General features: G+C 40.1%; 1 protein-coding gene across 5 annotated transcripts; it reads right to left on the reverse strand.

Moving 5' to 3' along the window:
- Window positions 1–34,347: 34,347 nt before the first annotated feature.
- NR4A2 (nuclear receptor subfamily 4 group A member 2) lies at window positions 34,348–51,500 on the reverse strand. Of its 5 annotated transcripts, XM_046019563.1 has the most exons (9): window positions 51,269–51,500; window positions 41,327–41,405; window positions 39,441–39,563; window positions 38,093–38,958; window positions 37,187–37,316; window positions 36,596–36,759; window positions 35,503–35,705; window positions 34,932–35,110; window positions 34,348–34,785 (listed from the first exon to the last, which is right to left on the reverse strand). In XM_046019563.1, the coding sequence occupies exons 4-9, from the start codon at window positions 38,954–38,956 to the stop codon at window positions 34,529–34,531; spliced, it is 1,797 nt and encodes a 598-aa protein (XP_045875519.1). In that variant the 5' UTR covers window positions 38,957–38,958; window positions 39,441–39,563; window positions 41,327–41,405; window positions 51,269–51,500; the 3' UTR covers window positions 34,348–34,528. The 5 variants fall into 5 exon arrangements, 4 of the variants coding, with proteins under 4 accessions (XP_045875519.1, XP_045875521.1, XP_045875518.1 ...); XM_046019565.1 differs by lacking the exon at window positions 51,269–51,500 and having other exon boundaries at window positions 38,093–38,780; window positions 41,327–41,528; XM_046019562.1 differs by lacking the exon at window positions 51,269–51,500 and having other exon boundaries at window positions 41,327–41,528.
- Between the last annotated feature and the right edge of the window lie 20,589 nt (window positions 51,501–72,089).

The raw sequence follows: 72,089 nt of genomic DNA on the forward strand, positions 1-72,089 counted from the left end.
AAAGAATGTGATTGGCATTTGTTCATAGAAATCATTCTTCAAGAAGCACCTGCTACCCTAAGTATGCCTGTGAAAACTGTACAATCTTGGTTCAGCATAGCATATTCATCCCATTACACATTCACATTTCATAATCATTTTGAAAGCTTCAACACATGTCTTCTAATGGTGTCACTCTATATAATGAGATATGCAAATTAGAATGTTATAGAGAGTCTTAATTGCATTATATCATTCAGAGTTGTAAATGTTCAACTAGTTACAGCCCAGGTAGGGCAATCAGAAGAAGAAAAGAAAAAAAGAAATATTCTTTTGGCTGTTTGACCCAAAAATGAAATAGACTTACATTGTTAATAGGCATATTAATATGCTCCTCAGACATCTGTAGTAACAGTGGGTTAACAGAGATGGCCTCAAGAGATGTATCAGCATTTCCTTATAAATGCTTTATGAACCCTGACTTCAGTGTTTTGGGGTCCCCATGAACTACTTTATATACTGTTTTAAAGCCTATTATAAACCCAAAAGAATAAAGACAAGAATACTTAAATACAGATTGTCCGGTAAAGAGCATAGCAGTGTATAGCATATCTAAAGAGAAAATGTCTCACTTTCATATACTTTCCATGTAATTAAGTAAATTCCACAATGCTATTTTCCAAACTGTAAATTCTATCATAATTTAGCAAGATATGAAAATGGAACCTGGGAATCTTTTTCCATCTCAGAGTAGGTAGCTTCTATCAGTTATCATCAACTTCTAAGCAGGGAAAGAATCTCTAACAGATTGTTCTACAAGATTGCAGTCATCCACCAATCCATTTTCACATCTCAATTTCTACTGTATATTGTTCTAGGTGTGCAAGGTTAGATCCCAGAGCAGCAAACTATTTAAATAAAGACCAATATTCCAGTTATACGCATTCTTCATTTAAAAACCACCAGCATCCTTTCCTATACCCCCCTCCAACTCCCTCCTCCTATCAAAGTCCCATCACAACTACCACTATTACTATCCTTGTTACCAAGAAACCACTGTCTTGGAGCCATACTTTTCCAGAGTTGCTTTTATCTTATTGCAGTTTCTTGAATGCTCTGTCTAGAACAACCTGCCTTCAAAGTAACACATACCTATTTAGTCATGTTAGGATTGATGAAATTCGGGACACCTGGGTGGCTCAGTCATTAAGAGTCTGCCTTTGGTTCAGGTCATGATCCTAGGGTCCTGGGATCGAGCCCTATATCAGGCTTCCTGCTCAGCGGGAAGCCTTCCTCTGCCTCTCTCACCCCTCTGCTTGTGTTGCCTCTCTCCATATCTCGCTCTATTTCTGTCAAATAAATAAAATCTTTAAAAAAAAAAAAAAAGACTTCTGAGCCCTACACCCAAAGTATCTGATTCAGTAAGTCTGAAACTAGAAAACTCATATTTCTAGCAAATTCCTATGTGAGGCGAAAGAAGCTGTACCACACTTTGAGAATCAGTGCCTTAAGTAAACACATTCTCTTTGCACTCTCATATAAATATGCATTCTCAAATCCTGCAAAGTGGCTAGAACGGCCACTCCACTTCAGTCAATGCACAGTCTTCTCAGACTTCTTGACTCAAACACTCCCTTCCCTGATGCTTATATCTTTAGTATCTGTGGCTATAGCACTGGTTTGTTTTGTTGTTTGGTTGGTTAGTTTGTTGTTGGTGGGTTTTTTTAGAGGGTTGTTGTTTTTTGGGTTATTTTAAGAGAGGGATTTTTTTATTTTTTTCAAAACAGACTTGATTCCTAATCCTGCCTCCTCCTTGGATTCTAATCATACCTCCAACTGTGTGATTTTAAGCAAGTTATTTAAACTCTTGAGCTCTTCTTCTTATTTGTAAAACAGAAATAATAATACCAATTTTTATTTTGAGTGAAGATATCAACACTTAGTTAGTTTTTACGCCTTTACTCACTACTTTCCTGTTCTGGCTATTACATTATGACCCTACCATTTAGAACCATTTTCCTGCCTTCCCAATTCTAGAAGCCAATGTGGCCACCAAACACTTGTTTATGGGATCTTAATAATTCTGATCATAAAATTTCCAAGGTGAAAAGACTCTTCTGGTCACTAAATGTAACCCCTTCATTTAAGCTCATTGTCAGAAATGGCATATTCAGTAAATAGATTAAGCTTAATTCAATTTTCCTGATTCCACTTTCCTAGGTAAAAGCTTTCTTCTGAAGTTAAAAGGTTTCTGACATGGTGTATGGTGGCATCGATAGTGGAGGAAGGAGGTAATTTGGCTAAGGGCGTCAGAGAAACAGAAAACATATAGACATTTTTATTCAAAAATATCAATTCCTTCATATCATAGTCCATTATTATACCTTCATCTTTCTGAGTCTTAAAAGTGAGTGGGTTAGAATTACAGAGTGAAAAAAGTTAATCTCAAAAGGTTACATACTGTATGATTCCATCTATGTAATATCTTTGAAATGATAAAATGACAGAGATGAAGAGATTAGTGGTTGCCAAGAGTTAGGGATGGGTGGGGGGCAGGTTTCTATTAAAAGGAAGCACAAGGAATAATGCTTGTGGTGACATAACTCTTCTGCATCTTGACTGTAGTTCCACAAATCTATACATGTGGTAGCATAGCATTGAACTAAACACACACACACACACACACACACACACACACACATGAGTTCATTTAAACTGATGAAATCTGGATAAGGTCAGTGGATCATATCAATGTCAATTTCCCAGGCATGATATTATACTATAGTTATGTAAGATGTTATCATTGGGGGAAATTGAGTGAAGGATATATGGGATATCTTGACACTAATTCACAGCTGCATGTGAATCTACAATTAAACACAAAATAAGCTTAGTTGTGTTTTTGTGGTTTTTTTTTTAAGTCAGTGTCATGGAAAGGTAGAGTTCTGTTGGCTTTAGGGTAATTTCCAAACACCTTGATGTCCAGTTTAGAGAGCAAAATCCTTTTGGGATAGTAGTAGGATATTCCTGGACTATGGCTAGAATTCCTGGATGAAGAGGAAAAAAAAAAACTTATGAAGATACAAAAAAAAAACCAAAAAAAAAAAAAAAAAAGAATCTGCTATATTAGTTTTGCCTAGTCCTAGCTTTAAATATAAGTGTTAAAGTGAGAAAATCTTCATTCTTGAACAGTGTGAAGGTTTCACTGTCCTAGGCCCTACCAGGTAAATTCGATGCATACTCACGTTAATCATTCAAAAAATATTTATTGAGCACCTATTACATGCCAGAATCACTGACTTTACTTTTGTCATTTAATATTTAAGGTCAAACATTTTAGAAATAGAGTGCATTTAAAGGCACTATAATTCACCCTTTTAATTTATGTAACTCAAAACAGAACGCCTCACTCAAAGCACAGCGAATCTGAACAAAAAATGTATAATTTACCATTTGTTGTTTTATTAATTTAGGCATAAAATGCTTTTCTTTCCTTGCTCCCTCCACTCTTCAAAACATATAGCAACTGGGGCTGGTTTTATGGCTCATCATCTACCCTTAAAACATGAACCTTCCAACATAATTTTTATTCAATTCACAAGCTTTGTTCTTAATCCTGATACACTATGCCTACAACAAAATTGTTCCTTTTCCTATTTTCTTATGTTATCCCAGTCAGAGAGAGAGAAGACTAAAAACACCAAACTGGTGAAACCAGAAAAAGTACTAAACCAGAACTAGGCCAAGGGTATACATGAAAAAGTGTTTTCTATATCCCATTCTTTTTTTTTTTCTATATCCCATTCTTATAGGGTCCTACTCAGTCTGAAGATACCAACAAGAGTGTTTGTTATTAAAGCTTAATTAACCATAAATGATTTACACTGTCAAAGGAAACTCGTAATGACAAATTACAAACAAAAAAGAAGTGTCTTCTTGACACAGCAAATTAGATTGTTCTAGCTCATGTGAAAGCTCATGCCCAACCCATGCTTTAAGCCTAATCCAGCCCTTAGAGGGAGGGGATATAAGAGTTTGTCCTGGCTATCTATTGCTCAGTAACACACTACTTAATCATTTTATTATGCTTAAGATACTGAGCATCAGGAAGGCTGAGCAAGGCACAGCAGTGATGGCTTGTCATTGCTCTACTATGTCTGGGACCTCAGCCCAGGTTCTCAAGTAGCTGTAGATAGACAAACTCAATTGGGGCCATATGTCTAGGTCCTTAGATATTCATAACTTGGCATCTTCTGGAGTTGGAATATACAAGATAGTCCCTTTATTCACATGCCTGGCACCTGAACTGGGATCATTGAAACAACTGCAGGCTAGCCTACATCCCTCTTTCTCCATACATCCTTTGTGCATGGCTAGCTTGGGCTTCCTTGCAACTTGACTATCCATGGTTGACTTCAAATATGTTTGAGTACCAATAACTGGTCCCTTCTCTACTTATGATGTTCCTATAAATACAAACCATGTTTTAGTCTGTGTTTTACATTATATTAAGCCTCTTCTTTTTTTTTTAAGATTTTATTTATTTATGAGAGAGAGAGCAGAAACATGGTGAGGGGAGAAGCAGACTCCCCACCGAACAAAGCCTGACTCAGAGCCCAATCCCAGTGCTCCAGGATCATAACCTGAGCCAAAGGCAGATGCTGAACCAAGTGAACTACCCCCTCAGTCTCTTACTTCTTATTAATATTGGATTAAGCCATAATTTGAACTGATTCCTAAGGCCAGCTCTGATACAAAGAACTCTTAGAACTGAATATAAAAGCAAGTCAAATAAAAAATGAGCCAAAGGCCTGAACAGACACCTCACCAAAGAAGATATGCAGATTACAAATAAGGATATGAAAAAGATACTTTACATCATATATCATTGGAGAAATGCAAATTAAAATAATAATGAATACCAGTACATACCTATTAGAGAGGCCAAAATCTAGAACACTAAGAACATCAAATGCTGGTAAGGATGTGAAAATAAGGACTCTCATTCATTACTGTTCAAAATACAAAATGGTACAGCTCTCTGGAAGACAGTTTGCTAAATTCTTATGAAACTAAACATATACTTACTATACGATACAGCAGTTGGACACCTTGATACATACCCCCCAAAAGTTAAAAGTGTATGTCCACACACAAACCTGCACATGGATAGCAATTTTATTTATAACACTTAAAACTTGTGAGCAATCAAGATGTCCTTCAGTAGGTGAATGGATTAATAAACTATGGTATATCCAGATAATAAAATATTATTCAGTGCTAAAAAAAATGCACTATCAAGCCTTGGAAAAACACAAAGGAAGCTTAAATGCATATTACTAAGTAAAGAGGGCAATCTGAGAAAGCGACATACTGTATGATTCCAAATACATAACTTTCTGGAAAAAGAAAAACTACAGTCAGTAAAAAGATTAGTGGTTGCCAAGGGTTGGGTGAAGAGAGAGGGATAAGCAGGAAAAAAACAGGATTTTTAGGACAGTGGAAATATGTATGGTACCGTAATGATGGATACATGAAGATGTCCGTGGTGCTAATCTCCCCCTCAAAGGACTCAGTCACTCTTGTGCTGAGCCCTAACAGCTGTGCAGTGCGGTTCAGCACTGGCGTTATCCTCCATAGGAAGTATGTAAGGTTCCAAGTCTTTCATCCTTCTTTCAAAAATTTAAGGGGCTGTGCTATCCCCCTAGGTTCGCAAACTTGTTTAAGGTTCAAACTTGTTTCAGGTTAAGCTAGATTATTTAGCAATATAGCCCATACTAATGCAAGAGTGCATTTCACACGTTTACTGTTTCAAATAAATATATGCTTTAGAGGGACCCTCTAGAATATCCATCTCGTATTAAAGGAGTAATTCTTCTGATAGAATTGTCAGCAGTCTATAGCAGGTCTGTTGAAGCAGTGGTGTATTTGTGACTGTCAGATTTTATCATGATCGACAACAATCTAAGTTTTATAATTTAGGAATTCAGCATTAAAATGCTTTTACATATATAAATGAATATTTATGTACTAATTCATTCTGAAGTCAGTATAATTTACTGATTTTTGTTCTGAGCCTGGCTACCAGAGTTTAAAACCTGGCTCCAATCTGTTTTGGCTGTGTGACTTTGGACAAGTTAATTAACCCCTCAGTGCTTCAATGTCCCCATCTATAAAGTGTAGAATATAATAACACGCTCTTCTAAGTGTTGTCTTGATGATTAAATGAGCTAATGTATGTAAAAAATACATAGTAAGCACTCCATCAATGACATTTGTAAATATTCATTCATCTGTAACTTGTTTGTTCCCAAAAGGTTTAAACAAGCAAACTGAATAAATAAGACATTATATATGTAAACCAATTCCATTTTTACGATGCTATCTTTTTAGAAATAATAAACAAAGCAAGTCACTCCAGAACAAGAAATACAGTGTTACTCATCCATAACTACTAATTACCATCATCTCAAATTAGATTTTGAAATGACTCAATACTGAGAAGTGACAGCTACCAGTGAGGAAGAAGGAAAAAAATTCACCCACTAGAAAAACACAGGTGGAATTGCCTGTTTAGTTTTCTAAATTTCCCACTAGATTGTATTTTCTGTAGGATCCAGGACTATGTCTTTCTTTTTCTTTTTAATTTCCAGCTCTAGCGTATTGCTCGGCACATACTAATACATTATTAAATGAATTAACACTGAAAGTCTTGAGTGCCAGAGTAGATTGTGCAAAACAGTGAATTTTTATTTGTCTCAGTAAACTTCTAGAAGTAAATCTAAGTAATCTAGAAGTAAATCTTCTAGTGAAAGATTTGTCATGTAATTATTCTATACATTAAATTGTATTAAAATCTGAGATGTTTCAGGCCAACCGAGACTGTCTATCTGGGGAAATGACAAACCCATGTCAAGCTCATGTGTGCAATATTATTTCCAAGTAACAAAAGTCTTGTACACCTTTGCAGATTTCATACGCACACAAAAACTTGAAGTATTTTGAAACAACGTCCATAAACTTCACTTGTCTAGAAAAAAAAAAACTTGTATTTTTTTTTATTTCTAATATGGAATAAACACGCTTCTTCCTGTGTTCCTATAACATAATATGCATATTTTTAGCACAGCTCCTTATATAGTGTATCTACTGATTTTTGTGTGTTCCATTAGGCTCAGCATGTGTATTTCATTTTTATATCCCCCATGTTATCTGGTACATAATAGAAACCCAATAACTATTTGCTTAATTAATTAATAAATACCCTGTTTGGGGGAGTACCTGGGTGACTCAGGCAGTTAAGTGTCTGCCTTGGGCTCAGGTCATGATCTTGGGGTCCTGGGATCTTGGGATCCTGGGATCTAGCCCTGCGTCATGTTCCCTGCTCAGTGGGGAGTCTGCTTCTCATTCTCCCTCTGCTGCTCTCCCCGCTCATGTGCTCCTATTCTTTTCCTCTCTCATTCAAACAATTAAATAAGTAAGTAAATAAATAAATAAATAAATAAATATATTTTTTAAAAATACCATATTTTCTCTGCAATTTTTTTCTTTAGGAATAGTTGTTCCCAGAGAAAAGTCACCTTTATCTAAGCCATTATCTTCCAGTAAGAATGGTAGTATCTTTTTGTATTTTATGTCAGTGGCTACCCATTGCCCTCAGCTAATGTCATTAACAATGCCTATAAGGTCCTATAGATCTAGCTCCAGCTTCTGTCTCCAAACCCTTCTCCTGTCATTCCGTACTTCACAACATCCTTTGAGCTGCACATGCACTGCATTGTATGAATTGCCTAACCAGGAATTCTCCATGAGTATTAAAAAGAAAAACCTCAAGACTCTAGTTAACCTATTATTCAAAATAATAATAATTTTAGGGAGAAATTCTTTGTTTGAGATCAGTAAGAAAGAATACAGGTCACTCTGCAGGGCTTCAGTTGACGGCTCTTTTCTCTGATTTTTGATTGCTGAGCTCTAAACATGATATTTTCTTGTCCCTGACTTATAATTTACTTTGATTAGACACTGATTCTTACTTTAGTAAATATTTATAACTTTGAAATAGATACATAGGCAGCTGCAAACACATGATTTTTTAACAATGGGTATTACATTTGGTTTCACCATAAATTTTCAATAAGATATAAATAAAATACAAAAGTATATGATTTCCATAGACATATTTGCATCTTTCTAACCATATGTGGGTACATCATACACCGCCATGAAATGGTGATTTATGCCAACCTATTGTTTTAAAAGACGACATCATTGTTTTTGCCTAATCCATTGTGTTGATTCTTTGAAAAACAACTGCTAATTTTTATATGAGCTTTATTTTCGTATGTATCAACATTTACATACTCTTCTCCTTACATAAAAGATTATAATTTAGATATGTGAATTTTTCTCTTGGAGTATGTGTGTTTTTCTTTCCTTTCAAAGAAATTGAGCATTGACACTACCCCACTTGAAAAAGAAAGTATAAAGCGGACATCTCTTGATGGATAAATTAAATAGCTTTGGAATAAAAAAGACTTTTCTCTCCCAATAGCCAACACCCCTGATATTTTGCTTACCTTGCTTACCTATAGAAACTTCAAAGGGACAATCACGACATGCAAAATATAAAAAAAAAAAGAGGTCATATTCCATACACATCTGTCTATAGAAAAATTCATAACCTTCAAGTGGACCATGCAATTTGATGCTTTGAAATGTGACCTGGACACCCAGAAGCTGCCTTTAAAAACAGAACACATCATCACTTTGTGTTTCTGGGGTTACCCTTTGCATAAGATTTGTCAGCAGCAAGATATGTGACAAACATGAATCTGAACTTAAGAGTTTGAAGCTCGGAGGTAATACCGACACCCCCGAGAATGAGCGTCTTCTTAATTTTCAAAGAACCAAGTGTTATCAGCAAGCAATTAGTGATAAGAGGAAAGAAAATCAATATGTATTCACTTTGCAATATACACATATATCAAATCATTATGTTGCATACCAGAAATAAACATAATGTTTAGAAAAACAATAAGAACAAAGATCCATTAAAATCCTTGTTTTCTGGATACATGTAAGTTATGACAAACAGGTACTATTTCCATGACCCACTATGCAATAAACGTGCCTTCAGTGCAGCAGTTTTTATATTTTAGTTTAAATATGACTCCTGTTTAAATGAGACAGTTTTCTCCTTTTTATAAAGTTTTCAGGGATGTTACAAATTTGAAGTATCCATATACTATTTATTTTTTTTTTACAGAAGCATAAAAATCAAAGAAAACTAAATCATGCATGTGGGAGAAAAAAATGAAATTTTGATCCTAGGTTGACTCATATGTGTGGTAGCTGATTTATTCTTCTTTGCTTCTTCCTTCTCACTAATGAAAACTAATTATCACTCATTCCTTGAGACTCTCACAGCCAAAGGCTGTTGAACCAATCTTGATAGATGATTTTCTTTGTACACTGTACTCCATGCATCCTTCAAGAAAGGCAGAAAACGTTAGGAAATAATGGCAAATGTGTTTTCAATAATAAAGTGTAAAAAAACAGAAATAATGTATAGCCGTTGTTTTATTGTAAAACTGCTTCCCAAACCAGGATATTCACAGTTTTCAAGGTATGGATTACAGTGGTAGAAAATATTCTAAAGCAACAGAATTAAAATGAGAAGCAGACGACTTTTGGTTAACTTTACTTGATGGTGAGAAAAAAGTCTTTTTTTTTTTTAATTTACCAAATTTATACATAAGCACATGGTCCCTAGAAAAAATTACCAATGCAAAAGTCTAAATAATAAAATAGAAAAGATTTCTCCACCCTCTCCCATTCCTATACCCCTCTCCATAAGTAACCACTGTCAAATGAGTGAGGAGAATGACACCACCACCTTGACAACATAAGCCATTCCTTAGTTCATTTCCATTCTCCAGTTCCAGGGATAAATCCCAATTAATCATGGTGAATGATCCTTTTGAAATGCTGCTGGATGCATTTTGCTAATATTGTTTTGGCGTTTTTTGCATTCATGGGGCATCTGGTTGCCTCAGTTGGTTGAGCATGTGACTCTTAATCTTGGGGTTGTAAGTTCAAGCCCCACAGTAGGTGTAGAAATTACTTAAAAATAAAATCTTTAAAAAAAATGAAAAAGAAAATTTTGCCTTTACATTCATCAGGGTTATTGACCCATTGCTTTGTTTTGTTTCTTAGTAGCTTCTTCTTCTGGGTTTGATATCAGACTTATTATAAAATAAGTCTGGAAGTGTTTCCTCCTCTTTCATTTTCTGAAAAAGTTTGAAAAGGATTGGTGTTAATCATAAATGTTTGTTTGATAAAATTTATCAGTGAAGACATCTAGTCATGAGCTTTTCTTCATTGGGAAATTTTTGATTACTGATTTAATCCATTACTAGTAATAGGTCTACTCAGATTTCCTATTTCTTCCTAATTTAGTCTTGGTAAATTGTGTGTTTCTAAAAATTTTCATTTCCTCCAGGTTGCCCAGTTTTTTGGCATAGAGTTGTTCTTAGTGATCTCTTAGGATTTTGAATTTTGAATTTTTGTGGTATCAGTTGTCATGTCTCCTTTTTCCTCACATACTTTTGTTAATTTGGGTTGATTCTTTTTTTTTGCTTGGTTAGTCCAAGGGTTTGCCAGTTTCATTCATCTTTTCAAAGAATCAAAGAACAAGACCAGTTTCATTCATCTTTCTTATTGTTTTCCTGTTCCTATTTCATTTAATTCTGCTCTAATCTTCATTATATTCTTTCCTCTACTAACTTCGCACTCAAGGCTCAGTGTTAGGATGTTTATTTGGGGTCTCTTTCACTTGTTAATGTAGGCATTTATTGTTATGAACTGACTCTTAGAGCAGCTTTTGTTGCATCCCAAGAATTCTGGTATATTGTGTTTATATTTTGGTTTGTCTAAGGAAAATTTGCTATTTGCCATTTAAGATCTTCTTTGATCTATTGGTTTTTCAGGAGATTATTTAATTTCCATGTGTTTGTGAATGTTCTAGTTTTCCTCTTGCTGGTTTCTAGTTTCATGCCATTGCAGTAAGGGAAGATTCTTGATATGATTTCAGTCTTCTTGAATTTGCTGAGTTTTTATGTGGCCTATCATATGGCCTATCCTAGAAAATGTTCATGTGCCCTTGAGAAAGATGTGTAGCCTGTTGTTGTTGGATAAAATGTTTATATATGTCTGTTAGGTCTATTTGGTCAATAATATTGCTCAAATTCTCTATATCCTTATTGATTCTCTGTGCAGATGATCTATCTATTGCTGAGAGTGGGGTATTAAAGGCCCCACCTATTTTTGTATTGCTGTTTATTTTTCCTTTTAGCTCTGGTAGTTTTTGCTCTATATACTTAGGTATTCTGATGTTGGAGGTATAAATATTTATGATTGTTATATCTTCTTGATATATTACTCCTTTGTTATTATACAGTGACCTAGTATGTCTCTTTTAATTACTCTTAAAGTCTATTTTGTCTGATGTAGATATAGGTATATACTCCTGATGTTTTTTGATCATCATTTTTTGAAATGTCTTTTTCAATCCCTTCATTCTTGGTCTATGTGTGTCTTTAAAGTTAGAGTGAGTCTCCTGTAGGTAGCATATTGTTGGATCTGTTTTTCTAATCCATTCAGCCATTCTATGTCTTTTGCTTGGAGTATTTAATCCATTTACGTTTATTGTTATTGTTATTGTTATCATTTGTTTTTTAAGTAGGCTCCACATTCACAGTGTGGAGCCCGTGTGGGGCTTGAACTCACGAGATCAAGACCTGAGCTGAGATCAAGTGTCAGACACTCAACCAACTGAGCCACCCAGGTGCCCATATTTATGTTTAAAGTAATTATTGAAAGCTAGAATTTTTATTGCCATTTTATTGTTTCCTAATTGTTTTCTGAATCCATTATTTCTTGTTTCTTATTCTCCTGTCTTTTTTTTCCTATGCTTTCATGTGTTTTGATATCAAAGTATGCTTTGGTTTTTTATTTTTTTTTTTTTTTTGTCTAATTATTACGTTTTTCCATGTAGTTACCTAGAGGCTAACATAAAATATCTTAAACTTATAAAACTCTATTTTAGACTGATAACTTCAATGGAATTCATCCTTTTTACCCATTTCCTCTTCTCCCCCTCACATTTAGGTTATTTCTCTTACAATTTACATGATTTTTATGTTGTGTAACTAATAATGTATTTTTGTATTTATGGTTATTTTTGTTTTTGTTACCTTTTACATTAGAGTTGTGAGTTATTTGCAAGTGTTGCCATGTTGCAGAGTCTAACTATGACAATAGTGAGATTTATGGTACCTTTTTGTGCTTTTTTATTTTAATTAATTTTCTTTTACTTCTGCTCAAAGAACTCCCTTTAGTATTTCTTGTAAAGCAAGTCTGGTGGTAATGAATTCTCTCAAATTTTGTTTATTCAGGAAAGTCTTTATCCAGTCTTTATTTCTGAAGGACAGCTTTGTTAGGTATAGAATTCTTAGTTGACAAAGGAAACAGTCAACAAAACAAAAAGGCAACCCATGGAATGGGAGAAGATATTTGCAAATGACAGTACAGACAAAAGGTTGATATCCAGGATCTATAAAGAACTCCTCAAACTCAACACACACAAAACAGATAATCATATCCAAAAATGGGCAGAAGATATGAACAGACACTTCTCCAACGAAGACATACAAATGGCTATCAGACACATGAAAAAATGTTCATCATCACTAGCCATCAGGGAGATTCAAATTAAAACCACATTGAGATACCACCTGACACCAGTTAGAATGGCCAAAATTAGCAAGACAGGAAACAACGTGTGTTGGAGAGGATGTGGAGAAAGGGGAACCCTCTTACACTGTTGGTAGGAATGCAAGTTAGTGCAGCCACTTTGGAGAACAATGTGGAGATTCCTCAAGAAATTAAGAATAGAGCTTCCCTATGATCCTGCAATTGCACTGCTGGATATTTACTCCAAAGACACTTATTTTCTTTTAATATTTTGAATACATTATCCCTTATCTCCTGGTCTGAAAAGTCTCTGTTGTGAAATCCTCCAATAGTCTTATTCACATGTGAAAGAATGAAACTGGACCCCATCTTACACTACTTGCAAAAATTAACTCACAATGGATTAAAGACTTAAACATGAGACCTGAAACCATGAAACTCCTAGAAGAAAACATAACAACAAAACTCCTTGATAGGGTGTCTGGGTGGTTCAGTCAGTTCAGCAGCCGACTCTTGATTTCAGCTCGTCAGAATCTCAGGGTCATGGCATTGAGCCCCTCATTAGATTCTGCACTGAGCAGGGAGTCTGCTTCTCTCTCTCTCTTTCCTTCTCCCTCTGCCCCTCCCTCTGCCTGTACTCTCTCTCAAAGAAAGAAAGAAAGAAAAAGAAAAAAGAAATCTCTTTAAAAAAAGAAACCTCCTTGATATGGGTCTTGATAATGGTTCTTTGGACATGATATGTAAAGCACAAAAAAATAAGTGGGACTACTTGAAACTGAAAAGCTTCTACACAGCAAAAGAAATCATCAACAAAGTAAAAAAGACAACCTATGGAATGCAGAAAAAAATGCAAACCATATATCAGATAATGGGTTAATATATAAAATATATAAAGAACCCATACAACTCAATACCAGAAAGGGCAAATAACCCAATTAAAAATGGGCAAAATAACTGAATAGACATTTCTCCAAAGAAGCTATGCAGATGGCCAACTGTACAAGAATACATGCTGATCATAACTTGTCATTAGGGAATGCAAATTGAAACCACAATGGAATGTGGTTTTATTTTTTTTAAGATTTAATTTATATATTTGACAGAGAGAGAGAGAGAGATCACAAGTAGGCAGAGAGAGAGGGGAAGCAGGCTCCCTGCTGAGCAGAGAGCCCAATGCAGGACTCGATCCCAGAACTGTGAGATCATGACCTGAGCAGAAGGCAGAGGCTTAACCACTGAGCCACCCAGGTGCCCTGGAATGTCTTATGCCTATTAGATGGCTATCATCAAAAAGACAAGAGATAACAAATATTGTCATGGACATGAAGAAAAGGGAAGCCTTATGCACTGTTGGTGGGATTGTAAATTTGTATAACTACTATAGAAAATAGTTTGAAGAATCCTCAAAAAAATTAAAAATAGAACTATCATATGACCAAGCAATTCTACTTCTGGGACTATATTCAAAGGTAATGAACATACAAACTCAAAAAGATATATGTGCCCCCATGTTCATAACAACATTGTTTACAGTAAATAAGACATGGAGAAAACCTGTGTCCTTTGATGAATACATGGATAAAGAAATATGAATATTATTCAGCCATTAAAAAAATAACAAGGAAATCTACCGTTTGTGACAACCATGGGTGGATCTGAAAGGCATTATGCAAAGTGAAATAAGTCAGACAGAAAAAGACAAATGCAGTATGATCTCACACATGGAATCTAAAAAAAAGAAGAAGAAGAAGAAAAAGAAAAAAGCAACCCAAACTCATAGGAAAAGAGATCAGATTAGTGATTACCAAAAGCAGGGCATGGGGGAAGGTGATCAAAAGATACAAACTTCCAGTTATAAGATAAATAAGCACTAGGGATGTAATGTACAACATGATGACTATGACTAAAACTGATGTATGTTACGTAAGTAAGTTGTTAAGAGTGTAAGTCTCAAAAGTTCTCATTATAGGTGAAGTGGGTTTTTTTTCCTTCTATCTTTTCTCCTTTCTTTTATTTTTATTATATCTATATGAGAAGATAGGTGTTAGCTGAACCTATAGTGCTAATCATTTCACAATATATATAAATCAAACCATTATGCTGTATGCCTTAAATTTACACAGTGAGCATGTTAATTATTTCTCAGTTAAGCTGGGGGAAAAAACTAATAAAAAAATAAGTGATATACAACATTCCAGAAGGTTGTCTGTGCATTTAGATTTTTTGGGTAAAGTATTATGTGTATCTTCTATATAATGATCTTATTTATAAATACATATATTGTATTTACATATACATTAAATTATATATATATGACATTATAATTTACAGTATATGTATTTGGTCTTTGTCCCCATTTCTGGCCCAGAACTAAAACCCTTGGAATTTCTTAAATGATGAGAGTGATTAAGGTCTTTTGTTATATGAATGAGGTGACTTTTGGAGCACCTAGAGATCTTGCCTGATTGTCAGGAGAACCAACCATATAGTTAGAGGGTCGGATCTTTCAGTCCCATCCTCCCCCACCTCTGCCAGAGGAAAGGGGCTTGAGACTGCCAATGGCCAATGATTAAATTAATCAAGTTTATATAATAGAACTTCAAGAAAAACACCAAAGGGCAGGGTTCAGAGAGTTTCCAGATTGGTGAACACATGGAGAATGATGCTCTTGAAGCAGGTATGGAAGCTCTGCACCCTTTCTTCATACCCTGCCCTATGCATCTCTTTCCTTTGGCTAGTCCTGAGTTATATCCTTTTATAATAAACTGGTGATATGTTAAGTAAAATGTTTCTGAGTTCTGTGAGGCCCTCTAGCAAATGAATAGAACCTGAGAAGGAGATTGTGGGAACCTCTGATTAACAGCTAGTCAGGCAGAAGTATACATAACAACCCAGGCTTGCAATTGATTGGCATGTTCAGTTTGAGGGGGTTGTTGGAACTTCTATTCTGACCAGTTGGTCAGAAGCACAGATAATAACTTGGGCTTATGGTTGGTGTCTCAAGGAAGCTGGAGGTGTAGTCGCATGCAACTAATCCCTTACCTTATGGGATCCAATGCTATCTCCATGTAGATAATGTTAGAACTGAGTTGAATTATAAGACACCCAACTGGTGTATGAGAATTGGTTTTTGGTGTGGGGAACCTCCACACACACTGGAATTGGCACCAGACCATAAGAACATACCATATAACTATAAATATTATTCTTAACAATATTTCTTAGAGATTTACCATAGCCAAATTTATATACCTTACCTATACATATTTTTTACCAATTATGGTGTATTCTATAGTTTAAGTAGATCAAAATTTATTTAATAATTCTCCTAAAAAACTTTTTGGTTGTTTTTAAGCTTCACTCCTACAAGCAATGCTATACTAAGTATCTATAAGCCTATATCCTTTCCCTTATGGAGAATTTGTCTAGGAAGGATACTTAATTTTGGAGCCTCTTTACATAAACATTGCCAATTGCCTTCCAAAAATACTATCCCAATTTATACACACATCAAAAATTTTAGGAAATGACTCATTTCCCCTCATCCTCACCAACAAAAGATATTGTCTCTACACTTAATATTTTACTAGTTTACAGTTTTAAAAAATGGTCTCTGATTATTGCTTGTTAGAAATAATAGCAAAAAAGGGAAACTGTCATATTAAAAGATTAATTCAGAAAGTCTAAAACCCTTAATTTTTCCTCAGGAATTCCCAAAAGAAAGAAAGATAATTACCTCCCCCGCCAAAAGGGGGAACATTTGAAAGAAGTAAGTGAGGATATTTTCCCAAAACTGAATGGCATCCCAAAACTGACACAACACAACATAATAAATTGAGAAAGACTCATAACATAGCCCAGGAACATTTTACAATACTAAAGATAAAAAGAAGATCCTGAAGAGGCCATTATACAAAACCAACCAACCAACCATGACAACCAACAAAAACAAAACCAGTTAATCAGAATGACATAGCCAGAGTGATCTTTATAAAAATTTAATCACATGGTTTTATTTCCCAGTTCAAGTTTTTATTAATTGCTCCGTACTGCTTATTGGTGAAAGTATAAAATATAAATTCCTTTGTATGCCCTTGCAGAATCCAGATTCTGACTACCAATCTAACCCTTGCCAACGTCCCTTCCTTGGATTTTATATGCCATCATTTCCCCCAAAACCCTAAGGCTTTTGTATTTTTCTATATATACATTCTCTCTCTCTTTTTTTTTTTTTTTCTTAGAAGTAAACTCATTTCTCTGCAAAAGAGAGGATGCTCCAGTCATTCTTGGGCACTCAATCCCAACAAATGGCTTACAGGTCCCTGTTTAGAGTTAGTAACATACTGTGCTGGAAGTGTTTGTTTTCACATATGTTTACCTTACTAGATCCTAAGAGACTTGAAAGCAATGACTATGGAGTTTCTTCTTTGTATGTCCCCTATTTCTACACCAGCACATAAAGAATTTGTAGTCAAGATTGGTCAAACAAAAGAACCCAAACAAGGTCCTTCATAATGAACAGCATTATAAACCACCTAATACAACCACAAAATAATGGGTGGAAAATGGAATTGAAATTAAAGAACTTGTATTCTCGGAGCCTAATGTGATAGTGTTAAGAGAAATAATTAAAATAGCACTACCTTGCTGCACCTGGGTGGCTCAGTGGGTTAAGCCTCTGCCTTTGGCTCAATTCATGGTCTCAGGGTTCTGGGATCAAGCCCCACATGGGAAGCCTCAGCAGGGAGCCGGCTTCCACCTTTATCTGCTCTGTCTACTTGTGATCTCTGTCTCTCTGTGAGAGAGTCAAATAAACAAATAAAATCTTAAAAAAAAAATAGCACTACCTTACTGGGGATTAATCGTGTCCCAAACTGTTTTTAATCTCATTGTCAGATGAGGAAACTGAGGCATAGTTAGGATAGGTAAATTGCTCAAGGTAACACAGATTGTAGTTGGCAGTGCTCAATAAATGTGTTTGGTTGGTTACCAATGATTGCTAATTTTATTTTCAATGCTCATAGTAGGTGCCAGGAATCTTGCTTGATCATGTACATGAAAAAATGCACGGGATTCTTGAACTATGGAAAAAGTATTATCTTGCATTTAGTCAACTTCTGCATTTATATCCAAATAATCAGACCCATTCCCCAGAATACTCCTGAAAGAGTCTAAAGTTACCATTCCACTAGAACCTGCTTCTTCCCTTTCTTTTTTGAAAACATACATCTTTAAACCAGGCAAATAATCTAATTCCTGAAGGGTTTCTAATACCAACACAAACTTTAATTCTTCTCTAAAAACTCCAAATAAAAAAAGAACAGGGAGCAGGATATGGGCACAGAGTCTTACATACACCTACAGAAAATAAAAAGCTCTAAGTCAAGTGTTCATCCTATTGAACATGTCAAAATTTCTACTTCCACATGCCTACAGATCCTAGAAACTCATCAGAATTTCAAGGTCCTCAGAATGATGCAAAACTGGACCCTGTGTGTATCTATCTACTTGCTTATGTTTTATCTATCTGACCTAGTCTGTTTTGAACAAGCTTTAACCTGCAAATAAATAAGTTTCATTTTAATTACTAAATAAACGTATTACTTGCCTTTAGTTAGATATGCCATTATTTATGCCCTAATTAGTGTCAGAGCAATTTTATGTCTTATATGTAATAATATGTCTACTGTCTCAAATGTTTCCTCTACATTGTATATCTTAAGAACATAAGTCATTATTTATAAACCCACAAAGAAAGTGTTAAGCAACAAAGCTAACCATTGTCAAAAACTCTCATGCTCATACCAACTCAAAGACATCTTATTCCCTTGGAAAAAAATCAATGGAAGTTATTCACATATGTTAAAGAATCATCTCAAAAAATACTTTTTCTATAAATAAATACATTTTGTATAAGTAAGCCAAATGTACATAATGTAATTTAGATACACTTGGCATCCTAAAAACACTTGGGAGAGTATTCACGAAATCATTCACTAAATGCTATAATATCCTGTCACTGTATCATAATATTTTATATGCAAAATATGCCCTTCCTAAAGTGGGCCTAAAAACACTCATTTCTGAGACGTTTATCTGGAATATAAATGTGTTAATGCACTATGGGGTAAAACACTTGACTGTCTAAGGATTTTCACTAGGTCCCAGAAATTTATCTAAAGATAAATCTTTCATTCCTTTTAATGACGTATTCAAAGTAGTTAGCATCTAGTAAATTTTTTTTTCAAATCTATATTCCATGACATGTTACCCTTTGTGCAGTTAGAAATAAACTAGGATATTGTCTTTGACATGCAGGAGAAGCAAGACAAGATTGGCCAAGAGAAAGAAAGATTGCGTTAGTCAAGTTTGTGAGACCAGTTTAAGCTTTGTCATTTTACAATTCTATGAACAGACAACTGCTTATCTTCCTAAGAAGATAACAAATGTTAACTGCCTCAAAAATCAATCTAATTCACAAAGTAGATATTATAAACACCACACAAGTTAGGTCATGGCAAATAAAAATGTCCTTGTACCCAAGAAAATTCACATGGTGTGCAATGATGTAGTGACTTTGAAAGGATATAAACAACTCATTTACATAGTCTCATTGCATAATTCTGAGATTCATTGACATGGCCCCTCCACCCTCACTGGATTTGTCCTATGCTCTCAAAAGATAGAGAGGAACCACAAACAGGACAGAAAGAAAAACAAAATTGCATAATCACTTCAGAAGTCTTGTGGTCAAAAGCCAGAGCTCAAAATAAGGTAAGGATTAAAGTGAATAAAATAAAAAATTAAAAAAAAATGTTTAACATACAAGTTGAAGGGTTAGAACTAAGTTTCTACACTGAAGCCATGATGAGACTAAAAACAAAACCAAAAAGAAGCAATAAATTAAAAAAAGAAAAAAGCCTGGTATCACAACAAATTTCTGGTTATTGAATAAAGTAGAATCATAAAAATGCCTTGTCATTAAACAGTTTTAGAACCAAGGTATAAGTACTGTAAACAAAATAATCTAATATTCAGCAGTTCTTTAAGTGATCAGAAGAATTAAAATGTTTAAAATAAGTTAATCATAAAACTGGGAACAAAAACCAACTCCCTTGTTTTATCTACATTGGTATTTTTAAATGCACAAATAGTCACATCAGAGATGCTCTTATTAGAAAAGTTTATCATTAGGTTTAAAAGAAAAAGTCAATGATAGCAGCTTTGTTTACTCTAATTATTTCTTTTGTGCAAAAATAAGGTCATTTTCCCACTAAATCATTAACACAGTAGCAAAAATAAAGCAGTTTAGTGATTAGAAATGTTTGCTCACAGCATAGTTTGTCTATCTACCTGTGTAATCCCTTCTCCTTGCTTTTTAAGGTAAAATGATTTAATTAAATCTCTGGGCTGAAGAATTTGTGAACATAAAAACAGAAATTATAATCATTTACAAAATGAAAAAAAAATCAACTTAAATCTTAGGGCCCCCTCTTCACTTAATAAAACTGTCCAGTAAATATAGCTCATTGACTTTTATTAGGACAATGCATTTTTTAAAACATCACTTTTTCTCCTTTTTTTTTTCACTGAAAAAGAGTTGACATGCAATGTTATATTAATTTCATTAAAACATTATTTACAACATTATTTTGAATAAATAATAAGGAAAAACGCTTGGAATCTCCTGCAGTGAAGTAAGAAGTTACCATACAGATATTTTATATGTCCTCTTGAAACTAAAATTACGTTGCAAGTTTGGGTCTAAGACACAGCTATTACAAATTTAAGGATATTTCCAATAGAACGAATTGGCTATAACCGAAACAAGCCATCATATATTAGCTATAAACAGCATCCCCCCAAAAAGTAAAACAAATGTTGGGTTTTGTTTTATTTTTTTTTCTTTTCTCCCTCTCTCTCTCTCTTCCAATTAGCATAGCAAATCCTCGAGAGTTCAGGTATCTACTGACTACACAGCTTAAGTGAAAACACCTGTGTGCCCCCCCCTTATGAGACCTCACTATTAGAAGCTTAAATTATACATATAGTAAATACCAGTTCAAATAAAGACAGCCTATAAGTCAGAGTTATCATGGAATCATGCATAGGATCCTATCCAGAAATAATTACACACAGCCTTCTGCAGCAGGAACGCCCTGGACGCCTGCATATGTTGGCTTCTCTGCAACCTGACAGCAGGCAGTTTCAGAGTGCATGGGGAGTGGAGAGCTCACGTTAATGAGATTCTCCTTCTGCATCTCTCCACCTCACACGCTGCATCCTCTAGCACAGGAAAAGCACTCTCTCACTAAGACAGAGAAAGCAGAAGATTCTTAGGAGTCTTGAGTTCACTCACTTTTTTTTTTCCTCTTTGCCATTAATGTTTTTAGATCCATTTATATGTCTCATTGACACTGGAAGAAATCTTTTTTCCTTTGCTTGGCTTCTAGAGGAGCATGCTTTGTAAAATCCTTTCCCTCACTTCCATGCTTATTATAATTTCAAGTGGCCACTTCATTCCATTCATTCTCTTCCCTTCCGAGCTGAGCCAAATTTCAGAGGGGCATGCCAGAAAAACACTAATAAAATACAAATGAGAACACTTCTTAGTTCTTTTATCAATTTGATACTGGGCTGAGTTCCATCAACATCACTTCCATTGTGAGAACAATTCCATGAGATGAATGTTTAATTAAAAGAAAACAGTAAGATCATCTCATTATATTGACCAAGGTAAGACGACCCTACTATAGCATATGCGGTCAAGGGTGGCTCTAATGTTAAGAAGGACCTATGAAAGTAGGAGTGGTCCTACTTTTCGGATAGCTTCATTTAAGGTTTTCCCTGACCTTTATTTGAAGTTGTCATATTTAATTTAACTTCCATATAAAGTTCTTCACATTCTAAATTGAAGTAAACTACTGATCTTTCTTCCTTTTCCTCCTCCTCTTCTAGAAGTCTTCCTGTAGTGAAAAAGCAACCTTTTTTTCTTTTGCATTAATAAGAGCAATACAGTTTGCTAATTCCTCAAAATTGTCTCCATTATTTTACTAATAACATCACTGCAAATTATTTTCCTGATAATCTACCAAATTCCTTTTTACTTCTTTTCCTCCCCTTACCTCAAAGTTATTGCCATCTTGGACCAGTCTAAACAATTCATCTTCTACCTTGGTATTTACACTCTTCAAATAATCATACATGGTTTTCTTGTCTCTCCTCCCCTCTACTGCTTTCTTGTATGGGTAAGCAATATATAATTGGTTCTTTTAATCTTTTCTCATAAGTCAATTGCTCCAGCCCCTTAATCATTTTTGTTGTGGTTCTCTGCAATCTGTCCAATTTGTCAACATCCCTCTGGTGCTGAGAAGTTCAGGACTGCATGCAGGATCCCGGCACTGCCTTGTCAATGCTTTCTGCAGAAAAGGATTAGCATCTCTCTCGTTCTGATGGTGAGAAGTCCCTGGGCATGCAGCTTAAAAAGCATATCAGCTTTTCTGCTCTCATTTTACAGGGAATACTGCGACCTAATTTTTTTATCTTGCTTTCACTCCAAACATCAGCATTTTACAAATATTTCTCTTGCACTCATATTCTGTGTTCCAAATCTGCAATGCTGAGACATGTATTGGATATATTTGCTTTCATCTTTTTCAGCTTAGAAGTGCTTTATTTTCTCCGTGTGTGCCTGACCTCTCTTTGTGCCACTGCACGTCTCCAGTCTCACCGAGTTCTCCGTTCACTACCCTCGATGAGAGTGATTAATACAATGTTTGTCCATTATAAGGATTGTTAGTAACAAGGTTAAGTGAAAATCTTGTAACAGCACCCCCTTCGAATCACGCCACACGAGTCAGCTTATTGTCAGATAACAGTTCCTTGTATTTACAGTCTTTCCATTTTCAGCACATGTGACAGTGCTTGGGTTAATCTGAATAAGATTTCAAATAAGATTTTGTGAAACTGGATCACAGGTTTCATGTTCCTTTTAGTCACCAGTTTTGTGATTTGATCAAAGGGTTGTTAAGTTTGACTGCTGTAGTTCAGTCTTCAATTGGGGAAGTTACTGTTATTAGCTGGAGGAAAAAAAGAATGATTAGGCTATTCACAGTACTGGGAGATTGATTTCTCAAAGTGAAAGCCATAGGAACATAGACTTTTAAAAATAATAAGCGTTCATTGCAAAATCATATACATTTAATAATATGCCCAGTTTTCATATTTATGGTCCTATTCACTAAGTTATCATCAAAATTTATGAATATGTCTACATAATGCAAGTATTTGTATTCTAGTTACAGAAAGGAAAAATGCTTATTTACAGCTTCTTGTTTATAGTACCTTGCCTTTTCTCTATCATACACTGCTACTTGCAACCTAATGAATGATGCATTTCTCCCCCACACCAACTTTCCTACAATCATCAAATTCCATAACTATTTTATATTATTCTACATAGGAATGCTTATTTTGAATACATGTTAAGGGAAATTAACTCAAGAAAAGACAAGCACTTGATTTTCTTTTTCCTGCTTTTCAGTTAAGTACATACAAGAAATGTAATGAATGAATCAACAGTACATATTTTGATGAAAGCAATGTTCAGCATACAAAACACTGCACATTCAAGAAAAGCCTTGCATTTTTTTCCTAACTCATAACCTAGGAAATGAGATTCACAATCTTGTTAGTGTCAGACTATCATCATTCACATTGCTCTACAAATTAAAATCATATATTTTAAAAAAATAACAGCACTGCACCTTTGATGTTAACTTTTCTGTTGTTTTGTGTTTTATGAATGAAATTTTCCTCTGGAAGATCCTCAAAGGGATGTGGAAGTCCTCAGGCTTTGTTAATCGAGAAGAGAGACTGGGAAGCTACAAGTCAAGAGTGCGTGCAAGCTGGTCTCGTGACACCTTTGAATTGCAAGATGCAACATTAAATACTTCTGCTAGCTGAAAGTCAACTTAGGCTATTCTTACAAACCCCAGGCCACAGTGGCTGTGTGTGTCATGGAGGTGATGTGTCAGTCCCCAGGGAAAAGGTACAAAGGAAAGTGCACATAAAACTTCCACTCCAGAGGAAAAGCAGCTCTGACACCCCAGACAGAGGAAGTCACCCCTTTGTCCTTCCACCTGGAGGTACAGTGCTGTCCTGGCATGTGACAACAGGTGGAGATTAAAAACAGGAGAAATATCTGGGACAAAAAAATGTCAAAGCCTTGGAGTCAGTTGCAGTCTTAAAGAAAATAACATTTAAAGAGGAGCCATGTGATAAGCAACATCAGTTTCAAAGGGGGGAAAGGTAATGAGCAATGTATTTGTTCCAAATTACAAAACTTTCAGCCAAACCTATCCTTATAAATCTGAACAGATTTATAAATCTGAACAGGCTTTGTGTGGCACTCATGTTTATCACACAAAGGAAAGGGGCCGCGAAGGTGGTTGTCTTTTCTGATACCCAAACAACAAGCAGTAGCTCTTTTAGGAACATGGTACTCATAAATTTGAAAAATGCCTCACCAAGATTAGCTGAATCTTTGGAACTCACTTACTGAGATCTACCTGGAGAACTGACATAGAGGAGGGTACAGAGGAAAGACGACCACACTAGCAAATCCGTATTTCAGTCAGAGAAAGCTACTGAATCTCTGATTCTCTGTATATTTAAGAACGTGTTCTCTCAAGGCCACCTAGATTTCTCAGTTCCATTGGCAATTTCCTACTAGGGACCCTTCCAAAAATAAATGAATTAGAGGACAATTCCAAATACTACTCAGAAGGGTTTCAAAACCTCTATTCATTACACCAGATTCTGGTACACAAATTGGCTTCTGCACGCATAATCATTCCACAGAAGTGCTTTTCCTTATTTGTTAATCCAGGACTACAGCAAATGTAGGATGTCTCACGTGTACTGAGCAAATGTTTTCTCTAAAAAGTAAAAATCAAGTTATTTCTTCTACACACAGCCTTCTTTTTATGGTCATAGCATGGAAATCAGTAATAGCCTCATTCGTTAAGACATTATTTACATAAATAACAAATCGTTTATCCAATAAGCATATTTACAGACCCCAAATGGAAACACCAAAAGCTGCATTTTAGTAACAAAACATGCACTATTGGGGAAAAAATGCAAGACAGACAGAGCAGTACACCATACATAAAATGTCAAACATGTCAAAACACTCATGAATACCAACATCTCCCACCACACCATGACCAATTTTAAAGGTTATTTAGGGCTAACACATCTGCAAGTACAGATTTTACAATGGCAGACTTTTTTCTCAGATATATTAAAAATAAGTCACTAATGTGTCAAATGTTTTTGATGTTGTTTCCATCCATGTGGCCCGGGCACCTTCAGCCCAGCACAGCTGAGAGGAGGGCAATTACACACAACACAGATTCTCAGCATCAAATGGATTCATTATGGATTTCTGGAAGCTTGGTTTTAGCTGTATCAATTCAGTATGCAGGGAGGATAATTAAGCAAAAGATCAAGAAAACAAATGTAGCTATCTTTATTCCTCCAAAATAAAAACCCCTGTTAGGGTCTCCATAATTCAACTTTTCAGAACTTCATTTCAGAAAGGCACTTTCAGAACATCTCACAAGGCCCCCTTGTCCCCAAGTCACTGATTGTGAATTATTTCCGGATAGCTGCAGACAAGTCAGTTTTATAAAACAAGAAGCATAACACATGCAGAACATACTTATCCTATCCCCGGCCCTCAGATAAGGGAGGCTTAAATTAAATGTCAAAGACTAACAAAATCTATCATATAAGCAAACAGCTGACCTAAATCCACCATATTTTGTTTGTCAACTGTGTATATTCCAATAAATTTTGTAATATAATAAGATGATCTTTGCCACCCTTTCACCAGACCAAGCTAGATGCAGATAGTCTTCTGAAGAAATATTACTCTCTGCTTGACACTGTAAGTAAAATCTACTTATATCATTTGGTAGACTACGCGGGTAGCTTTAAGAAAATGTTAATAACACTTAAACACCCTGTAGACCACAAATAGAGAAGGAGAAGAAGGAGTAAATGGCTCGTGCACAGCCAGTCTTCACAAAGTGGTCTGCTCAGAGCTGTGACTAAGGTGAACTCACTGATGTGCAATTCGGTTTTCCTGATAGGATATATGGAAGCTGGCTGAAGAGCAAATGGTTAATGCAAGGAAATTCTAACAGCTTGGGGAGGAAAAACTTTTTTTCTCTCTCTCTTTACTACCTTTAATATGAGTTCTAGGTGACAAACACATGCAGCAGTCATCTCAATCTCTTCTTTTCTTGGGTAGCAAAGCAAGCAACTCAGAACTCCTTCATGTACTAATGATGAAAAGCAATCAAAATAACTCCACCAAAAAGAAGGCGTTATTCTCTTAAGAGAGAAGAGCAAAGTACTATCATCACCACCCCCTTATGATTTCATGTCAATGCTCCCTTCTGGAAGTCTGAACACACCTGAAATAACCTGTTCAACTCTCAGCAGAAACCCATAGTCAGCTTCAGTAGCCATTGTGGAGAAAGGTCCGGTCCTTCTGGGCCAGCTGTCGCAAAACCAAGTCCCTTGGAATTGCATGCCCTTGTCCTGAGTTTAAATTGCAGCTATCCCATGTACTGACAGGCCAGGATATTTAACAGTATTTTTGAGCCTTATCTTCTCATTTGTAAAAATGGAAGTAATAATGGGAACATCACAGGTTGGAGCTGAGAGGATTACGTGAGTTGAGATCCAGCCTTGCCACATATGGTAGGTAGAAAATTTGTATGGAGAACCTCAGAAACCATGGAAGGTGTCCTCATCTGACACCTGATTCTGCCTTTCCTATTGGCCTGAATCTTAGAAAGTAGTCCATATCCCCCTGCTTAAAGATTGTAGCACTCCTTAAGAAACAAGCCAGCTTTCAAACCTTTCAGCTAGAATGGAATGACAGGAGAGGAACCTTTCCATGCCAATTGTTTTACTCCTTTTAATTTCTTGATGACAAAACGTGAAACTTCTGTGTGGTCCTCAACAGCCCAAGGCTTCCCACACCTAAAGCCACCCTCTCGTTTCATAACCCTTGTACTGTGCTCTTTACATCCAACTTTCATCTCAGACCTGCCCATCCTACCCCCAACCCCACCCCCACATCCTTAATCACTCTCTTTAATTGCTCTCCTTGGTCTCTTCAGTTTTCTTTAAGCTTATCCACATTACTCTCGGTGCCCAGAATCCTCTCTTTCTCTGGCACTTTAGTCCTCTCCTTCCCATCTCTGCTTGCCTTCAACTCTGGCCCTCTGACTAAGTACCTCCTCAAGTTTCCCCCTCCTCTTCCATCTCCTCAGTCCCCACTCAGATGAGCATTCACATGTTTCATTATCTTTAATTTTTTATTTATTTATTTGACAGAGAGAGAGATCACAAGTAGGCAGAGAGGCAGGCAGAGAGAGAGGAGGAAGCAGGCTCCCTGCAGAGCAGAGAGCCCGATGCGGGGCTCGATCCCAGGAGCCGAAGGCAGCGGCTTAATCCACTGAGCCACCCAGGCGCCCCTTCATTATCTTTATTCTCCCCTAACTCTCTCTCTCTCCAAAGCTTCTGCTCCTTTCCTTATGTTGGGCAATAGCATACAAATAGGACAGCCCAGCATGTAGTCAGTGGACAATGTGACTTGGACTCCCCTCCCTTCCATGGAGCTTCCCCAATAACTGTTCACTGTTCACTCTCTTCTCGGGCACTAGGTTGCTGAGAGAAAGGAAAAGGGGGTGGCTTTATGTGCTCCTTCCTTGGCCCTCACTCATGATCCTCAGCAGGGCTCCAAGCACATAACAGGCCAGGGGATAAAGAGATGCAGAACCCCACTGGAGTAGGAGAGGGGCAGTGAGGAGATGGGGGACAAAAAAAGAGAGAGAGAGAGAGAGAACTGATCAAAAACATCACTGCATTGCTGAAAATCCCTTCTCAGTATCTCTCAGTATAGACATCCCCTCCCCTTTGCTTCCAGCCCAGTCTGGTCCATCAGCAGTGGGCTCTCAAATTTTTTGAGTAAGACCCAAACTCACAAATATATTTTATGTTATAGCCCAAGGAAAGTTCCAGCAAAAAATACTTAAACTTTTCATAGTTTGGCTACTCTGTGCAAAGCACTCATGATTTCTATGCTGTTATTCCTTTATTTCTTGGAAAGCAAATTCTGATCACAAGCCACTATATTGATTTTACAAACCATGCGTGGGCGGGGACCCTCGGTTCGAAAAACACTGACCTACTTGCAGCCTACTGATCAAGAGTCTCTTTCTACCTCCACACCCTTTGTAAAAGTCCAATTCTATTTGAGATAGTCAGCACAATCCTTTCCTGCAAGCTTCCAGAGGCAGAAAATCTTAGGAAGTTCAGGTCCCCTGAAGTCCCTCCAGTACCCGATAGAGTCCTCCCTCATGCAGCAGTCCTTCCACCCCCCTCTACTGCCCGGGGGAAGTCTCTCACATGTACTTGGGCACTGTATCTGTTAAGACAAGTGGCACGTGTCCTGGAAATCCTAGTTTCTCTAAACACAAGTTTCTATAGAAATAAAAAGAAAAAGGAGTGAGAGATTAACTAGGGGAAGAAGAAACGCGGAGGGAAGCAGAGAAGCCAATCTCTCTAAAGATCCCGCTCCCTGTTCGGCGCTCTGTCCAGACCCGCTGAGCAAGCCAAACAGAACTCGGTTAAGCTAAGAAGAGGGCAGCCAGCCACCTGCAGTCGGTGTCTTCAAGGAAGCAAGGAGCGCTCCCCGCGGCAGGCAGAGAGGCGGACTGGCTGCCCCACGGTCCCTCCGAGAGCGCAGCACTCATGTGGCCACCTGACGAGTCTCTTCCTGCGGCTCCCGGGCCTTGGGCTCAGAACTCGGTCGCGAGGAGATCGGAAAGCGGGGCCAGGATGCGCGCCATCTTTCCCCCAAGCTTGGGAGTTGAGAGCACACGTGCGGGGCACGCGTGTGGCACGGATGTGTGGGTCCCTCTCTCGGCTCTTCCCGAGGTGCGGATGCACCTGGCACCTCTGCCCCCACTCTTTTGTTCTCCCCCACATCTGGAAAAAATGGTTCCCCCGCGTAGTGTGGATGGATGCCCCGTAGACCCAAGGCTGACCACTGACGGGTGGGCGCAGGAGAAGCCGGGGGCGTGCAGGGCCGCACCTGCTCGAGCCCCGACGCGCCGAACCTGGCCCAGCGGCGTCGGGAACCTGTTGCTGCCTCCCGCTGTGGGGAACGGCGCAGGGAACAGCTGGGGGAAAAAAGCAAGGAGCAGCTGGGAAAGGCAGGGCAGGAAAAGGAGGAAAACAGAGAGTTAACCCAGGTAAATTTGTCCTAATGGTTCCCAGGCTCCCCCGGTAGTCTTTGGCGCAACGTGCGGAGTCAAACTCTTCAGTCTCCGAAACGCAATGGGCAGTGGGAACACTTGCGTCTCCAACATTCACCCTCGGCCGAACCACAAGAAGGCATGTTCTTTTCAGTAATCCTGGGGCCTCGAAATCAGACCACGCTACAAGGGGGCCAAGTGAGAAAACGGGGGGGCGGGGGGGGCGAGTAAGCGGCTAGAGCCTCGCTCTCCGGAGTCCTCCCGCCGCTGTCAGTTGGGCCGGGAGCGCACTTCTCGCCTGGGAACTAGGGGTGCCACTCTCCTCCTTACGCCTCCGGAGTGGGGTGGGCCCTGCGCTCCAGCGCTGTTGCTCACCCACCGCTCAAGGAGGCGCCCTCAGACCCGGCCGAAGCTGTACTTGCCCTAAGGAAACGCCAAGATTAAAGTGGGAGAAAAGTCCTTGCGGGCCCCAGCGGTCGTTTCCAGTCGTGCTCAGGAGATGTACTGAGGGAAAATGGCGTTAAATAACAGTCTCACTATCCTAAATGGTTACGTGTGATGTCCAAGTAGGGATTTCTAGTAAAATTTAAAAGTAAAAATGAAAAATTGGATTTCTGCGTTTATTTGATTATTAAAATCGAATTGCTAAAAAATGATGACCTAGTTTGGAATTCATATCTTTCTTTCCCAGTAAAGTCAGCCAATATCGACTGAATGCCCCCCACCCCCATATGGCTATACGAACCGTGATCGCTCTGGTTCCAGTGCTGCCACATGCACAGATCTAAACAGAACCTCTGCCAGAGATTATTGCACCAGGCGCGCCCTTTTTAGGAGTTGCTGAGTCCTCTGGGAAGGAACGATTGGCTGGAGTTGGCTAGGACCCCCCCTCAACCCCACCTCTCCTCTGTGGGACTCTAAAATTGAGTCAGGTCCTGGCTCACCGGGTGCACAGGAATTGGATTGTGAGAAACTCCAGGGCGCGCCCACGGAGCGACAGTTTCTGTTCCCCAATAGCGGTGACAGGTGGAGGGTGGTGGGAGAGCCTTAGGAAGATGTCTTAGAGATAGATACTCCGTCCCAGACTTCTATTCAAACAGCAAAATAATACTGAAGAAAGTTGTTGAATCCGCGGTACCAAACAGCCTCTTTCCCCCCTCGCGCCTTAATAGAACCTGTCTCCATTTTTAAGGTGGTTGTAGGCACACACGGCCTCCAGACCCGCGCCTGTCTCACCGACAGAGGCGAGGCCGGCCCGGAAGACCCCCAGCCCTCAGTCTCCGAGGCTACCTCCGCGCTGCCGCGCCGCGGATAAAAAGGGAAACGGACGTGTGTGCGGAGTTGGCGCGGGGCTTGCGGCGCGAAGATGCGCAACACGCGACTTGCCCAGAAGTGCTCTGGTGCTGGTACCCTGGGTGGGGCCTGTCGGGATGGAAATGTATCCTGTCCTGGAAAACTCTGTGATCAAAATATTACCATAAAATACAACTTTTCCATCACAGACCTGTTCATATCTTGGAAGTGTTCACTGCCGACGCCTAGGTTTAAAATATAATTAGATAATTGGATATTCGTGTAGACGCACTGATACCAACAAAGCCAAGAGAGTCTCAAGGCAAAGTAAAATTGAACCTTCAAGTGACATTCATAAGTTGGCAAGAATATGTGTTTCTCCCCGTCGGGTCCCTTGCACGCTGAGAACTAGTGTCCCCTAAGACTCGTGATTGATATTTTTAGTGGAGGGGGCACCCAAACTCTCTAGGAACGGAGTCGTGCACCAAAAGGAAACACACATGGTAAGGTCATGGGGTGCTGCTGTCACTGCAGGGTGCTATCCCCTTCCTGGGTCAGGCGCGCCTCTTGTTAGAACCAGAAATGCAAACTTCCCTCTTCCTCTCACTATTCTGTCTCTGTCTGACTCAGTCTCTCAGTCTCCCATCCCCACCCCACCCCCCAGCGAAAGATCCGAGCAAAGGTCGCCTGAGCGCCTAGAAAGACCGCTGAGGTCGCCTGGACGGGCGGAGAAGCATAACCCAAGTAGCAGGCAGTAGCTCTGCTCACCCTTGCTTTGAATTAAAGGCATCTCTCCATAAAGCCAGGGCGTTCTAAGCAACCACTCGAAGTGAGTCTAGACACCGCGAAGACTTAAAATTAGACCTTTCAGAGCAGAGAAGTGGATGGTCATATCCTCAGAACAATGATTATGTATTTTCCATAGCTGAAACGATACATGATAACTTAAGAGCATGTGGGAAGATGAGAGTGATATGAAGCCTTCATTATAAAGTTTTGATCTCTTTCTAAAGAAGTCCCATGCGACGTCTGGATTTTGCAATGCAGCGTGTCTGTTGCTTTTCCTGGGCTTTACTCATAGAAAGACTAGGGCAGTGTAAGTCCTCAACTGCGCGGATCTCGGAAGATGCAGGAGAGATGCTTGCGAGGTTCTTTCCTCCTACAACTCCGTGCGCAGCCGGCGGTTGGAAATTGACTCGATAACTGTGAAGCAGAAAAAGCACTGACCACTTTGCAATTTAGAAATTACAGCTGAATGTACGAGCCGCCAGTGCAATCTGCACGCAGGCTTGGGAGAGTTCTTCCTCCCTCCTTTCACCCCAAATTCTCCGGAGGCGCCCCACCTAACACCTCATTGGCCTCGGGTGATGCGCAGCCACTTCCTTCAGGGAGAATCTTCAAAAGAGTTCGTTTCTGGGTTCAACTCTCGGGGATTCTGACTCGGAATGTAATTGTCTCGGGGCTAGAGGCACCTGAGAGATGAGCCCTGACGGCTCTGCAGACTCCCAGCATTTCTAAAGAGCTTTCTCTTCCTCTGCTTATTAGTGTGATGCTTTGGTTGGACAGAAGTTGTGAAAATAAAAGGAAATGGCAAGCCCCATCTTTTCAAAAAAGCCAGGAAATTGGATATTTCGCTTATTATTTAATCCCTTTTGTGACCACCTACTATTGTCTCCCCGGAGTAACCTGCAGAGAAATATTTCTGGTTAAAATAACCTTAAATTATAACTGAACACGCCTTCTTTTTCTCCCATGCACAAAGCCTATCTTTTTAAAAAGGAGGGGGGAGGGAAGCAAAGTAAAAACTACCACCTAAGAACTCTCTCGTGGCAATTTACTGGCAATTTCTAACTTTGTGTTTTATAAACAATAGTACTCTCTAAATTTCAGTGCCCCCAGAAGCCATCTGTAATTCACTGGGGTCAGCAAAGAAGATGGTCTCCATCTTATACTAGGAATTCACCGCGGGCCTGAAGCAAATTAGGCAGGACCTTGACTGTCCAAGGACCAGGACCTTGAGTAGCAGGAAGCTCAGACCTTCAGCCGCTGTCTATAATGTTATTGCTTTCTTTGCTGAAAGTTGGTGATGGGTGGAATCATGGAAGCTGTGGTATGACTTACTTGTACCAGACCCAGGAGCTGACAAATAGTTATTTTATAATTTATCTGAAAAACTTTAAAGAAGGAGGTATTACCCTAAAAGTTCAAAGTGTACCTCATCACTATCTACTGAAGGAGGACAACAAAAAGTTGTAAGAAACAGCTCTACTGAGTTGTGCTGTATGCCAAGACCACTGACCCAAGGTCCAAAGGGCCCCAAATGCTTGGCCCTCTTCCTTATTACAACAGTAATAAGTAGAGGAATTGGAAAAACCAGAAATAATGTACAACACACTTCAAATCCATGTTAACTTCCTGAGTCTTAAAAAGATACTTCCTAAACATTCTGCGAGACAAAAACCTGACAGGACTTCAGACCTTGCAAAAGTTCGAAAGTTATCTGGTTTCTAAACTTCTCTTCTGAAAGCTGCACTTCTTAGCAAAATTAACGAAAGTGTTAAGATATTCTCAATTGATTCTGATAAATTCAGGTTGCCACACGCAACAATTCTGGTTGAGGAAAAATATTGTACTGAATTTTCTGGACAATTAGTTCAGTTTCCCAGGTTCTTTTGCTAGAATAGATGTAGGCTGTGAGTTTGAAACTCAAATGTTGAATAAGTGACCTATCATAAATCGATCTCCAATTCTATTTTATATTGCTGTTTTGTCACCATTTTTTCCTGACCCAGAAAGAAGACAAAATTCTGTTCATTTACATAGTTTATTGTTGTAAACATTAAAATTGTCTTTCTCAAAGAAAGAATTTATCAGAAAAAAAAAAATCAGCGTCTCTAACTGTCATACACCATAGAAAAAAAGGCAGTGACTCATATCATGTGCCATACTGGAAATATACAAAGAAAAATACTACAGAATATGGCAATATTAAAATTCTTACTCAAACATAAAATAATATATTAACTGACAATTTTAGACATTAAAAAAAACAAACAAAAAAATTCAAAGTGCTCAGTAATTTCCAGGGAGTTATGTATATTATAAGCACTCTGGAAACAGTCAAAAGCTGCTGCATGCAAGTTTTGTTTAGCTTTAGACAACAAAATAATCAAGATATAAACTTTCTTTTATCAACATCAACGGTACATACAACACTTACAAACAAGGAATGTTGGACTGTGTTACAAACACTATGTGTCCCTTTTGTCAGGATTTTCTGATGTGTAATACTTGTGCCCACCTATTTTACAATTGAGAAAATGTTTAAGCTCAGATAACTACCAATCTTTATAAAATCTAACAGACTACATAGTGTCTGAAATACTATTTATATAATATAGACATTACTGAAATAGCAAGTGCCTATAACATTTTCAACCTAGACTCAACATGCTTGTCCCTTTTTTGTGTAGTTCTTTTTTTCTTTTTTCTTTTTTTTTTTTTGCAAACACACTTATCTTTTAGAATTTGTAATATGTATTCATAAATAGGCACAAAATAATTTAAAAAGCCAAACTGCATTGGATAAATTTACAAGCCTTTCCCTTCTTCAACTCATGCCACCCACGCAACATTTAGTTTTACTATATATTACAGCTTTCTTTACAGCAGAAAACTTTGAAGTCTTTTAAAGGGCAATACTTGTGGGTCCCCTTACAATGTGTGAGTGAGTGTGTGCGTGCATGTGTGTGTGTGTGTGTGTATGTATTACATTTGTCTTAACTGCAATAACCAAACATGGCCAAACATTTCCCATCATACATTAGGAATCTTTCTTCTGAACAATAAACTGATTTTTAAACTGATAATAAAAAGTTTATACCACTGTATTGTGTGTAGTCCATGTTCTAAATCCAGGATGCCCCGGAGCCAAAATGCCCTTTTAGGTTCTGCCTGCAGGTTAGGAAATAGCAACAGTTTTTGTTTTGTTTTTTTTTTTGTTTTGTTTCTTTAGGGATTAAGGGACTGGGATTTTGTGGAGGGAGTGGGGGCGGGCTAGAGCTGAGGCCGCTCACAGGGATATCTCTGCCTTGTGACTTGCCCCCTCTGGATAGTTTTAGGTTTCTTTCCAGTTCCTTTGAAGTGCATGGCAGAAGGTCTTAGAAAGGTAAAGTGTCCAGGAAAAGTTTGTCAATTATTGCTGGCGGTGGTACCAAGTCTTCTAGTTTCAGGTAGAAAATGCGCTGTAGCCCCTGTGTGCAAAGAGTACGGAGTTCTGGGAGCTTCCCCAATAGTTTGGACAAATAGTTGGGGCGGTTCAACCCCCCATTATTGAAAGTCACATGGTCTTTGAGACAATTTACAATCTTGTTTTGCAGTTCTTCCACTCTCTTGGGTTCCTTGAGCCCGTGTCTCTCTGCAGAAAACACAATCAGAAACAAAAGAGGAACACACAAAGCAGTTAGCTAGCTGGCAGGAGCAGGGAGGATCAGTGGCAAGGGAAAACCGGGACAAATCCTGCTGGGCAGTTTTGGAAACCTGCCCTGCAAGTGAGGTACTGACCTGTGACCATAGCCAGGGCAGCAATGCAGGAGAAGGCAGAAATGTCGATGTTCATATTCTGCAAGTTGGAGGAGAATTCAACAATGGAATCAATCCATTCCCCAAAGCCACGAACGCATTGCAACCTGTGCAAGACCACCCCATTGCAAAAGATGAGTTTACCCTCCACTGGGTTGGACCTGCAATTAATACCAAAGAGAGAGAGGGGAGAAAAAGAGAGAGAGAAAAGCTAAACAACTAATTACTTGAAGAGCAATAAATGAGGGATTTAAGAGGTAACTAATTATGGAAGAGTTAATAAAATGTAGACCAGTAGATCTTGAACGGGTTTAATTTCATAACAATCAAGAACGCCCCCTATCCCACTTCCATTCCATTCATCCAAGGCTTCTGGGCTCACTCCTTCCCGTCTCTTCCTTTTGTCTACTCTCTTTTCCTTCTCTTTCCCTCTTTCATTTTCCTCTTCTGCCCCTCTCACTTCTCCCCTTTTATTTCTCTTTTCGTCTTTCTTTCCCTTCTCGAGTCCTCTCTTCCTCCTTTCCCAGCCTCCCTGGATTGCCTCCTCCATTACCTGTACGCTAATCGAAGAACAAACAGTTCTAAGAAAGCTGATTCAAAAAGCAGGTCTTGGTCGGCTTTGGGCAGGTCAGCGAAGCCTGGGATCTTCTCAGCCCAGCCCCTGATGATCTCCATGGAGCCAGTCAGGAGATCATAGAACTGCTGGATATGCTGGGTGTCATCTCCACTCATCTGATAGTCAGGGTTCGCCTGGAACTGGAATTTCATTTTAAAAAGCACTTAATGAGGTTCTCTAAAATATATAACCCGTGAAATTGCTAACCCCGCTTCTAGTAGGGGAGCCGGGTTTTTATAACAATTAAACCTCTCTCTGACCAGTAAGGAAATTAGATGTTCCGGGGCAATTAATTCAATTAGGGATGGTGCTATGAGGTCGCTGCTTTAAATATGTAAATTACCATTTCCATACAGACTAAATACAGTGCCATCCAGCCCTGGGAAACGTTCACTCTTATCTCCACAAAACAATTGACACGTTAGTATTCATGCCAGTCCCAGAGTGGGTCTTGAGCAGAGACGCTCTTTGCAAATCTTAATAAAATGGCAGTGGCTTCTAGGTTTGCCCGACATACTTCTTCCAATTAAAGCCCACACATTTCTCACAGCTGGGGTAAAAAAGGAATCTGACCACCTGATTCCTAACACCATTGCCATTCCTTATACCTTTCTCTTTCCCTTCCCGACCCCCAAGCAGGCATTCCCCACCCCGACAGTGCCACAGAGGATGAGGATTAAAGCATCTCTATGGAAGGTTGGGGATAAAATCCAAGTGGGGGGCATTTTTGCACAGCCTCTGCTTTAGGCATTAGAGGCATTAGTGTGTGAGTATATGCGTGTACCATGGCAGTGAGAAAGATGTCTCCCAGAGATGGGATCGCTGTGACCTGTCTTCTCTTCTTTTCTGTCTGTCCTCATGTCTACACTCCCAGTAACGTGGATTGTTTGTTGCTCTGTCTGTCTCCTGTGGCTCTGCTCAGAACTGAAAAGCCACAGCCTTGCTTGAGTCTGGGGCTTAGTGATGGGTGTGGGAAGGGGTCCTGCCCATCTGTTGGTTTGTCCACATGCTACCCCCGCCAGCTTCTTACCCTGGAATAGTCCAGGCTGGTCATAGCCGGGTTGGAGTCGACATGGGCCCTGACGAGGGCACTGATCAGACTCACCGGGGGCGAGGGGGGAGAGGGCTCCTGTGGGCTCTTCGGTTTCGAGGGCAAACGACCTCTCCGGCCTTTTAAACTGTCCGTGCGAACCACTGCGAAGGAATAAATGGGTTAGCGTCGCTCCCCCTAGCGGGACCCAGCTGTCGCCTGGGCCCCTCCCTGGGAAGGCCGCAGCCACCGGGCGCCAGGGCAGGCTGCACAGGGTCCCATTGCTTGTAAAGCCTTCACTGACGAGAAGCATTAAAAAAAAAAAAAAATGTGGGGTTGTTTTATGTCGTCTTCCAAATGGGTCATAGAGTTGAAGGCGAGAAGGGCCCGGCTGCTTTCTCCAGGGCAGGATGGGCAAGCAGGCAGCTGCGGGGTCAGCAAGGCGGGAGGCGGATGAGGGGGAACCGGGAGACACCCCCCCCCACACACACACACCTTCCTAGCGCTGGGAAGTGGAAAATGCGACTGGGATAGAAGCCGCAGTTCCCCCGCGGGCGCAGACGAGGGAATGGGCTGCTTGTCCCGACCTACCTTCTTTGACCATCCCAACAGCCAGGCACTTCTGAAATCGGCAATACTGACAGCGATTCCGGCGCCGCTTGTCCACTGGGCAGTTTTTATTTGCTAAACACACGTATTTTGCGTTTTTTTGTACCGTGCGCTGCAAAAGGAGACAATATAGACCGATTTTTTTTTTCTTTTGAAAATCCAGCAACCCAGGAAATCCAGGAACAATTTCTGAATGGCTGGGATCTACACTCCTCCCCATAAACAAACACATACACACAACTCCTCTTTTATTTTTTTTTCTTTTTCCTTTTCTTTCTCTTTCTTTTCGTTTTCCTCCCCCAGGGCATTTAACGGGAGAAAATTGATAGCGTTAACATTTGAGCTAACCTTGCCGCTCCTTGCTGTGTTTTATATGCCAAGAGAAGGAGAAGGAGACGCTCAGTAAATACAAATCCGTGGGCATTCATATTATTTACATTCCTTGGAGACCTTCTCTATTTAAAATGATAAGATTATTCAATCAGGATGGCGAAATAAAGAGATCACTTAATTTGACCATAGGGAATTCTGTTCCACTTGGTTAGCTCAGACACGGTTCTCTGTCCTAACCAATTTCAATCTGAACAGAGAAGACAGCTCCTAGCACATGCAAATGACCCTCTTCCAACTCAGGCTCCTGCAACTTCGGGCTGGGGCCTGCCGGAGTGTCGGGGATGCGACCCCTGATCTCCGGGTCTAGCTATTTCCCTTTCTCAAGCACCCAGAGGCCTCCGCCACAGGCCATGGGCGGCTGCAGGAAAGCCTCCGCAGATCTCGGGAGTTGGACGAACTAGGACTGGGCTGCCTGCACCCAGGAGGAGCGCGCACTCCGAGGCTCCCGGCACTAGGGGGCCCCTACCTGCCTCCTCCGGCCCCGTCCTCGCTCACCTTAAAGAAACCTTTGCAGCCCTCACAGGTGCGCACGCCATAGTGTTGGCAGGCCGCGTTGTCGCCACACACGGCGCACAATCCCTCGTTGGAGGGCGAGCCCCGCGACGGCGGCGAGGGCACCTGCGTGTCCAGCAGCTGCGACGCGTGGCCGATCTGCAGGCCTGGGAAGCCCATGGACGCAGGCTTTCGGATGGGGTTGGGCACAGCGAAGGTCTGCCCGTCCACCACGTGGTGGCTGCCTGCCTGCTCCGGGTTCATGGGGACGTGCAGGGGCCCGTCGAAGCGCATCTGGCAGCTAGACACGGGGGTGCCTGGAGGCGATTGCTTAAATGAGAAGAGGGAGAGGCGGGAGACGGGCGTTTTCCTCTGCTCGATCATGTGCGTGGTGGCCACGTAGTTCTGATGGAAGTTGTGGAGAGAGCCTGGGTCGTCCCACATGGGGCTGTGCTGCACTTGGAAGCCCGGGGTGGTGGGCGTCGGGGGCGAGGAGGGCTTGTAGTAAACCGACCCGGAATGCGGCATCATCTCCTCGGACTGGGGGGGCAGGTGGCTGTGCTGCTGGTAGTTGTGCATCTGAATGTCTTCTACCTTAATGGAGGACTGCTGTCCGGACAGGGGCATTTGGTACAAGCAAGGTGGCTTGACGTCGTAGCCTGTGCTGTAGTTGTCCATAAAGGTACTGAAGCTGGGGAGAGAAGTGGTGGCAGTGATTTCAGTGTTGGTGAGGTCCATGCTAAACTTGACAAACTCTGGAGTTAAGAAATCGGAGCTGTATTCTCCCGAAGAGTGGTAACTGTAGCTCTGAGAAGCGGGGCTGGCTCCTTGAGGCGAGGACCCATACTGCGCCTGAACACAAGGCATGGCTGGAAATGAAACAGGGTAATATACACTCAGCCTGGTCAACTGAACACTTTCTCCCGGGCTCGGGTACACCTGGAGCTACACCGGCAGCCCTCGGCGATCAGAGAGCATGTAGGGACGCGAGAGGAAGAGCGGAGAGCGAATGCTGTGGGGCAGAACCGTGCAGGGCATGGAAAGACTGGTCCAAGGAAGACCCAGAGCTGGAAAGCTTTTGAGGGTCTTTATTCCCGGATATTTCAAACACCTCCCCCTTCACCCCATCACACCGACGGTCCTGCTCATATGAGCCATTCCTCTGAAGCTCGGGTTCAGCAAACTCATTCTAGAAATAAGGTTGAATTGCACATTGAGGATGTTGTTCCCGAAGATGATGGACCAGGAAAACCTTAACTTACAGAGTTTGCTGAGGAAGATTGGATGGCCCTGTTTCTTGATGTTCGGGGAACTCGGAGGAGGGGAAAAAAAGAAATGAAGTTGCACTAACCTTCAGCCGAATTACAGGCGTTTTCGAGGAAATTAAAGGTGGACAGTGTCGTAATTCAACGAAGGACAAAGTTCCAAGATTTTTAGAAAAGCAATGGGGAGTCCAGCCTGTCGGATCTCCTCCCTGAAATACAGACACAGGAAGCTTCAGGGTGACTTGCCCGACAGATTCAGCTGGGCATCTGTAGGGTCACCAGGCAAGCCCTTCTCCGCCCTCCTTGATTGTTTCATTGGCAATTCTTGTGTAGCCCTTACCAAACTCAGCAGTTAAAATGTGTAAAAGAGATGACTGTAAACAACACAAAGTGCCACCCGTTGCACCGTGTAAATCCTTGCAGAGAGTTCTGAAGGAGAGAAGGTACTTCATGTACTTACTTAATACTTATGATGCAATAAATTGGACCCTAAGATGTAGGGGTTGGGAGTGGGGATGGAAGTAGAGGTGGGGGTGGGAAGGTAGTGTCATTTCCATTTTAGTTTCATTCAGACCCAAATAAGAAGAAACTAGAGCTTAATAAAATACAGCATTGGAAACTTCGCCTAAATTTTTCTGTGGCAGAAGTAGTTTTTCTTTCAGGAGGGGGTAAAGAAAGTCGAGTCAAAAATATAATCTGAGAAAAATAATCTCTCCCTCCACCCCTATGTGTTACAGAATGCTAGCAAGGCCTGGGCAGCCCTGAAGACAATCTGAATGGAAGCATCTGGATTTTCTAAGTGTCAAAAGACAGAACACTGGGATTGAGGATACAGGTGAACTGCCATTTACTTCTCCAGGAAACTTGTCTTTCAACATCTTTAATGGTCAAGGGGTGGGAAAAGAAGACCCTACTTTTCCAGGAGCATCTTAGGTCAGTTGCAGAGGGAGGGAAACAGCTTATCTGGTATTGGCACCAAGGTTAGAAGCACTTCCCAACACAGGAAGCTGAACACCTCGCCTATACAGCTTTCCACAATCTGCCTATTTGCCGGGGCAACGAGGCATTCTTATGTCCTAGTAATTTTCAAATGTTGCCACTTGGAAGGCATTCTAGAGCATCGACAATCTTATTACTAATGAAAAAGAAAGCCAAACATCCACTCCTTCTGTTCTCCTCCCCACTCCCCCATTATCTTGCTTCCTGGGGAGGAAGGTTAGTCAAAAAAAAGTAGAAAGAAAGGAGACCCACTACACCCACAGCCTTTGAGAGCTATATGCCTGTGCTGGATATTAACCTCCTGGTAACTTAACAGCTTCATAACTGTACTCTTTACTCCCATCTCTGTTCCTCTCTCTCTCTCTCTCTCTCTCTCTCTCTCTCTCTCTCTGACGTATTCACATACACAAGCACATGTGTCAAAACCAGAAATTTCAGGCAACTTAGTAATAGGACACTCTACCAACACCAACACCACCCCTTATTCAATAATACCCAGGAAACACTGGCACACCGGCCAGCCGCGGTGACACAGTTCCCAAGCAACACATAAACTGAAGAACTTTCTCCCTGTCAGTCTGTGGGTAGCGTCCAGGCCCCTCGTATATACAGGACTTTGGAGTCTCCTTGTCCAATGGTCACAATCCGTTCCACTCTAAGAGCAAACTTTGGCCACATATTCCCCCGGGCAAGTCCACAGCTCCCCAAACTATGCAAGTCTCCCATCCACGTCCACCAATGAGGAGCCTGGAAGCCTGCTGGGCGCCAACTCCCCCCTAATGCCAAAGCTGGAGTTCGGACAAATGACCGCCGTAGCCGCGCGCACCTATTCCCCGTCCTCCGGCCCCATCACGCTCCGACCCTCTGGCGCCCACTTGGAGAAAACCTGTACTAACACATGTGGAAAGAAGAGAAGTGCAAAAGGCGAAAGAAGAATAAAGGAACTCGAGCTGCACGGGCTCTACCTACTCACTTAGGAGTTCTCCGCGTCTCTCTTCATTCATTCAACTCAGCCGAAGTGTAGTTTCCTCTGGGAGTCCTGGTAGCAGGGTCTGAGAGGGGTGGGCGAGAGGGGCGAAGGTAACCAAGTCGCCAGGAGCGGGGAGCGAGCAGGCGAGGCGGCCGGCTGGGCAGGGGAGCAGGACCGCGGAGCCGAGCGCGAGCCGCCGGGCGGACTGGCCCTGGCCGCCAATGTGCCTTTGTTTATGTGGCTCGCGCTGCCGCTGCCAACATGCACCTAAAGTCTCCGCGCGTCAGCGCGCGTCAGCGGCTCGCCGCCCAATCGCCGCGCCGCCGCGCTCCCCGGACTCCTGGCCGGCTCTCGCTTTGGTATATTTCCGACCTGACGTCACGAGCAGGGCCGATTTTAAGGTGGGAACCGTTCTGGGTTCACCTTGGTCGCCAGCTTGGTTTTTTTTTTTTTTTTTTCCTTCTTTCTTTCTTTCTTTTCTCTCTCTCTCTGTCTCTCTCTCTTTTTTTTTTTTTTCCGAAAGAGGTGTGACCTCTCCACACAGGTCCGCGCAGCCCGCAGCACCGCGACATCTCACCTCGCCTTCCCCTAAACCAAGGGCCACTGCTGCCGCCCGGCTGCTCACATGTGGGGGAGGGTGCAACAAAAGCCCGGGCGGAAGGGAACGCTGGTATGGGCTAGGTAGCCGGCTCCTGGACTAGTGAGGGATGGGCTGTGCCTGGCACTTTTCTAACGTCATCCACTCACAATTGTCTCCCCCATTAGCGGAAGCGCGGACAGATGTCCCATGACCCAAGAAGCTCAAAGGCCTTAGGCAATTAGGGTGGGATTTCCCTAGTCCAATGCATATCCCCTTTCTCCCTTTTCCTGTCCAAGGCCTCCTCCTTTGGCATTAGCATTCTCTCTCTCTCTCTGTCTCCCCTTCCCCCTTCACACACACACACACACACACACACACACACACAGTCGAAGGTGGAAGGTGGAAGGGACTGGGTAGGGCCTATTCTCCATGTTCCCTTCTTCCCTTGCAGTGCCCACGTGCAAGGAAAGACGTGGTGCGTGGAAAGGTGAAGAGAGGGGATACAGGTAGACAGTGACCCAGCCCTTTAGGGATCCCGAAAGTCAGAGTGAGGCGTCGCCTACTTTCCCATCGCAGACAATACAGCCAAGCAGCGGGCAACAGGTGTGCCTTCAGCAGAAAGGTGCTCTAACCTCACCTTTGGCCAACTCTAATACTTTCGACACTCCTCAGTGCCCACCAACTCGTACCCTAGCACGAGTTGTAGAGAAATAATTCAACCCTCCTCTGAAGCACAAGGGCTCTCAAACCTCAGTCTCAGAGCCAAGAGGGAAAGACAAAACAAGGGAGAGGGCGGTGTGGGGTATCTCCGCGAGCGTAAAGTTGTGTGCCCAGCCCTTCCAGGAGAGGGACCCGGAGCACTGTGGTAGCTCGCCGCACCCCCCGCGGCCGCCCCAGTCTCCGCTGACTCCACTTTGCACGCTTGTCCACCCGCCCGGCTGAGGGCGTGAGGCGCTTTCTAGCAAAGGAGACGCCGCTTCTACAGAATGCGAGCTCCCTTCGCTTTCCTCCGGCCCGAACGGGGCGGGCCTCTCGGGGCTTCTCCCAGGGGGCTGGAAGAGGCTGGAACGAGGGGAGGGAGGATTCCGAGGCGTCCCCCCTCTCTGGCCGCGAAGAGTTCCAACCGCCCCACCTCCCTCGGCGTGGCTCGCTTCCAGGCTGCAGGAGCCCCTTGGCGACTCCCCCCTACCCGCCCCCAATCCTGGTGTTCTCTGGATGGGCCAAAAGCGCCACGGAACTATCCGCGTTCTGAAGCAGCTCAGCTCAATCTGCACCCCAGCCTTTGCTCGCTCCCCAGCGGCTGGAGAGGCGTAGCCATCAGGTGTCCCACGGCTGCCCCGGGAAGCCGTGGGCTCCTCTGCGCCGCAGCCTCTGGAAAACCTGCGTGACCACCTTAAGTTTCCCCCAGATGTTGCGGCTGCCGCTGCCGCCGCCGCCGCCTCTGCGGCTCAGCGGTGCCCCAGCGGGCCGGAGTACAAATAAAACCAGGAAGTGTGTGTGAGTGTGTGTGTGTGTGTTGTGTGTGTGGGGGCTGTTGTGGCGAGTGAGGGTGTGTGAGTAGGGGGAAGAGGGGAGGAGGGCGAAGAATAGCCTATTAGCATGAGCTCAGTAGCGTCAGCGCCCCGTGGGCAGGAACGATTCCACGCGAACGAAAGGGAAAAAGTGAGAGTTTGGAGAGCAGGGGAGAAGGAAAGGGGTGGGGGTGGCGGTGACGCAGGGGCGCAGGCATTGACGCACCCGCGGGGCTGGGCCCAAAATAGCAGCGGCTCTAGCTCGGTGGCGCCCTCCCGGGTTCCCTTCCCCTTCCGCGAGGGAGCAGGGCGCTGCCAGGAGGAGCTTTCCTTGATCCCAGCGGTGGGCCAGGCTCCCGGCAGCTATTTTCAGGCAGTCGGAAACTCAGGCGCAGCCACGCTGGGGTGGCGGTTATTATTTTTTAATATACTCCTAGGAAAGCTGGGGCCAGGAGAACTTTAAGGTTGTAACTATCACCCTCCCTACCCAAATACGCACATGTGAGTGGATACATTCTCTGCACAAGTTCCTCCTCCCTTAAGGCTCTTAAAAACACTTGGCTTTAGCCTGGGTTGAGTCTGCGGACAACTGAGAATTTTCTCTTAGAGAGTGGAGAGTGTTCTGGAGTTCTTAAAGTGAGCTCAGAAGGAGACAAACACTGTAGTGCGGTGCGTTATTTTACAACAGCAACCTGTGGAGTCGGGCTTAACAGAGCCCTTGCCCAAGTCTTACTGCACCCAAGACTGAGAGGTAGTTTTCACAGCAGCTATTATAATAATCAGTAACTGGAAATGGAGACATTAGGTATAACATTAACAACAGAGAAAGGGTGAACTTTTCCCCTTGCATCCTATAACCTGTATGAGTTCTCTCTCTTCTTCAAATTCCTATTCTAGTTCCTGGGGAGTGTTACTTCTTAGGAAGACACACTGGATGAAAGACTGATAAACTCATTTAAACCAATTACTGGATAAGCGGCTTCCTGTGTTAGCATTTTTGGTAGGGCTCAGATGTGCTCGGGGTGGGAAGGACGCAACACAGGCCCCAAAAAGTGTAAGGAAGGACCCTGCTCAGAACTCCAGACTCCTGTGTCCCCACCAGATTGTGATGGAACAAATCTCAGTGGAACCGCCAATGTCTGTAATTGACTGATGCTGTCAGTAGGGGGCCTGACTCCACAACGTTCAGGAAGATCACACACACACACACACACACACACACACACACGCACGCACGCACCAGCTAGCTATTTACTACTTAGGCCAAACCCTAGGAGAGCAAGCTGCAGGCCCAAATATTCATACTGTGCTGGAATTCATAAATAACTACAAGTCTTCTATACTTTTTCTATTTTTCTTAAAAGGGGAAACAGTTTAACACATGGAATTAGGTTCACAACAGATTTTTTTTTTTCCTCCTGCCCATGTTTAACTCACTGTTAGGTCACAGGGGGGAAAAAACCAAAATAGTAATGAAATCTCTCATTTTATCACCAAGTAGCTCAAATTGGCATATAGTTTGGAAAAATGAAAGCATGTTTTAAAATCCTATGATTACATGTTTAAATAAATTATAGTTTAGAAGAGGATTCCTGTGGGTGTATTTGCTAGTACATAAGAGAATGCTTTTGTGCACAGAGGTTTAATTACACATATAATGGAATCAAAATGTAGAATTGAACAACCTTTTAGAAAAAATGTTAAAATGATGCTTTAGGCTACAAGAAACTGAAATTTTGCATTTATATGATGAGAACCTTTCAAGATTTTTTGAAACACAGATTCTTAAATATTAACTACTTTATAACTCAATTAAAATGACAACACTAGTTTTTTTCAAGGCCCAGATCCAGATACAACTTTAAATTACTGCCATGTATAAATGTGTAAAGTTATCCCCAATGAAGTTCTATTTTCTTAAGAAGTTAAATAGGAGGGGCGCCTGGGTGGCTCAGTGGGTTAAAGCCTCTGCTTTCTGCTCAGGTCATGATCTTAGGGTCCTGGGATTGAGCCCCACATCGGGCTCTCTGCTCACCAGGGAGCCTGCTTCCTCCTCTCTCTCTGCCTGCCTCTCTGCCTACTTGTGATCTCTGTCTGTCAAATAAATAAATAAAATCTTTTAAAAAAAAAGTTAAATAGGAGTAAAAATTGGTCTTATACATAAAGAACTCCTTCTTTTGAAAACTAAATTAAGTGACAAAAAATTAATTCTTTCAATATATACTATTAGATGACCTCAGAAAAGCATTTAGAAAAGTCGTGTTACTACATTATCTTTTATGCTGTTAACCAATATTAAGCAGAATGTGACACATATGTAAAAAAATATTTTTATAAAAAATCAATATAAATAATACACTCACATCTAAACCAAAGTATTTTATTTTATGCATGGCTAGACAGATTATACTTAATAAAATTGAGCTTTTGGTATAATTTAGAAAGCAAACATGGATGTAATCCCATAGGATTTTCTATCTTAATGCATGGGAAAGGGGTCTTTGGGGATTTCATTCAGGATTCTCCCAAAATGAACTCAGAATAGCCCTTCCAGTTCAGATATAGTGAACAGACATAACTGTTTTATTGCAAGAGTTGAGATAACTTTAAGATATTTCATAACAAAATTACTTAATGGAAACTATATTAAACATTAAAACAAGATGTATTTTAAGTTATATTTGGACAAATTTACATTCATGGCATTTGTTGCTATTCAGCAGGAAGTTTTACATTAGTGATAGAAGAGAGAAATTTTCACTTTGAAATAAAAACTCAGTTATGGAACTACAAAATCAGCTTTTAATACTGAAGTTTTTTTGTTTTGTTTTGTTTTTTCCTTTTTGTGATTTCATTTGCATTAATAAGGTATTAATTGATGAATCATTCGTTCCTTTCCTATAGGATGCTTACAAAACAAGTCAATTGCTTACCTGATATTCACATTTTGGGTAGTTGTGACTTTTTACTCAGTTTTATTCAGCCCATGATTTTTTTTTAACCAAAAAACACTAAACGCAAAATTATTTCCAATTCAGAACTCAGTTCTAGAAATGTGTAAAGATGTGCAGAAGAAAACAGCACTCTTTTTTTCTAGAAGCATCTACTTGCAAATTAAAATTATAAAACTGAACATATGGTAAAGCCTCATGCCACTCAAAAAGTATTTTGCATAATAAAAATCCTTCATCTTTTAAGCTCTAATGCTTGACTCTCAGTAACCATCTCCTAAACATTAGCTTTTAAAGTAACCTACTATTTTCTTTCTGTGTGTGTGGTAAAATACACATAACATAAAATTCATCATCTTAACTATTTTTAAGTGTACTGTTCAGTGATGGTTAATACATTCACATTGTTGTGTACCTATCACCACTATCCATCTCCATCTCTTCATCTTATAAAATTGAAACCCTATACTCATTAAACAATAACTGTCCATTCTCCCCTTTTCTCAGTCTCTAGCAACCACTAATATTTTCTATGTAAGAATTCTTTTCGATCAAGCAAGTAAGGGTAACTTTGGTTTTAGATTTTATTGCTAATTTCAGTAAACATGTGGGTGATTAAATTGTACAAAGTCCTAGAAGACTTTTTAAAGATTCTGAAAATAAGTTGCTATATGTGAAGGACAAGGACACTTGAAATTCTAAAAGTAACTGATAACATTAGTAACTATCACAGTATTCTATAGCATTTTAAGTAGATAAAATACATATACTTGGCAATAGTTCTTGTATTCATATTATAGCTGTGAGTTTTTGTTCTACCTTTAATGATAAAATAACCACTTTTGATTTTTTCCTCAGCCTAACTGGGGGATAGGAACCTCTCGATTTAATGAAAAATGAAGATCCTGTACGGATATATTACGACAAAGATATATATGCCCTTTTCCTCATCATAATTCTGCAATTATCAAGCCTACAATTTTAACACTACAAAAGTAACTTATAGCAAGGACCCTTATAGTGATAAGTAATAAATCTAATTACCATATCCTTTGAATAGATGTAATATAAATTTCATTGCTCACTTAAAAGTTCTAAAGTTAACAGCATAAACTTGAAGTTGAGTAATTAAGTAATCCTTATATAGACACTTATTAAAGTATTTATACATATTATCTTAAATCTACATCTATCATTTTGCCAATTAAAATTAGGACTTTAATTGCAATTAAGTAATTTAATTGCCAATTGAACAGCAAAATTGCTAAGTGACTAATTTTAATGCCTATTTTAATTACCAATCATGACTGGGGAGGGAGCTAATCAAGTTACATCAAGCAGTACCAGAGTAATGATGTGAAGAAAAAAAAAAAATAGTAGAACAAACATTCAAGGCTACATGCTTTAAAAAAAGAAACATAAATTAAATAAATGCAAACACAATCTTATAAATGTATAAAAATACTGTATTTCAATATCTGAATACAGAACATGAAAGAGAACAAGATTAATTAAAGAAGCCCCTGTCAATCTTCAGTCAAAGTAAGGAAAACCAAGTCAAATTTTTATGTGGTATTTACATGGCACTCACACTAACCCAGATAAAAACAAAGCTGCATATAGCTGAGAATAAAAGACTGTTTCCTGCTTGGCTGGTTAAATATTTACAGATTGACAGTTTTTAAAGAATTCTTTAAAAATGAAACGCTATAAAAGAGAGAAACAAGTTTCCAATGCAGCGATGTAGATTTTAAATTTGAAAAGCAAACAGGGCCAGTGCAGTGGAACTATATACTCTTTCTGGATAGCTCTCCTCCCCACCCCCACTCACTTAAATGCAGAGTTCTATTAGAGGCCTAATGTCTATCCATAACTTGTCCCATGTTACCATGAGAAACACATAAATCCTCCCTATCTTACATATTCTAAAATACGTTCAAGAGTAAAAAAAAAAAAAAAAAAAAGAAAAGAAAGCAGCTAGGATTACATGAAATTAAAATTACATAGAGCATGGAGAATATACCCTGTCCTAAGAGTATTTCTTCATTTTCAGTTAAAATAAACATGCCAGCTCAAGATAAAGGCTGTAAACCAGTAGGCAACCAGAAACAGTGGTGAAGATCTCGGCAATACAAACACATTTTCAAAAGTTTTCATTTCCAAACTAATTCTCAGATTAGCAATATGGAAGGGCAATATTTAAAGAGGGAGGTGAAGCTGAGAGTTCAAAAAATAGAAAGTGATTCCCTGGTAGACAATAACAATGCTAGCTAGTACTTTCCAGCTATAGGGATCCCCTTGGCAGCCAGCCACCTCATTTAGAGTAACAATGGACATCCATCAAATCTTCGTTTAAAATAAAAGTCATGATGCAAGATACACATCTTGTCTTTAGTACTGTGTACGTATACCAAACTTATACATAGTTCATGTCTACAAAAGGGCCTGAAATCATTCGTGAACAACACGTAATGTTGTAACTTGAGAAAAAGCAAATAGTGCTGCTTAGGATTTTATTTACTAATGGACTTGAATTCTGAAATGAAGCACAGCAGGACTTTCAGCCTGGCTTTTTAAGGAGAAACACGTTAATAATCATGGGGCCTAACAAAAGGCCGCAATATCTGCTCATGACAATAACAGCTTTATAAGGCAAGTTCTGTGTAGCTGATTAAAGGACCCACTCACTGCCTATTCAGAAGTCATGGAGATGGAATCATTATTGACAAGCTCACTTCTGATCAGGGTTAAAACACACTGAGTACTGGTGAGAGAAAACCTTAGCCATTAAAAGATTACCAAAAACAGCCCCCAGCAACGGTTGCCATAACTCAGATATATATCTTACTGTGTTCTGTATAAGATTTTCTGCTATAAAAATATTATTTGATAATAACTACCAACATGATTGCCCTAACTTAAACACTAGGTAACACATCATCTTCCATTTCAAAAAGTAAAAAGAAAAGGAGAAATATTATCTTGTAATTTCAAAATGATTCTGAAAGGACATGATGTATAGATAAACTTCTAGAATGTTAACTTTCTGAAACGTGACGTGACTGAAAATATGTACTCGTTTAGATCGCTTAGGTCTATTTTGTGTATTTTGTTAGTCTATCAATTCACATGAATTAATGTGGTTTACACATTGTCGTCATCTTTTAAAAGATAGTACATTCGTAGCTTTCAGATATCAATAGGTAAAAGTGAAAAAATGTTTTCATAAGTTATTTACTTTTTTTTTTAACCCTTATTTCTTGTTTTCTAGTGTTGCCTCTCTGCCTTAGCGGAAGAAAAAGGACGGTTACACTAAGAGACAACAATGTTTATAACCTGAAATTAGAGGCAATCAACCATTTTATTAGTCACTGGGATACTTAAAATAAGACCTGTGAAATATTACAGAAACATTCCACTAGGATCTAAACAGTGACTTCAGTATGCTGTCACTGGCATGTTGGTGGGAGAAAAACAAACGTCCAGTACTACCCATGGATGATCCAAGTACACACAGAGTAGATGTGTATGGGGAGGCGGGCTGTGTATAGAATTGTTTGGCTTCTTATATTCCTTATATTTCATGTTTCTGAGGCCTGTTTCCTGTAAGACATTTTCTCATGTTTAAGAATAAAGTTTGTTTTCTAAAAAAAGAATTTTAAATGGTTAATTAATGGGTTGAGGAGTTACATAGAAACAACTCACAGAACACACATTTCTTGTAGTTCTTTAATTTTCTGGATTCCAAAAGTAGGGTGTTCCTAAACATTACTAATTGAGTAACTAGCATTGGAAATCCTCTTTTCCATTTCTCCATACTCTCATCAATTAGTATTTGGTTGGCTGACTGGCAATTTCTAAGACAACAGTTTTGCTAAACTTTATAAACTTTGTATCGTTCAGAAGAGGGAGTGGGGAGGAGGAAGGTAATACAGAAACCCTCTTTTACAGCCAGAATGATTTGACAGGGCCCCTCACACCACAGATAGATGTTATAGAATTTGAAATGTAGCTCTGTAACTCAGTTTATACCACAGAAACTGTGAGATGCTATCTCCCTGTTGTTATAACGTATCAGGTCAAGGGATATAAATTGTACCAGGTAATTCATTTTGCCGTTCGGAGAGTCATTAAGTTCCTCCCAGAATATATGTGATTGATATCCCTGGAGGTGAAAGGCTAAAGGAACCATATGGCAACATGTTGCATTCCGTATGCTATCTGCCCATCCGTGCTTAAGCTGCCATTAGCAACATCTGTACCTTACGGAAATCCAGCTGCGCCGACGACGGCTGACGGAATTGTACTTGGGGGGGGGGGGGGAATCTAGCTTAGCGCCATTAACTTGAGACTTAGAGTCTATCTACCAGGACGGATGGAAGCTTTCACAATTACACAAGACAACACAAATGCTTTATTAAAGTTTAATTTTGAACTCCCAATTAGCGAAACTGCATTACAAATCGATTGCAATTTCCTAGAAGGCACAGCAAGTTCTCTGCCTGCCTGCCACGTGCGAGAGGCTCCAGAGCAAGCTTTCCAGCTCCCGGCAGCTGAGAGGGGCTGGTTCAGAGCCGGTCTCCGCAGCCCAGGAAGTCCCTAAAATCCCCGCCAGCCCCTCCTTCCGCAGGGTGGGGGCGTACCCGGCCAGAACCCGCAGGGAGGGGCGGGGGGGAGTCCTCTATTATCTTGGTCTCTCGGGAGGAGCCTCATCTAGTCAGTCACGCAGAAGTTTCTCTTTCGCTCTTGGCGTTACACCCCAGATCGGCTTCGTGCGCGCGGGCCAGCGGGGCGGAGAAGCCGGGAGACCAGAGCCCCGGCAGGGCTGCCCGGCGCTCGCACTCACCCCTGTTCCCCTCCCCCCACCCAAACAAAGCCCCGCTCCAGGTCCAGGATACATTACCTGCCCGGCGCTCCCGGCCCCTCGGTCACCGCATCCCCTGCTGGCGCGCCTTGTGCGGGTCCCGCTCCCCGGGACGCACAAAGTGGCCGCCCCCGGCCGGCTAAATCCCCCTCTCCCGTCATGTTGCGGGGAGAGGGGGAGACGGGGGAAGTGGAAGCGGGGAGGCTGGGCCCAGGGAAACTTACTGGTAAAATTTAAAAAAAAAAAAAAAAAAAAAAAAAAAGGTAGAAGCCGCTGGTTTCGGGAGGTGGAGGGGGGCTGTCCCGGCCAGGGGCAAGAAGAGGCCGGTTACCTTTCGGAGGGTCGAGGGCGGGAGGGAGGGGGTCAGGGAGCGGCCGCCCGCCCCCCTCCCCCGACCCCCAGCGGCGGCGGCAGCTGCACACACAGAAGCCCATTGTCACCGGCGCCCGGCGCGCAGCCCCGCGGACTCGGCCCCGCGGCCAAGCGCGTCAGCGGCCCCGTCAGCCGGGCCGGGCTCCGTGACGCGCGCAGCCAGCTCTATAAATAACCCGCCGCCGGGCGGCTCGGGCGGCTTTCCAGTGACGCCGGGGCAGGGCGCGGGCGGAGGAGGGCGAGAGGAAACAATAAAGCCGCCCGCCCGCCTCCCCGGCCTCCCCCCGCCCTCCCCCGGCCGCCCGGGGCCCATCCCGCCGCGCTCGGCTTTCCCCGCCCCGGCCCGCCCTGTTCTGAGCGCGGCTCGCGGGTGGGAAGGGCCGAGGCGAGCCCAGCCCACGAGTGTAGTGAAGGGCTCGCTGTGTTACTTACTCCCGGCTCGTTTCTACCTCTAGAGGCTTTCTCGGCTCTCCCACACCAGCTCTAGTACAGGTAGGATGTGTTTGTGGTGTCAAATCCTCAGTTCAAAACCAAACAAAAACCTTCCATCTTAAGTGTTCGGATGTAGCATATTTTAAAGTATATGCGTGTGTTCCCATCTCCTAGAGTTCCGCCTACCTCCCTCTCTATACATGGATCATATCCTTCCTTTCTTCAGACTCCACCACGATTGTTTATTTAGGTTTTTGTGGAGCCAGGGCCATATTACTGTTTGAATTTGGGAAGTTGTAGATAGGGTGCCCGGTAAGAAACAGTGTGGGCCTGGCTTTCCGGACCCCTGTTCTCAGTCTCAGAGCATTTTGCATACCTTAGCACCAGGCCTTGCACAGAGCACAGTTGAATTTTCCAAAACTCTGCCATCGTTCAACGTTTTGGAGTTTCATCAGGGCTTACACTTAAAAGAGGGCTTTCTGGATAGGGAACTTTTTTTTTTTTTTTTTAAGATTTTATTTATTTATTTATTTGACAGAGAGAGAGAGAGAGAGATCACAAGTAGGCAGAGAGGCAGGCAGAGAGAGGTGGGGGTCGGGGAAGCAGGCTCCCTGCTGAGCCTGATGTGGGGCTCAATCCCAGGACCCTGAGATCATGACCTGAGCTGAAGGCAGAGGCTTAACCCACTGAGCCACCCAGGTGCCCCTGGATAGGTAACTTTTTTTGTGGGGACTTCCTGTTCACGCTTTCCTACTTAGGCGGGTCTTCCTACACCCCAATACTCCTCCGACCCATTAAGATGTTCAGAAACAACTGGAGAGAGTCTGTGTTCTTGTAACCATCGATTAATGGACCAGTGAGACAATTTCTCCTCCTGAGCAAAATGTCTCAGATATATGAACTCCCAAATTTCCTGGGATGCCGATAGATAATTTACAGATGGAAACAGTTTTAAGGGATCCTGGCCTAGAGAGAGCTTTAAAAGGGTGAGGAAATGGTTGTTGATTCACAAGACAAAATGAGGTAGTGAAGGGTTCACTCTGCCGGAAGTTGGAAGACTAGGAAATACGAGTTTTAATTAGGTCCTGTTTGTGCCACCTTGCAGAAATTACAACTTCGCACTCTGCCTCAGTTTCCTTGTCTTCAAATGGAGAAAGCATGGCTTCTAAGCTTTTTTCAACACTAAATTCTGGGATGATAAAGGACATAATTGTTTTCAGGTACATAAAGTTATGAATATGAGTACCAGTGTCTCATGGGAAAAGGATAATCAAATATATAATAATTTGGTCTGACAATTTTTTACTTTGTACATTTCAAAAAGAAAATATGTTAGGGCCCCTTCAGAAAAAAAAAGAATTCAACTATATCATTGAAACTCTCTTAGGAAGAAATAATAGTTGTCACTCTATGCTTCACTTACATGACAGCAGACATAATTTCAGTCTGACGTCTTAGGATTTTTCCAACACCATGTTCTCTCATGCAAGTGAATGAATTATGAGTAGCAAAATGTACTAGGATCACTTTTCTCCAATTTTGCCCCCAAATCTAGCTTATATAGTTTTTAGGAGGATGTTTCCAGTTGAAAGACAGGAAATTGTTTATCAGTGGGTGGTGTCTATGAGACAGGCAAAGTCTTCTTCTGATTGACCCTCATCATTGTCAGAATCTGCTTTAATCTTCTGTCTCCAGGTTGGTGAAGACAGGAAACATAAAAAAGGCAGAAACAAGTTTAGAGCCAAAACATTTGCTTCACGTAGATACCGCCGAAGTGTGATCACAACTAAAAGTTAACCAGTATTTTCCCGGTTCCAAAAGCACATCTGTCTCTCTTTCCCATAAAATGTTTCAAATCTCTACTTTAATTTCATCTTATATAGTTCTTTCTCCTGCAGCTTACAAAGAGGTATTTTTCTTTCACTACTACTTTCCCGAAACTTCCAGCTTCTCACATAGTTTTAAATTAAAACTCTTTTGCTTCCTTCTTATCCTTTTTTAATGTGATAAATTGCATCCTCCATTATCCTTATCCTTAAAAATTTAACAGGATGAGAATTAGGTTACAACTGAAACATGTCCAAATTTTATGAGGTGGAGAGGTATGGGAGCTTAGCCCTGGAACCCAGGAGAAATACAGTGAAACAACCAGTTTCCTTAAAACAAAAGGGAAAACAAAAAGAAAAAACCCAAAACGACCACGTTGAAATTTGTGAAATAGAAGGCTGAAAATGTGAAAAATCTTTCATTGGATCTCCTTGATAGCATAAAGCTTGTTACAATTTTTTAAACATAGCAGATGTCTTAGAATATGGACATTTCTCAATATTTCTGACGTTTCTGTCTACCTGAGGTTAAATCCTTTTAAAAGACTCCTCACAGTAACAGTATTGAAGAACTTATTAAAGAAACTACTGTGCACTCTTGCCTTATTACTCAGTTAATCCTGCTCTCTATTTAGAGAGCAGTGCCAGCCAGGTTGAGGCTTCAAAGGAATGAGCACAAATATTTGCCATATCCTATGCAGTATAGTTTTGGTGATTGAATTCATTTCAGAAAATATCATTGAAATTATAGTATAAGCAAATCTCAGCAACTTTCAAATGGATAAATAGAAGGTTAGCAAGAAAAGTGATGAGGGATTCTCAGTATCAGGAAAGAAACAACCAAGGCTATAGACCTGGGAGTTTTCGTATTTAAAAGACCAGGAAATCAAGGCAGGCAGTGTTCTTTTAAAATTAAAAACAAAACAAAACAAAAAAAACATACCCAAAACTTGAGCAAAATTAACAGGAATCCGAACATAGCTCAAAATATGCACGTACATACATAACCAGCCCTTCTGATAAGGTTGTCCTGATTTTGTTTTTCATTTTTCTACACAGAGGAAGGGGAGGGGGAGAGAGAGAATCTTAAGTAGGCTCCACACGAAGCATGGAGCAGGGCTCTATCGCACAACCCTGAGATAATGAACTGAGATGAAATCGAGAGTCAGACGCTTAACCAACTGAGCCACCTAGGTGCTCAGGTTGTCCTGATTTTAATGGTTCTCCCCAGAGTGCACAGACTTTGGTTACTCATTGATGGGGATCCCTTGCAAACAACATTTTTCTTCCAGTATAAATTACAATGACAAACCCGGATTTGTGGACAGTGAATTTTAACAAATTCCTTGTGAGGGTTCAGGGTCCTCAGCCTTATTGCCCTTTGATTCCTTCCTGGTTTTTTCCCTTTCTCTGGACTTTCACACGGGGGGCTGATATAGCCAGCTGTGGTTTCCCTTCCTTTTTTAGGAGTTGTCTGCCAGCTGGGTGTAACCAATGGAAAGCAAGAGCAGGAGAATGTCCCGCCCAGCTCCCCAAGCTCTAATTCCTGCCAAATGCCTCAGGACCTCTAACCCCGCACTCCAGTAACATTGCCCTTTCCTTTTATTCCCCCAACATTGGGGTTGGAGTAACTTCATCCTGTAGAAAAATCACTGTCTTCTTTTTTTGTTTCTCAGCCCTTCTGTCACCTGTTTTACTAATTCCTTGAATTAAATTCTCCCTGTGTTGAATACTTAAAGCAGTTTCCATTTTCCAGGTTGGAGCCTGACTCCATGCACCCTACTGAAGGGCACTATTAGCTGATATACATGGAAAATCAATTGCTCCTTGATTTTCTTTTGCTAGAAATGTTTTTGTTTGTTTGTTTATTTATTTTTATTTTTTTATTTTTTTTATTTGAGAAGAGAGAACAGGAGTGGGTATGGGGAGAGGCAGAGGGAGAGGGAGAAGCAGACTCCCCACTGAGCAGGGAGTCTGATGTGGGACTGGGTTCCAGGAGCCTGGATTATGACCTAAGCGGAAAGCAGACGCTTAACTGACTGAGCCACCCAGGTGGCCCTAGGAATTATTTTTTTACTGTGTTATATAGAAGGTCTCATAAAGCGTTCAGTCCTCAGGAAAAAATCTTAAAAATTTCTTATAATCTTGTTTTTAAAATTTTTACTGTTCATTACCAAGAACCTGTTCATTAGCTGAGCCTGATACATAAATTCTATGCCAAAAAGAAGAGTAGCATTTAATACCTGTCAAGGTTTAATTTACATCACACAACTTCTGTAAAACCCACTAATTCGCCAGCTTATTTGTCAGTGGTTTCTCTGTCCCCTTGTATCTCAGAGAGAGAGAGAGAGAGAAAAGAAAAAGAGAAAGAAAAAAAAAACTTTCTGTATTATTGATTTGAAATATCATGCATGTGGCTCCTTGGGATGATATTTCAAGATCTAAACTACCTCTATATTTTTTTTTCCTCCCTCTATTTTCTGCTACTGCTTCTCCCCTCCCTCACCACCCTGTAAGCAAATCTCCTTCTGGGTGTTCATTGTTCATAGCCAGGATGAAGGGCAAACAAAATGAAGGGCAAACAAAAATGATCTATAAGTATTTTTTGCTTTCTTTTAAAAAATCTTGAAATTTCAAGGGGAAAAAAAATCCAGGACACCACCTAAGTATCTTGAAAAAGCTTCAAAAAGAAAAGGATTTCCTTGAAACTGGAAGAAGGATTTTCCTGGGCACATACAAGAGGAGAGAGAAACAGAGAATGATCAGCATTTCCTGAGAAGAAACACGGAGCTGGGAGCTGATACTGCAGGATTTGCCCAAAAAGAGAGCCAGGAGTTGGCAGAAGAGTCTATGAGGTCATGCCTCTAGATTTCAGATGTATCATGGGAGATGAATCATTGCACAAATGCCTCCTGGACCTCACTCATCTGTCCCAGGAATTATACTGGTTCGTCTTTCCATTGATCATTAACACCTAGGTGGCCACAGTGAGTATGGGAGTCACCAGGAAACATCTCTCTCTTTTCCTATTCTCTGCACTTCAACATGGAGAGATGTAAACTGCCACCACACATCAAGATTCTGCTGGAAGATAGAGCCAACACAGACAAAGTGGCTCCAAGAGATGGAGAAGGAGAAATTGGGTGCTGAAGACATTTGAGCCTGGATCAAGCTATTCTTGGAGCTAAACCTATTATCATATCCTCAAGTTATGTGAGTAAATCAGTTCTCTTTTAGCCAAAGTCAGTTAGGATTGAATTTTCTGTCAATTGCATCGGAAAGAGTCGTAACTAATACACTTGTCCCTAATATCCTTTCCAGGCTTTAGCGCTGGGACATAGTACAGAACTTACCTGATGACTAATAGTGTCTGCATGCCATATGATACCAATTTATTCCACTACTTCTATTGGGCAGGGCAAGGGGGGACTTATCATTATCAATAGGAAGTGGCATGTCAGAATCAAATGGGAGTTCCAATTGTTGGCTAAGTTTCCAGGGAGGATGAAACTCTTCTTGCCCTAGATGTAGTAAACCTTTTGATCAGCACAACATAGAATTCAACGGTCAAAGCAGAAGACATGAAACATAGCAGCCTTTGCTCCCTGTATATCTTCCATCTCTTTATTACTACATGCTACCTCTAGCATCTAGTCCTAGCCAACTAAAATAGTTTCCCAATTTTTCATGCTACTTCATTTCTTAGTAACTTTGTACGAGTTCTTTCCTCAGCCTGAAAGGGACCTCGCATACTATCTACCCTTTAAGACTTAGCTTGTATGCCCTAGCCTCTGTGAAATTTCACCTGATACCCACATGCCCTACTCCTCACACTTTCCACCCCCACACTCTAAAATTGATCACTTACTGTATCACACTCTATACCTTCTATTGTGACCTATATGCAGTTGCTTATTTCCCTCCCTCCCCTACTGGACTCAGCTCCATGAAGGCAGGCATTCTCTCCAATTCTTGAAATTTTAGGGACCTGACCATTAGGTATCGACAATTCTTTGTGATTAGTGGAAATAATTGAATAAACGAATGTAGAAATAAAAAAGAGGTGTACATTTTTATAGCTGGGACCTTAAAGTTTACTTAATCTTTGTGATCAAAATATTTGTCACAATAATAGGAATTGCAAAGATTCTAAGAGAGTGGAATGTTAAATTTCATTAGAACTCATTATATGATAGCACTCTTTATTTTTGCATGAATATAGCAATATTTTGCAAAGTTTAAGAATTCTTGTTCTTTGAATTTAGCTACCTTTCTTTTCCCTTTTAAGATTTTTTCTATTCTCTTTAAGTATTTTACTTCCTATGCATTGTCTGTCTGCTCCTCAGACTTACATAATATTTGTGATTAGATAATATTTTATTATGGCCAAGAATGAAAACATCAGTTCAAATAGCACATGAAATCAGATACCTAACAGAACCAAGTGAATTATCATTGGAAAAAGACCCTCCATCCACTTTATACAAATACACACACACACACACACACACACACACACACACACACACATTCATATCCATACTCTTTAATAATTCCATGATTTCAACATTTTTGTGTAGGAAGGGAGTTGCTGTCACTTGAAAAGGTTACAGTAATGCATCCTGTTTCTTATAGACCTATAGAAATCTGGGCATGGTTAGAAGCAGGAGGATGAACAAAGTGGGAATCGACATAACTCTGCATAAAAATGTAGCCAGTTATCTCCATTTAGGGTAGACTTGGTATAGATTATATTTGGAGAAATGTTTCTTTTTTTAATGTGAATTGTCGTTGATAATCATTACTTGCCCTTGGGGGATATGTTTGTGTAGAATCCAACAGATGATCAAGAAGAATGAGGTGGTGAGCAAATCTTCACTGCTACCAACAGGCAAAAACTGAAATGCAAATGCTCCAGGAACTGTGCTGTTAGAGACCTGTGTTGCTTGACTCGGCCTTTGGGAAAAGTATTGCTGCAGATAATATCCTGTGGGTTGCACTGGCTGGGAAAGAGGGATGAACCATCCATGAGATTAAACTACCATGAAAGGGGTATAAGGCAGTGAAGATATATAACTGTAGTGCCATGAAGGAAGGTGCTGTTCAAGATGAAAGTGAACAATGATGGACCTTGAGACAAGGAGCCAGGCTTGGAATCAGGTTATGCTCTTAGGGATCTCTATGTAAATATTCTACCTTAAGATTGTTGTTGCTCTTATCCTTTGAACAATTAGGAAGGTTTATTTTGTGAACAGTTTTTAATCTTTATGTTATAATTCTCTTCATTTGCTTCTAACTTTTACCTGTTATTAACACCTGTACAGACTAGGGTGGTGGGGTGTGGATCAGTCAAGGAGAAGACCAACATCAGCAAGTAATAACCTTTTGTACATTGCACCTCCCAAAGGCCATTGTGTTGTGGTCCCAACTTTTGGCAGTAGCAGGGGAAATGAGTAATGGTCTGAGAAAGAGCATGGAGAACAAGGCTTCTGAAAGGGCTATGGAAGAGCAAATGACTCAGGAGCAGATATGGGGGTGGAGAAAGGGGGGCAGGGTATGAAAGACTGGGGTCGAAAACTTCTTTGTCAAAGGAATTAGAACTTCCTGTCCATTTGACCTTTAAATAATGCATTGCCAAGCCTCCTGTGCTCCCCTCAAATCTTCCTCTTTCTTCCCTCTTGCTTCAGCTTTCATCATTTTTAACCTGGATTTTGGCGACAGCCACCTGCATTGGCTCCTGTTACCAGTTGCTTCCTTGCTGTGGTCTGGTTCTCATCCCTAGTGCCACCAGGGCCATCTCTCTAAAGGGTGCTGGCCCATGACCAGCTCTGCCAGGACCTCCTGTAAAAAATCCTTCTTTCCTTCTTTCCACCTGTTTATTGTCCTCAGGATTTCTTTGAAAAAGTTGCACCTTTCCTTTGGCAACCTAGGTATTCAAAGTTAATAGATATTTGTTTGGTTAAGAGGTGCCATTAGAGTCATGCTAATGGAATCATGCTAAATGGATTCCACTTAAAGATTTTACCCATTTAAAGATTACACAGATTTTCAGTATTGAGACAGATGGCACCACCGTAGGCGCAGTGATGTCCTTGAAAGTCTATTTCGTTGAGGAAAGTAGATTGTTCACATCATGATCAAACTTGTGAGATACACTTTTTAAACAATTCTGTAATTCCATCATCAAATATTTCTGGTCATAGAGGAATCTGGGTGGAGAGAGATGGTAATAAGATGGAAACAGTGGTGGGGTCAGTCAACACAGATTTTGTATACAAATGGATTGATTTTGGGGCACGATTCTTCAACTTTCCACTCCATCTTTACCATGTTACATCAGGGGCTTAATAACACACACGACCCATTTAATTTCCTGAAAATTAGTTATTTATAGCATTTTAAAAAGTCTTCTGTAAAGTTAAGTTCATGCCTGAATTTTTAAATGTGCATAATGATTTTGTAAACACATGGAACAGAGAGGAAGAGCCAGAAAATATGCCCCTTTATGCATCCCGGTAAGTCATGCCATTGAAAAGGGGCCCAGACTCAGCTTTGAAATCCAGTCTGGAGTTCCAATTATCCCTCTCTTTTCATATGCCTTGTCTGTCATGATTGAGTGGATAGCATAAACCTGATATACAGTCTTGTCTTCATCGGTTTTGCAGAAAAGTACACCACTGACGTCTTTATACGTGTCATTAATATAAAATTTCTCCTATATCAACAATGATGTTATAATACATTCAACTTTGGTATTTAGTTTATATGCCTTAAATTCAAAAGCTCTTCACCCACTGCTGCCCACATACGCTGACAACTGTTCTGATCCCAGCAGGAGTAACAGATTTTATTTCTTAAGCATTGCAGAACTACAACCAGAGTGTTATTATTAGATGAAAGATCTCATACTGGCTTTGCGATAGAGAAAAAAGAAAGAATTGAGATGAAAATAATCTAGACTATTTAAAAATGCCCCACATTTTCAAAATTGTAATTCAATTTGGTTTTCAAAGGTAGCATATTTACATGGATCAAAATCCAAAAGGTACAAAATTGTATACAGACAATAATTTCTGTCATGTCCCTTTTCTGCCCTCAGTTCCTCCAGGCTAAACTGATATTATAAAATGTTTGTATTTTCTTCCAGAGATAGTCTACGTATATACAAACAAGTGTGAACACACATATGTGTTTATCTATCTTGTTTATTTTCCCTTAACAACTTACTTTGGAGATGGTTTTGTATCAGTACAAGTAAGGTATTTAATTTTTTTTTCTGGTTGCTTACTATTCCATTGTAGGAATATACATATATTATTTTACCAGTGCCTCATGAATGGATATTTAAGTGGTTTCCAATCTTTTGCTAGATATTCCTATAAGATATCCCTATACCTACATCATTTTGCCTATAGACAGGTACTACTTTAGCATAAACTCCTAGAAGTTGAATTTCTTGGTTAAAAGTATATGCGATGATAGTTTAAGGAATGTAATTTATTCGTATTTCTATTGTGATAAAAAAGTCAAAAGGAACAAATGAATGCATTTTGAAAAATAAGTCTTACTCATACTCCTTTGCCTAACCACACACTTCCTTTCCCCAGAAGCAGATGTGTCTCCAGTGTCCTGTATAAAAACCTTTCCTTGATTTCATATACACAAGCACGGGCACGTGGGTACCTCTATGGGCAAGCATGTGTCTATAGGAGAATTTAATATGTTGAGTTAGATTTGTATTTTATTATGTACTGTAGTCTACAAGGAACAGAAGGCTCTTACAAAAATGGCTGAAAGGATTCAGTGTAACCATTTAAGTTAGGAACATACTCTTTCTTATTGCCTCGTATACCATCATCATTTAAAGTGATAATTCCACTAATTTTCTCTATGCACATCTGTTCTGTGTAAAGGGAAAGGAGGCTAAAAAGAACCCTGCACTGTCCTCAGCCAAAAATTGTCTGATGAGATCCAGTCTTGAGTTTGCTCTGTATGCCTGGTAAAGAGCAGTCACTCTGTAATCCTATCCTCCTTGTTAAGGGCTTCTCTTCCTCTTTCTCTTAGGCTGGATCCCATGTTTCCTCTAGCCCACGTATTCCTCTTTTTCTTAGTGTTCTCCCTCTCTTTCTTCTCCCTCTCTGACACACACACACAGACAGACACATACACACAGAACCACACATTCTCTCTCCCTCAAAATATATCTTCCAATAGCCAGAGAGCATGAGTGTGTAGGAGGTAAATTTTTTGAGATCTTGCATTTAAAAAAAAAAATTTCTTTATTCTTCCCTCTCATTGGTTGACAGTGGAGTTTTAGGTGGGAAATACTCTCCCCCCACCCCCCCAGAAATTTGTAGGCATTTCTCCAGTCTTACTGCTAAGAAATATAATGCCAGGGGCTTGGATGGCTCATTCCGTTAACCGTCTGCCTTCTGCTCAGGTCATGATCCCAGGGTCCTGGGATTGAGTCCCACATCAGGCTCTTTGCTCAGTAGGGAGCCTGCTTCTCCCTCTGCCTGCTGCTCTCCCTGATTATGCTCTTTCTGACAAATAAAAAAATAAAACCTTAAAAAAATACAATGCCATTGTGATTTCTAAGGCAATTTTTTCCTCTTTGGAAACTATTGTGATCTCTTTATCTCCAGTATTTAAAAATTTTCTAATGATATGCCTTGATGTGATTTTATTTTCATCTATTATATTGAGCAATGGTTAGGTAGGCCTTTCAATCTGGAAATTAAGGTCTTATCGTTGTGGAGAATTTTCCTGAGTTATTTCACTAATTATTATTATTTCACCAATGATTGCCTCTTGAAGGTTCTTTTTTCTCCTTTGTTCCTTTTCAAGTACATTATATATGTATGTGTGTATACAAGTATATATATATTTGAATTTGCTATATTTTTTGAGAAAATTTCTCAACTTTATTTCACAACTGAAGTTCCTTTCTTTTCTTTCTTTCTTTTTTTTTTTTTTTAAGTAATCTCTGCATCCAAGGTGGGGTGTCAATTCATGATACCAGGATCAAGAGTTGAATACTCCAATAAGCAAGCAAGGTACTCCCTGACATTCTTAAGTACTATAAATTTTTTGTTTATTTTTATGTTGTCAGCATTTTTATAGCACAAACTTTACCATTTTAACCAATTTTTAGTATTATTTACATTCACATTGTTGTACAACCATTAGCATCATCCATCTCCACAACTTCTTCCTTCCAAAACTGTAATTCTATACCCATTAAATAATCCCTCATTCCTCCCTTCCCCAAGCCTCCTGGTAACCACCATTCTATTTTCTGTCTTTATGACTTTGATAACTATAAGTACCTCATTTAAGTAGAATCATACAATACTTGTCCATTTGTGTCTGGCTTATTTCACTTAATACAATGTCTTCAGTTTTCATCCTTGTTATAGTATATATCAGAATTTTGTTCCTTTTTAAGGCTGAATCATTTTCCATTGTATGTATATATCATATTGTTTATCCATTCATCTGTCAGTGTTGCTTAAGGTGTTTCCATATTGCTATTGTAAATAATTCTTCCATAAACATTGGTGTATCATATTTTTTATTTATACTACTATATATTTTTCAGGAGTTTTCTGAATGTTCCACTTGTATTATATTTTTTAAGGCCGTGAAATCTTAATTCTCTGAAGACATGAATGTTAGTGTGTATGTGTTTGTATGTATATATATAGACAGATAGATAGATATAGATATATTGTGTATATATAAATTTTTATCTCCCTGCGTGGTATTCAAGTTGAATTTGTCTGCTTGTTTATTTTGGTATGTTTTCCATGTTAGAGTCTTTTTTTTTTTCCCCAGATTTCTTATAATCTTTGATTTTCAACTCTTGATTAAGAATGAAAGTCTAAAAGCCAATAGGGAGCTCTGAATGCATATATGTATATGGAGCTTACTGACCTTGAACTTTACAGCAAGGTGGTCTGGGAAGATTGTGTATTGGACATCCTTGTTAGGCATATTTTTACGTCTTTCCAGTTGGGATAGACAGGTTTCCAGAGAAAAGTCCATCTATCTCTTTCCTGGAGAGTTGAGATCTGGTTGCCAGTGCCTGGGGAAACGATGGTGGAAAGGGTTTGAGGGGATATTTTCAATAGAGTATTCAAGTATTCAACTGCGCTTGGCCTCTCTCAGTCCAAAATAGAACCATGGACTTATCCAAGGTTGGGAGAGTCAGTCCCCCACTGGTGTGGAGTTGGGAATCTAAAGAGACAATTGCTTCTCCATCAGTTTTTACCCAGTCCTTCAGCACTGACCTTGCCTCTTTCATTTTCAGTTCCACAATTACCTAGTGCTACCATTTCTTGAACCCTTTGAGGATTCTGCAGTGTTAATGGGAATTCTCAGCTTTCCCTTTTACAGCTTAGTTTCCACTCTATGAGGTCTGCTAAATCAGTCAAACTTCATCCACCTATTTTCTAATTTTCAAAAGTATGTCGCTGTTACCTCATCTCTTCCTCTCCATCTTTTTGTGTCTTTAAAAAAATGCCTCAGATTGCTTTCACAGGATTTCCTGAAGTGGTAACTGTTAATATGTGTGTGTTCAGTTCTTAATTTAACCGTGAACTAGCCCCGCATATTTAATGCTTGCCTGGAAAAGACAGTAAGGATCTCCTTGATTCACAAAACTTCCAAATGATTTAGGGTTTTAAAATTTAGTTTTATGCCAGGGGTGCCTGGCTGGTTCAGTTGGTTAAACATATGACTCTTTGTTTCGGTGCAGGTCATGAACTCAGGGTCCTGTGATCGAGTCTGCCTGGGGCTACGTGCTGGGTATGGAGCCTGCTTGGGATTCTCCCTCTGCCCCTTTATGTCCCCTCTAAAAAAATTTAACTTTATGTCATTAACTTAATGCTAAGCTTATTGAAAATTCTCACATTTCCTTATTTCAAGATAATAGAAATTGGTTTATTTTTCCACAACTAAGGCATTAAAGTTTGGGTCTAAGTCACATGAAGTTTCCATTCTGAAAAAGCAGTAGATACATCAGCAAATAAATCTATTTATTTTAAGGTGCAACTTGCCTATAGACACTCTATTAGAAGGAATAATCATTGAGAAAATTGTATTTAAATTACAGTGGTTTTAAAATTATAAATGAGTTGTGTTATTTGGTCCTCATTTATCAAGAAAATGGGCTCCTCTTGGTGGTCTTTTAGAAGAAGTTTCATAATATTTTCTTTGAGGTCATGGCAATTGGTCAAATTAAAGTAGTGTTGCAATAATTCAAATGAATCTGCAAGAAAAAAAAAACTTTAAAAATAAAAATGGCACCTGTTTATTACCCAGATATATCTGTTCCCTCTGCTTCATTTTAGTCATAGCTATTTAATTTCCTGAAGCAAAAAACAAACAGATTTTTCACTAATGTCAGTACTGCAGAGCTAGCATAGGACAGAAGAGCCAGCTGTACTCGATTTCATCTTATGCATCATCAACAAAATTGGCAGCTAAGTTCTGATTTCAGAGCCTTTATGGTTAATGATGATGTACAAGCTGTGCTTGATTTTCAGATACAGGACTGATCTTTGCTGACAGAAAAATCTATTTTTGATTTGTAAATTGAGCAAATTTGATGCAAAATTATTGATGTAGGATAAACGCAGATCATGAAGATATCATTTTTAGACTCACATTTCTACCCCTAAAACCACTTCAGTTTATTATTATTATAATCATCATCATCCTTATAATTATTAGCATTATGATGATGGTAACTAAGTATTTAACTAAAATTGCAGGGAAGTTTTGTGAATGAGTCATATATCGACAAGTCTTATACTAACTTAAGGATGTGACTGCAATGAAAGGAGCAACAGAACTAATTAGCAATCAATTCTATTAGCATCCCTGTTGGGGATAAGGCTATTTCACAACCATGTGTTGCAACTGATCATGAGTAAAATCTTCTGACATTATGTAAAAAATGCTGGAGCAAACAGGTGCGAAAGGGTGGGGAGAAATGCTTCCTTGATTATAAGCACTTTGACAACAGAAATTGTATTTCCGTCCTTGCTTAAAGAAGCTACTATATTTTTTTTGAGTTTATACAAATCATTTTATCATACTTGCCAGTAGTGTACCATTGGATTTTTTTTGAGAGGCAGCAGTAATGGCTCTGTGTAAAGTCCTGTAGGTGTAACATCTTATCTTGGACGTTCTTTTGTCTTGGTCCCATTTAGGAGCCCTGACCACACATACCTGGTTCTTTCATGTTACCTGTTTCCTGGAGATGGTGCTTCCTACCCCTTACTCTGTTTTGCCCCTTTCTTATTCCATACCTATCACTCCTTAACCTTATCATAACTTACCTGTTTTTTGTCTCATCCATTTAAGATTTTGCAAGGATACATGTGTTAAGAGCTTGAAAATGTTTATTTTTTTAGATGTGTTATCCTTCTAGGAGTACAGATTTGCATTTTAAGAGGAACTCTTGAAGACCTATTGCCAGAAGTTGAAATGTCACATTTTTCTGTCAAGTGTGGCAAAAATCCATATTCTACAATAACTGGCTTTTACTTATTGATTTTACGGAGCTTAAAATGTGTGTTTCTGAAGCATAATGAGATCAAGATTAAGATCAAGGGCTTTGAAGTCAAATGGATCTAGTTCTGAAACTCAACTCTGCACTAACTAGCTGTTAGGCACATTTTACTTATCTTTAAGATGTGATACCAGTACCCACCTTCTAGGGCTATTGTGAGAAGTAAATGAATTAATGCATGAAAATGTTACTGTAACATTGAGTAATAGTAAGGGTTCAATAATCGTGAACTGCTATTATTTTTTATGTAATTGATGTTGTATAATTCAAATAGTCTAATTACTGGTTTTTCTTAGTCTCAAATATAGGGTATGTATCTATATGTAGATATCTCTACATATAATCTTATACAAAGGATATGTATGTGTTAAATATATAAGGCATCAGGCCTTGTTCAACTTTATTTCCCTAGGACTCTGCATATAGTAAATAATTGGTACATAAATACTAAATTTTATTCAATCCACCATCAGATGTCTTTGATTACAATATAAATATACTATAAGGCAGAAATGGTTGACATAAAGAAGACTGTTTTTCACATTTATGTATTTTAATTGAATCAAATGGTTTTTTGTGTTTGTCTTCTGTAGGATCAAATGAAGCATTCTCTTAAAAGGCAGACCCATCCCTTTTGTCATCAGCATAACAGAAACCTCACAAGTATAAGCAATAAACCAGTATCCTAGGGCCTCATTTATGATCAAGAGGCACATTAGATACTTCCAGATTACTAGCAAAATACACCAAATTATACTCTAGAGGTCTTAAAGAGTTATTCTCTCCCTATAAAGTGCCCTGGTTTGTTATCAAGGAATAATATAAACATTTGGGGAATCTTTAAATAGTATCAACAAGACAACAGCGGCAGCAATGATGTTTGGTTCAGTTCTGTAGGGTCTAATAAGGGCTGGGAGTTTAAAAAAAAAAAAAAACTTTTAGAAATGGGGGTGAACACCTGTTGTTCAAGAATCATTAAAATGAGCATCCGAGAGTCCATCTCCAGGTATAGAGTTTACTTAGTATCTGCAGTGAACTCAACCCAGGGGTCTTTTTTAATTGTTTCTATAGACTGAGTTCAAAATACTGTCACAATGAGTGACTGATGAGTGACTCTAAAAGAGTCTAATGAAAAATACCAGGTCCTCAACTAGATAATTTGAAGTTTAACAAAATCTAGAGACTGATTATTTGGAAGCTATTGGATCATTTTTAGATATTAAAGTAACTAAACCTATGCAGGGACTGAGTTCTGGGTTACAGATGTGAGTAGAGTAATTCAACTTTGCCCCTCCCCATATTTGGCCACACTTGCATCTTTGTTCTTTGTCTTCCCTTTTCCCCTTGAACCAGAGTCAAGTCACTTGAGTGAACAACACTGAGCTTTCTGGTGAAGTGGTCCTCCCAGGCCTCCCACTCCAGGCGAGAGCCATTTACCATCCAAAAGCAGATGCACTCACCAAAACTAATGCTCCTTGCCCCATCACAGCAGTTCCATGTTAGGGTCTTCCCATGTTCCTCACTGCCACATCTGGGAGCTAAGGAGCAAGCAGATACTTGATAGCCTCACATCTTTCATCTTAAACTGGCTGTCCTCCTCTTCTTTAAAGATATCAAACATCCATTTGACCCACATTTCTGTTTCCTACCTAGCTCACAATCAGAAGCTCGGGCTCACTTTGTACCTGCTCTTTTTATTACCAATAAAAAGAGCCAATTCCAGCCCACTGCCTGTTTTTGTAAATACAGTCTTATAGGAACAAAACCACGCCCATTTCTTTACATATTCTCTACATATTCTCTATGGCTGCTCTCACATTAAGAAGGCCAAGTTGACTAGTTACGGTAAAGCCATCTGGCCTGCAAAGCTTAAAATATTTGCTATTTGGGGGTGCCTGGGTGGCTCAGTGGGTTAAGCCGCTGCCTTTGGCTCAGGTCATGATCTTGGGGTCCTGGGATCGAGTCCCGCATCGGGCTCTCTGCTCAGTGGGGAGCCTGCTTCCTTCTCTCTCTCTCTCTCTCTCTGCCTGCCTCTCTATCTACTTGTGATCTCTCTCTGTCAAATAAATAAATAAAATCTTTAAAAAACAATATTTGCTATTTGGCCTTTTTTGTTGTCATTTTCTTTTTTCTTATTTATTTATTGTTCTTACATAGTTGTTTTCTTTTTTAAAATTATTTTATTTTATTTCATCATGGTGAGTGTACTCTTTAATCCCTATCCCTACTTCACGGATTCCTCCTGGCCTCCAACACAACTCTCCTCTGGTAACCATCAGTTTGTTCTCTGTAGTTACGAGTCTGTTTCTTGGTTCGACTCTCTCCTTTTCTTTTCCTTTGCTCATTTGTTTTATTTCCTAAATTCCACATATGAGTGAAATCACATGGTATTTGTTTTTCTCTGAGGGACCTACTTCACTTAGCATTATACCTCTAGCTCCATCCATGTTGTTGCAAATGGCAACATTTCATTGTTTTCTTATTGATGAATAATAGCCCATTGTGTATATCTATACCACATCTTCTTTATCCATTCATCTATCGATGGACACTTGGGTTGTTCTCATAGTTTGGCTATTATAAACAATGCTGCAATAAACATAGAGGTGCATTGCATGTATCCCTTTGAATTACTGTTTTTGTATTTTTTTGGTAAACACCCAGTAATACAATTACTGGATCATGGGGTAGTTCTATTTTTAACTTTTTGTGGGACTTCCATATTTTCTTCCATACAGTGGCTGTACCAGTTTGCATTCCCACCAACAGTGCATGAGTGTTCCTCTTCTACATCCTTACCACCATCTGTTGTTTGTTGTGTTGTTGATTTTAGCCATTCTGACAGGTGTGAGGTGATAGCTCATTATAGGTTAGATTTGTATTTCCCTGATGATGAGGGGTGATGAGCATCTTTTCATGTGTCTGTTGGCCATCTGTATGTCTTCTTTGGAGAAATATCTGTTCATATTTTCTGCTCATTTTTAATTGGATTATTTGTCTTTTGGGTGTTGAGTTGTATCAGTTCTTTATGTATTTTGGATACTAACCCTTTATCAGATATGTCATTTGCAATTATCTTCTTCCACTCAGTAGTTTGCCTTTCAGTTTTGTCAATTACTTCCTTTGCTGTGCAGAAACCTCTTATTTTGGGGCCTTTTGTAGAAAAAGTTTGCTAATCTCTACCCTATACATTTGTGTGTCCACTTATCTATTACTTCCACTGCCACCTCAAACCCTTCCACTCTGACACCTGGAGCTAAAGGGCATCACCAGTGAACTTGTCTGCATCTTCAACTTCATTTCTGAGTGTTGCCTTTGCTATCATACTGTAGGTAAAACCTGGATGTGCCCCGTAAAAATCATTCCAAACACCCAGCTCTTTGAAGTTTGTATCATCAGATTTTGTTACCTACTACCTCTCCTCGTTGTTGTCATCTAGAGAATTTCGTTGCCTTCTTTTTTTTTTTTAAAGATTTTATTTATTTATTTGACAGAGAGAGAGAGATCACAAGTAGGCAGAGAGGCAGGCAGAGAGAGAGGAGGAAGCAGGCTCCCCGCGGAGCAGAAAGCCCGATGCGGGGCTCGATCCCAGGACCCTGAGATCATGACCTGAGCCGAAGGCAGCATCTTAATCCACTGAGCCACCCAGGCGCCCCATGATAACTTTAGCATATGGCATATTGTCTTTTTATTATTCTCACAGACTTCCCTCTTACTGACTTCAAAACCACATGGATGATACATCTAATACCTTCAACTCTCAGTTTCTGGATCTCCTGACCCTTCATTATCATTCCCTTCTCTCTGCTGCCCTCTCTCACCCAGCTGAACTTCAATCCTGGTCACACCCGATAAACCCTGTGCACCAAAACTACTGAATTGTGAAGGAGACACAGTAACTATGCTGGCCAGGATCACTTTAAATTCTGGCTGTATATCTCAAATGGGTAGTTGTATTTAGTCACGATTTTCCGGAGAAACAGACCAACAGAACATAATCAGTTGATCAATAGATTTATTATAAGGAGTTGGCTTATGTAACTGTAGGAGTCTGAACTCTGATCAGCCAATGGGAGACCCAGAGAGTGAATGGTAAGTTCCAGCCCATGCCTGGAGGACTGAGAACCAGAAAAGCCAATGATATAAGTTCCAGTCTGAGTATGAAGGAAGAAGACTGATGTCTCAACTCCAAAACAGGCAGATTGAGCAAATTCTCCCTGACTTATCTTTTTTGTTCTATTTAGGCCCTTGGTAGATTGGATGAGGCCCACCCAGATTCTCAAGGTCAAGGACTTTGTCTTTGTATCTTACAGTGCCTTTGTAGTTGGTTTCATAAACACTTGTTGAATGGATGAATGAATCAGTGATATAAATGAGCAATAACCTAAAGATAAAAGTTATTAATATGATGTTCTACTTTTGAGATTTGCTTTGGCATTTTTACTTTAAAAAAATCAGAACGATTTCTTTTAGGGTTATACTAATTCCTTTTAAACTACTGCTAATTTGTGTGACTTATCCATATGCATCTAAATTAATTTTTCTAACTTTAAGTAAGGCTTATAAATAAATAAGTATACATATATGTATGTAGATGGATGGCTATATATACACCTACCCACACATATATAAAACATATGTTAGTCCTGTTCTAAGAATCTGCCAAACTTTCTTGGTAAGACTTGCCAATTGCAATCATGTGACAGGATGACAGTTCTCTTCTCTGGGAGAAGTCCAGAATTCCAGTGTCTGGGACAGAAATAATATAGACCAAGAAACATATATAGCTGTTGATGGATGATTTTGGCTCCCATAATGTGAGGTTTGGTCTTATTGGGAGACTTTGAAAATCATTAGACCAGAAATCATTTTTCATTTCTACACGGCTAAAATTTTTCTTTTTTGTATTTCTGTATGCAGGCATACTGCAAAGACAATTTCTGGTCAATATGGGTTTATACTAAACTCTACCACTCAATGATCACATGAGATCTTTTTGCCAGTGTAGCTGCCTTATTTTTATCAGCATAGTAAATATGTATCCAAATATACCCAATTATGGGTTCTTTCCTGTTGTCAATAACGTAGGACAGCTTAAGAGTAAAGATGTTTTCACTCTTAGGCAGAATTGATTCAGAGGAGATGACTGGGACACTCCAGTGATTGCATTTACGCACACAGAGGAGGTAACAGTAAGGGATGCTTTCAGCAGCAGGCAACAAAAGAATCAGCTAGCTGTGGTTTCAACAAATTTGAGCTCAGTGTCTTAATGACATTACGGCTGCCAGCTCCACAATTCTACTGGCCTTGCCTTCAAAGTCAAATGATGGCTATAACACAAATGTGTCTGGCACACTTGTCCCTGCTAAAAAGTGTTTAAATGCAGGAAGCAGGATGTGTTGTGTGCATGTGAAGTGTCTCCTTTTATACCAGTCAAGGAGAGAAAACCATTCAATAAACTTCTCTTTACATCTTATTGGTTATAAACTGGTCCCCTGACAGCACTCAGACCAACTGCTAGAGGCACCGTTCCCAAGAACTAGGGATTGTTGCCTGATTTCTGAGCAAATTTGGGGTTTGATTTGAAAGAATAAAGACAGGAATGGCTTTTGTCTGGGTAAGGAATAGTGTCTCCCATAGAGGGCCACCA

The sequence above is a fragment of the Meles meles genome, chromosome 9, assembly GCF_922984935.1.
Source record: "Meles meles chromosome 9, mMelMel3.1 paternal haplotype, whole genome shotgun sequence".
Lineage (NCBI taxonomy): Eukaryota > Metazoa > Chordata > Mammalia > Carnivora > Mustelidae > Meles > Meles meles.

What these genes read in the sequence shown, in the direction of transcription:
- NR4A2 (XM_046019563.1), bottom strand. Translation starts at nt 38,956, where the DNA reads ATGCCTTGTGTTCAGGCGCAGTATGGGTCCTCGCCTCAAGGAGCCAGC. An exon ending in GCTGCAAAGGTTTCTTTAAG is followed by an intron (nt 37,317 to 38,092) that starts GTGAGCGAGGAC and finishes CTCCTTTTGCAG; the next exon opens with CGCACGGTACAAAAAAACGC. An exon ending in CCAGCCTGGACTATTCCAGG is followed by an intron (nt 35,706 to 36,595) that starts GTAAGAAGCTGG and finishes ATGAAATTCCAG; the next exon opens with TTCCAGGCGAACCCTGACTA.